At 44.2% G+C, this 72,089-nt stretch overlaps 1 protein-coding gene across 1 annotated transcript; it reads left to right on the top strand.

Annotated features, from left to right (window-relative positions):
- Positions 1–304: 304 nt before the first annotated feature.
- On the top strand, positions 305–29,347 carry MYLIP (myosin regulatory light chain interacting protein). Its single transcript, XM_065398857.1, has 7 exons — positions 305–406; positions 1,962–2,152; positions 24,067–24,252; positions 25,435–25,632; positions 26,128–26,292; positions 26,917–27,337; positions 27,884–29,347. Exons 1-7 carry the CDS (start codon positions 305–307, stop codon positions 27,971–27,973), a joined length of 1,353 nt encoding a protein of 450 aa, XP_065254929.1. The 3' UTR covers positions 27,974–29,347.
- Positions 29,348–72,089: the final 42,742 nt, after the last annotated feature.

Consider the following 72,089-nt stretch of genomic DNA (forward strand, 5'->3'; position numbering starts at 1 on the left):
ACCTCACTCTGATTGGCGAGAGCGACTGTCTGCAGCGATGAGAGACGCGTTGTGATTGGCCGGCTGTTGCCGGTCGGCGGCGGAGGCGGGGAGGCGGAGCGGATATATGGGGGGGTGCCCGCGCCGGCGGCCGGTCGGAGCGAAGCAGGCACTAAAGAAGCGCGACGGGAGTGCAGGGCAGAGGCGGCACCGGAGGCTAGAACGGACGAGTGGCCGGGGGGGGGGACCGCGGCGCACTGGGCAGGGTGTGTGGCTCGGTCGGCAGCGGCTCCGGTGTCCGAGGCGGGGGCCGCGCTGGCGGTGGATGTCTGCCCCAGCCATGCTGTGCTATGTGACCAGGCCGGACGCGGTGGTGATGGAGGTGGAGGTGGAGGCCAAAGCCAACGGCGAGGACTGCCTCAACCAGGTGAGCCGCCGCCCCGGGGGCTCCCAGCCGCGCGGCTCCCCAACGGCCCTTGAAGCCGCAGCCGTTGCGGAGAACGCGACCAACCCCGAATCCCGCACCCCGGCCCCTCCCTTCGCGAGGTGGGGGCTGCCCCGCGCGGGGCTCGCGCGCCCTTAGCTAACGCTCCCCGGCGCGCCCACCGCCCTCGACGGGGCGGTTGCTGCGCGGGAGAGGGGGGGCAGGAGGAGCCGCTGGTGCTTCTGCTGCTTTCCTGCGGCGCGTCTCCCCGTTCCTCCTCCATGTTGGCCGCAGAGGCTGCGGCGCCCTCGGATGTTCGGTCTCCCCCGGGAAGGGACCCCGCGGGGTGGGGAGAGGCCTCCGCGTCTCCCCTCCCCTTGCGGCGAATTCGTCCTTCCCAGGCGCAGGGGTGATGGGGCGGGGCGGGACCCCCCTGCGCATGGAGCCCACCCTGACCCCGGCTTGTGCTCGGGGTTCCCCCCGCGTGGCACCGCAAACATTCCCCTAAGCATTAGACACGTGGCCGGGAGGGGGCTACCCTGGTGTCTCCGATCTGCCCGCCCTCCCTGCCCCAGCTGAACCCTGCTGCCTGCTCAGTTGACTCCACGTTGCCCAAAATAGCCAGACCTGGGTCACTCCGCCTGCGTTAGGCACCTAAACAAGTGGCCTGGTTTTCAGAAGTGCCCTTGGCTTTCTTGGGAGTTGCTGATGCTCATAAGAAGGGCTGTGCTGGGTCAGACCAATGATCCATCTAGCCCAGTATCCTATTGTGCAGGCAGTGACCAGTGCCAGGCGCTACAGAGCATGAACAGAACAGGGCAGTTATTGAGTGATCTGTTCACTGTGGGTTCCCTTGTATCCAGTTCTAGCAGCTGGCAATCAGAGGCTAGGGACACCTAGGCTCTGAGCATGGGATCGCTTCCCTGACCATCTTGGCTAATAGCCATTGATAGAGCTATCCTTGGTGAACTTAACTAATTCTTTGTTGAACCCTGTTGGCCTTCATGATATCCCCTGGCAATGACTTTCACAGGTTGACTGTGCCTTGTGTGAAGAAATACTTTCTTTTGTTTGTTTTTAAACCTGCTGCCTACTAATTTCATTGAGTAACCTGGTTCTTTGGGGGTAAATAACATTTACTTTCTCTTCACCATTCCTGATTTTATAGATCTGTCATATCTCCCCTTAGTCATCTATTTTCCAAACTCAGCATCATAGAGAATCAAGTCACTCTTACTTAGGTGCCTAAGTTTTGGGGAAAAAATAGTGGTAACTCCTGTGATGTGTGTTTGGACCAACAGAGATGATTCCTGTTTTTATTGCCATTTCATATACATATCTGTAGGTTGCCATCTGAACAGCTTCTTTAATGCTTTGCTTAGTTTTGATGACTTCTTACTGAAAAGTGATTCAGTAAGATAACTTTATTATTGGAGTGTTGAGGTTTTGTAATGTGTGTGAGCAGTTCTAAAAAAGCTACACTTCTGTGTTTGGGTGATGGTTTTGGTATTAGCTATGTTGTAGATCCACTTGTACAATACTTCCGTTTTTGTTATAGGTATGCAGAAGGTTGGGGATTATAGAAGTTGATTACTTTGGACTGCAGTTCACTGGCAGCAAAGGAGAGAGTTTATGGCTGAATTTGAGAAATAGGATCTCCCAGCAGATGGATGGACTAGCTCCTTACCGATTGAAACTGCGTGTCAAGTTTTTTGTAGAACCACATCTTATTTTGCAAGAACAGACAAGGTAAAATTAATCCAATCTTGAGTCAACTTCATTTCACATTTTCATGTTCTGTAATTTAATACTGTAAAGTAGCTATATGTTGTCTGTATCAATCATTTAGTACCTCTTATATTCAGCTTACTTGCTTTTGAGCTGTGTATATATAGCTTGCTGTGAAAACCTAACCTGACTTTAAATGTATTGTTCTGTCTTTTTGGAGATTGAAGAGGAATGGTGCTACTGTAACTTATTCATAATATGTAGCTAAATATGAGAGCTAAGAACAGCATGGTTAATTCCATACATATTTAATGCAAGTGAAAGAAAAATACAGGAGGTAGCATGTGATATTTATATTGCGTTTGCATGCCCGGTAGTAACCTCTCTTCCAGCATGTTACTGCAGGTCATTCTAAACTGCTTGTGCAGGAAGTTGTTTCTACCACAATGCCTAAACTTGCTAAACTTCTCTTCGTCTAGTGTCATATTACAATAATTTTCAAACAGCTATAGGTCCTCTCTCAAGCTACAAAAGGAACAGCTGTTTTGCTTCTCCTGTAGAAGACCTACTAACAAAGCACAATAACTAAATTGATGATAAATTACATTTCAGAAAAATGCATAGTTGCCAACCTTTTGGGTTCCAAACTCCTGCAAAAATAGTAATGAAGTCTTATTGATTTTAATTTACACTAGAAAATGTGTCACATCTTTACTTGACGGGTCAATAACTTTCTTCCTTTTGAACTAGCAACATAAAGCATTTGTATATTTAATTTGTCAGCCATCAAGTTCTAGTGTTAGATGGCGGCCATAAACTGATGAACTTGATCTGAAAACAAGCAGCACAAAAAATTATGATGTTCTGCTGTCTTAATGTGATATTCAAGTTTATGACCACGAGTATCCCAGGATTGTCGGGTATTTCACTTTGTTTTACCAAAAATGTTCAGCTAATTCATTTGTACAGTGTGATTGGCGATCTGATCTGAATGCTTATTACACAGGAGAACTACATATTAGGCATGTCCTTTCCCCCTCTTTATGATGTATGAAGACCTGAATTTTTTTCTTTTTAAAAATTTGTGTTTTATAATAGAAATTCAGATCCTTTCTATCTTGGAAATTGTTGGTCATCCAGAGATTTAGTGAAACTGCTTGACAACTTACTGAAAATAGAGCAGTTGAGAGGGGAAGGCGTTTGAGAGTGGTACTTTAGTTTACATATTGAACTCCAAAGAACATTTGAGAGCAAGAGACTCTTGTATAAAGATAGAATACTCCTGGGTATTCAGTTAAGGTGTGAGAGCTCACAGCCTAAAGCCTGAGAATCTCCAAGAAGTCCTCTATAACAAGGGAAGAACTCGCTTGATGTTCTTGATATTTCTCTGGTTGAAAAGACAGGAAAAAATGTATAGACTTCCTTTATAATAAAAATGCACAAACTTAGTTGTAACTGAGGGCTTGTCTACACTCAAACGTTACAGTGGCCCAGCTATGGTGCTGCAGCTGTGCGCCTGTTATACAGTAGTGTAGATGCTTGCTACAGTGATGGAAGGGATTTTTCTGTTGATTTATCGTTAATTCACCCCCTCGAGAGGCGGTAGCGAGGTTAACAGAAGAGTTCTTTCATTGAAGTCATAGCATCTATATCAGCACTTAGGTTGACTTAACTACGACTCTCGGGGTAGCTAGGTCAGCCTAAATTTTAGGTTTAGACCAGGCTGGAGACCACCTATCTTTGTTGTGTAATTTACACAGACAAACTTTTTTGCACTCACATATTGAGGTATTTTTAAGCTTTTAAGCTGCATCTGCACTAGATAATTAAACTACTAACTGAACTGGTGGGGTTACAATAGTGCAAGCTGCAACACTATAGGCCATACTAAGCAATGCTCTTTTGGATATACACGGCACAACAGCACCCTTGAACTGCATAATGTCTGTTTTTCTTGTAGTCACATTTCTGGTTTAATTCAGTTAATTCCAATATTTCTGTCCTGCAGAAAGTACTACATGTGGGCTCTGAAGGCCAGGAGCTACAGCCTGGTACACATTTACACACACAAACTGCAGATGCCATGCCTGTTCTCAGGCCTGCATGGAATAAGGGGAGGACATTGAGGAGGGAGAGCAGGCCAGAAGCTTGTCTGAGCTATCACTGAATAGTGAGCAGGTGCACTGGCATGTTTGGAGGTTCATTTGTACCATTACAACTGCTACACCTTGTTTCTTCATTGATCATTGCAACCAGGCAGATAACACAGGGATGAATGACTTGATAGTCAGCCTTATTCAAAGCAGTTGTGTAAATACCTGTCCATTGTTGATGATGATTTTGTATGCAAAAATGTTATTGGTGTCAACCACAGTTTTGGCCATTTAACATGACAATTCTCCAGTGTAGATAAGGCCAGGAGGTCTAGCTTGTACCACATTACATACTGCCTCTGAAGTTAGCCCGTGTTCTTCACACCTCAACACCATGACATATGCAGATCACAGCATTGGATTTTCCTTTAACTAAATATCATAATTGTTTTTAAATTGCAAAAGCATGTTAGCTGTAAATTACTAGACACTACAATATTGAAGAGCCGGAGTGACACAGTTGCAAAAAAGTGTTTGAAAACCCCCTTTTTGAATGGTTTTAAAGACAGAACACAAATTGACAATTTTACTGTTTCATTAGAAAGATCTCTGTATGGTAACACTTATGATTCAACTTAGAGGCCTGGTCAGTGCTTAGAAGTTATATTGACCTTGCTTCATTGCTCAGGGCGGTGAAAAATTTGGTGCTCTGAGCACCATAGTTAGGTCGCCCTAACCCCTGGTGTGGATGTAGGAAGGTTCCATTGACCTAGCTATCACTTCTTAGAAAGGTGGATTAAGTACATCAAGAAAAGCCTTTCATCGATGTAGGAAGCGCCTGCACTGTGGCTCTATAGCTGTAGTGTAGTCATGGTCTGAGTGCTTAGTTTAGTGTCTAATTTTCATGTCAGTTAAGTATTCAAAACAACGTCTATAAAATAGATGCAGAAAGCTGTTTTGACTGCTGAATACTAGCCTCTTTTTTGCCTACGTGGAAAATAGTGTGACTCTTAAATATTTTCTGCAGTCTTTATTTTTCTTTGCATTGCTGGGCTTTCCAGGGCATAGCAGATTGTGTTAATTTGTCTAACCTTTACGGCCATGAAACAGCTTCCATTAGTTAAGTAAGTGGGGGTGTTGCCTGAAGTATCTTATGCCTGCTAACTTTTTCTTCCTTTTTAAGAGTGGGGAAAAAGTTGCTTTTATTATTGGTGCTCTAGTGTGGGTTTCAGTTTATTGGCTGGCTGTTGGTTTTTTAAATCTAAATCCTTCGTTGTGGTGAATTATGGCTGCAAAGTTAACCAGTCTAAACTTGTATCCAGTGAAATAAAAGGTAAAATGGATCAATGCAGGCATAGATCTATTGAAATAATATGCTGTGGCAACTCAAATTTCACAAGCAAGTCTTCTCAGACCTATAGAAAGGAGCAGGCCTATTTCAAAGACCTATGTTGTATACGTTTCCAGTCTTTGAGGCTTCAAAGGTGTCCTTTGAGTAGGAAATAAATTCCTTTGAGAAAGAGAATACCTTTTCATTTTATCTGAAACATTACCAGTTTATGTTCTAACACAGTTTAAAAGACATTTCCATCTTTTGTGGTTTTCAAAATATTTTTTTGCATTTGTAAATAGACATTTTAACAGATGGACCAGGCTTTGTTAAAGCAGTTTGTGCATTAGAATAACCTATGCTGTCAAGTGATCACTTTAACAGGGTTCTTGCTCCATTTAATTTGAAGGAATCCGGGTTTAAGGAGTGGTGTTTGCTGTATCAAAGAACTTGCTATAAAACAGTTCTCTGTAAGAGAAGGCAAATGGGATTTTAGAGTAGGGAAGCAAATGGGTTTGAAGTTGTGATCCAAGATGATTGGCAGACTTCAGAAGTTTTAGCTTTATACTTTCAGATGGGTTTGTTAAACTTTAAAACCTCAAAAGTGACTAGGAGTGGCTCTTTTGTTCTTGTTTTAGCACTGAGAGGCTTCAGAGGCGGCTGTATGGCTCCCTATGGTAAAGTAATGGTAATGTAACTTTAGGTCATTGACTGCGAGTAACCCCTGACTAATAGCTACTAGGCATGTCTAACAAATCAGTGACTGCTGCATTGGAACACAGCCCAGGATCTGAAGACATTCAGTTCCTGATTGGCTTAGAACTCTTGTCTCGAGGCAGAAAGTTCTGCTTTTGTGGTTAAAAGGTTTCTTTGTGAAACAAGTACAAGTAGCAAAGAAGTCTAGGAACTTGTCACCTTCATAACAATAAGCAATGTTTGCCAAACTGTGTGAAGGGACAAATTGCAGTAAATAGTAATACAAAATAATAAAGCCGTACATTTCAAAAGGAAAAGTCTGTTAAGATAAACTCAAAACTTGAGCCCATATGTACAAAATGTGCATTATTTATGAAGTATAGCATTAAAATTAATTTTAAAGTAAAGATTATTCTGAATAACATAAAGCAAGCTTCATTTTTATTTTTTAAGCTCTTTATTTAGGAAGGTTTAAACAAGCTTACGAATCCTTGCCTGGTAAATATCAGAAACCAAGCTATCATTACAACAGTTCTCTTTTGTATAAAGAGACATTATACAGGAATTTAATCATCAAATCTTTCTATTAAACAGGGTGTTACCATATTAGAGTAAGCATTTTCACAACACCTGTATTGTTTCTAGTGATTTTATTAAATTGAATGAAATCTCTATATACACTTATTTAAGACAAGGCATGTCTATCAAATGTTAATATTTAAAAAAAGATGGGTGTATTTTGTCTGAGTATTGAATAAAAGGTAACCAAATATCTAATTATCAGTCTGCCCTCTGTTTGTTGGGTTAATTGGTGTTCATTTTTCCATAACCACAACCTCCCATATTTTTTTTGAACCATTCCTCTGTGGTGGTCTGTTTTTCTTTTTCCAGTATGAGGCTGTCAATAGTGGAGCAGCTATTAGCAGATGAGACCAATTCTTCTTTTCCTTTTGTGTGACCAGTTCCACTAGGAAGCCCCAACGGGATTACCAAAGGAGTCTTTGGTAATAAATATCCAACAATTTGTGATATTTGGTTATGGATTGCATCCCAGTACTCTAATGACTGGACATTGACCACTGGATAAGCATAAAATCTTTCACTATAATTTCTCCAGCATTTATTTCCTTTTTATATTTTTAACCTGACTGATGTGAGGTACTGTTGGAACAGTATCTGAAAGAAATTTTATTGTGTTACTGAGGTCTTTTCCAAATCAAACCCCATTCCTCTGGGGTAATTTGTCTGTCCACATCTTTTTTCCATTATGTAATATATGGACACTTAATTTTGTTAAGAAAGCTTTCTGCAAAGATTGATGTAAATTAGTTGTTTTGTTTCCTAATGGACCAGAAGCCATCATTTCTATTAAAGTTAGCTTTCTGTTTAAAACAGGTTTTCTAGAAAGCTGAGAAACATAATGCCTGACTAAAATAAACTTTATTAATGTTATTTCAGTAACCTGACACTGAGACAAAGTAGGTTATATAATTTACTTGTGTGACTGGGTTGAAAATCAGATATTCATATACAGCTCTTGGCACCTTTTTGTCAAACTGACATATTACACTGAAAAGTCTAATGAATTAGCATTTAAAATAGCTCTGTTTTACTTGCTTGAAAACGGTTTTGTTAAAAAAATATGGCATTGCCATATTCCATTGAGGAGTGTTTTGTGTACTTGTGTATTTTTTAAATATATGTATAGTGACTCAGGAAGGAAAATGCAAAATAAGCATTCTGGTTTAAAGACCAGTACAGTGAACTGCTTCATTGCCACATTACCTAGTTGCACCTATGGGCTAATTTTAGTAAGAATGGCTGATTTGTTGATGTAAATTTATAGCTATTTTAGACATTTGATTATATGGGGGGGTAGAGTGAGGAAATGGCCAGTTTCTCGCTTATTTTACATAGTAACACTGGTTGCCCATGGACTTGGATTTAGATATGTTGCTCTCTTATTTTATAAGAGCAAGTAAAAGCTAACTGCTGCCATTGTTTGTTGAATGCATCTAATTGTTTATCTGAAGCTGAGTTGAATAGCTGTTAGTAACCTTTCACCTACTTTTACAGAGAGCAAACTAGGATTGCGATACTGGGAAATATAATAGGAGTACACCAGGTGCAGAATTTTAGTTTCTCATATCAGGTGACTTATACTGGGTCATCTTGGGGTAGGTGGGCCTTATTTTTTCAGCTTTTCAAGTGGTGATTTTTCAGCAGAATAACTCCATTTTGAGAGAATTCGACTTCATAGTTCAAATTCACCTCATGCAAGGAGCTGCAAATTACATTTCAGTATCCGTGAGAGGGCCCCCAGGTATTGGAGCAGTTTAGCCCCCAAAGGACTGGCAGTATTTCTACCAGGAGCACAGTAACTGGAGGTTCCAAGAGATGCATGTTTCTGGTTGTGCCACCTAGTTTTTGGGAAACACTGGTCATCTGTTGCCTCTCCCACCACAGAGTGGAGATTGCAGCTCATTTTTTTTTTTTTTTTTTTGGCTACCTCAGCCTCATTTCCTTGTAGGCACCATTCAGCCGGAGCATGGAACAAGAAAAGGATTAAGACAGCACTGTTGGACTGTTCCCATATTTACCTTACTAGACTAAAAAGATTTTTAATTATCTTTGTATGCAAAAGGAATATTTTGAAGTCAGAACTTGCATATTGAGTGTGAACTTTTTTCTTGAAGGGAAAGTAGAATTTCAAATCTGACTTAAAATCTGGAATAGGTACAACTATACTTTCTGTGGGCTGCTGAATTTTGCCCCGTCTAAATTTCATTATGGTTCCTAAGTACCTGTTTCTGTTTGCAACAGCTGTCACTCCAGGGACTCTGCATAAATCACATATTAAGGGAGGAATAGTAGGCACAACATGTAGATTTGTGTTTGTGATTAGGATTGGTAGTTTTCAGTACCCCTAAAATTGTTACTTTTTCATACTGTCGACCATTCATACAAAAATCCTTGTTGACCACCTTTTCTGCATCAGTAGTATTGCTTTTTTACATTGAAAAAAATAAAGTGCTATCAAAAAGAAAAATCTAAGCCAGTATGCATTTGATTCTGAAATTTTTTTCTAAGGCCTGGTCTACACTATGGGGTTAGGTCGATTTAAAAATGAACGCGTCTACACAACCAACCCTGTTCTGTCGACCTAAAGGGCTCTTAAAATCAACTTTTGTACTCCTCCCCGACGAGGGGAGTAGCGTTAAAATCGACTTTGCTGGGTCGAATTTGGGGTAGTGTGGATGCGAATTGACGGTATTGGCCTCTGGGAGCTATCGCAGAGTGCTCCATTGTGACCACTCTGGACAGCACTTTGAACTCCGATGCACTAGCCAGGTACACAAGGAAAGCCCCGGGAACTTTTGAATTTCATTTCCTGTTTGATCAGCGTGGCGAACTCGGCAGCATAGGTGACCATGCAGTCCCCCAGAATCGCAGAGCGTAGAATGTTTCTACACTCCCTCTATCACCTCCATCCCTGAGGTTATCGCAGATTAGAAAGAGAAAAAAAACGCACTCTCGATTACCTGTTTTCCAAGCTCATGCAGTCCTCCTGCACTGATAGGGCACAGCTTAATGCATGGAGGCATTCAGTGGCAGAAGCTAGGAAAGAATTAAGTGAGCGCAGAGAGCGGAGGCAGGACGCGATGCTGAGGCTAATGGGGGAGCAAACGGACATGATGAAGCGTCTGTTGGAGCTGCAGGAAAGCCAACAAGAGCACAGACCCCTGCTGCATCCACTGTATAACCGCCTACCCTCCTTCCCATGTTCCGTAGCCGCCTCATCCAGATGCCCAAGAATGTGGGGGGGAGGCACCCAGCCACTCCACTCCAGAGGATGGCCCAAGCAACAGAAGGCTGTCATTCAAAGAGTTTGATTTTTAGTGTGGCTACAATAAGCAATGTGGCCTTGTCCTTCCCTCCTCCCTCACCCCACCCAGGCTACCTTGTCCATTATCTTTTTTTTAATTAATAAAGAATGCATGGTTTCAAAACGATAGTTACTTTATTTCGAAGGGGGGAGGGTGGTTGGCTTACAGGGAATTAAAATCAACAAAGGGGGTGGGTTTGCATCAAGGAGAAACACACAACTGTCACACCGAAGTCTGGCCAGTCAGGAAACTGGTTTTCAAACCCTCTCTGATGCTCAGTGTGCCTTGCTGTGCTCTTCTAATCGCCCTGGTGTCTGGCATGAAACGATTGTCTGCCGTTGCTTTCACGGAGGGAGGGGCAACTGACGACATGTACCCAAAACCACCCATGAAAATGTTTTTGCCCCATCAGGCATTGAGAGCTCAACCTAGAATTCCAATGGGCAGCGGAGACTGCGGGAACTGGGGGATAGCTACCCACAGTGCACCATTCCATAAGTCGATGCTAGCCACGGTAGTGAGGACGCACTCTGCCGATTTAATGCACTTAGTGTGGACATATGCAGTTGATTTCTAAAAATCGACTTCTATAAAGTCGACCTAATTTCGTAGTGTAGACATACCCTAAGGGTTTGTGTATGCTGCTAAAACATCAATAAAAATAATATGAAAAAGATTAGGGCAATATAAAAGAGACAAGATTAAAATAAACTAATTTTAATGTCATAGGTGCTTGGCCAGAAGCCACTTGGTACTGTTGTTCCATCTGCCTGAAATGCTTTATTTGGTCAAAAAAGCCTTGGGAATCCTGAGTCCTGTCTGGGCTACAATTAGCTAGAAATGTCAAATTGAAGACGAAGGGCTTCTCTACATGAGAGTAGGCATACTAACTAAAGGTGTAAAGCTAATGCACATATATTAGTGCATTAAATCCCTGTGTGGATCCTTGCATTCAGAAGTAAAGTAGCCTTAATTCCAAGGATCAAGCTACAGCAAACTAAGGCCATTTTACTTCTAAATGAGAGCATCCACTTTGGGGTGTAATGCACTTTAATGTATGCACCTTAACTTCACCTTTAGTTAATTCTCTTAGCTTTTGTGAGTTATCCTCTATGGACAAACCTTTAGATACTTTGCAATTCTGACAGTAATTCTGTAGATTATATTTTGAGGTAGTCTACCTTATATCCAGAAATATCCTGGAGCACCTGGCTTCATTCTCAAACAAAAATATTCATACTCAAAACGGAAGACAAGCTTTAATATCCTAAAACTATACAATCTTGGGTGCATTACACTGGAGGCAAGAAATTTTGAATGATTGTCATGCAGGAATACTACAGCTAACCTTGAGAGGAGGATTTGTCCTGCACTGCAGAGTAGTAAAAGATTAAACTCTTTAACGTCAATATTTTCCTATTAGTGTTACAGCCTTATGTGAATCCAAGATGGCAGCCCTTCGAGGAAGGTGTGGGTGACTTTCTGTTACTGCACTGGAAAGCAGTTTTCTGTATACAAGGGATTTCAGAGTTGTTGTTTTTCACAGGCTTAGTAATGTCAGAAGTGTGCCAATGTCTGGGAGATATCAAGATTAACACAAACCATGGTAAAACTTCATTTAAGAGTGAAATTTTGCATTATGAAGATTTGCTGTGGTTTTTATAGAGGTTTTAAGGTTGAAGTGAAACTGTACAACTGGTTCAGAAAAATAAATTAAAGAGCTACTTGTTTGAATCAGTCACATGATACAAGAGAAGCAGGAATCTTAGAACTCCTAAAGTACTGACTTTTTTTGTAGCAATTCTAATGAGACTAAAGTAGTGTTTTTCCAGCATGTTTCTAAGTGTTAATGTATCCTTGCATAACTAAAATGTTAAAATATAATGTAGCCATGAAACTGTCAATGACTGTTTAATTCAGTTTTAATAAACTGGTTGAACTGAAATAGTTTATGGCAATCGGTGCAGTTTGTTTAAAAAAACTGAATAGAAACCAACTTAAAGAAGGCTTCGGTTTTTGAATTATTGAACTATTACAGGAATGCTCCTTGGGACTGCCACTTCATTTTTATCTTGACTTTCCAGTCAGTATTCTGAATGTGCTGAATCTCTCTGCCTTGTTGAACAGAATGTCCTAGAAATGAATGCATTGATCTGAAGAATTGAGCACCTTTTTACCTGAGAGAGCCACCTGAGAATGCCTATCCAGGGAATTCTTGAAGGAGTCTTACTTGGGATATTGAGAAGGCAGCTATTCACTGGCTTTTGGAGATCCAATAAAAGCTGTGTGCTCAAACCCCAAAACTACGGTAGTTTGCAGAAATTTGGCTAAATGCCTCCTGGTAGTTAATCTCAATAATATGGCTCAAGAATGCTACAGGCAGTCCATTCAGCCCTGCAGATGAACTTTGCAGAATTAGGAGTCTAGCTGTTAAGTCAGGTTCCCAGAAGGGGACATTCCAGTTTTACCTTGAATATGTCCAGGAAAAAAACAGCTCTTCTAGTTCACAACTCTTCATGTAAAGTAACACACCAACATTTTAATTTGGTGATCTGCCCTGGGTAGTATCAGCTGACTTCACCAGATTCTGTGGTTCTGGTTGTTGCATGTGTATCAGGCAACTGGAACCGAGATATTGATTAAAATTGACTGATGAAAATGACTTTGGGGAGTGTGAATGGAAACAGGTTGTATGAAGAGAGAACACTGGTCAAAATAATTAGCATTTTAAACTTTGAGTGCTCTGTAACCACTGATTAATTAAAGCCTTTAGAAATTTTTCCATCCAATTTTGCTTCCTTTCTGCTCCATTCAAGTGTCCTTTTATAAAAATAAAGGTGAAAAAGCTACAGTGGGCTTTTATCTGAAGTATTTATCTGGCCCCCATTACCATGGTATCTGAACACCTCACAACACCTCTGTAAGCTAGGGAACTACTGTTATCTCCATTTTATAGATGATGAACTGAGGCACAGAGGCCAAGTGACTTGCCCAAGGTCGCATTGGAATTCTGTATCTTCCCTGCATCTTCACTTTTTAGGCTTGATAGGTCTTTAGCAAGAGAAAGTGGAGGTGGTTTTAGAACAGTTGCCGCTCTTGTAGTTGCTTCTCTAATTCATTTCTATGTGCTGGAGAAATCTTGTAGCTTTTTCAGCTTCCTGTTAATGTCTGTAGGGCCTTTTCAGTAACTGTAGAGATTGTCTTGCTGTTTTTCCTGTATAATCAAAGTGCTGTCAACTGCACAAAGCACACTGAAATTTTTTTTTGCTTTTTTCAGTTGTAATCTTGTCACTTGCAACTATAGTAGGAGTAAATTTTTTCAGGCAGATGATGTTTTCAAGTTTGCGGTATCCCTTTAAATGTATCTGATACATTAATCAAAGTATGTTCAAAGAGCAGTAGTATGCAGAAATGTATGAACATTTTCATTTTTCTAATCTGGGGGGCAAAGTTGAACAAATGATTACTGATAGACAGCTGTCTTGGCCAGAGCAAGTCTGAGTAGTTTAATTTAGATAACCTGCATTAATTGCTCTTTAAAAGTTAAATATATTGTCAGATTGCATGCATGTGGCTAAAATTTCAATTTGATATAACCCCTACAGTTAAACATCTTGCAATTTTTTTATAATGCTTCAGTTTTTTTGCTCGAGGTAAACTGTAAAGCAAAAATAAAATTAATTTTTTGCTTTTTCTTTCATGATTCATAAGGATTGCTTTATAAAACTATTTGGTATATCAATTCTCACTCTGGTGTGTGATGGTACAGTCAGATTGAAGACTAAGCATCTCTTCTCTTCTCAGTCCCCCCCTGTTGAGGGGGGTCGGAGGAGGAAGAGAGCTGCAACTCAGGTTGCAACTCATCACCACTCAGGCCTTGGCTAGCTCACATTATTTTTAGTCTTTACGATATTTTATTCATTAGGTAACTTTCTCATTCTAACTGTAGCAAATGTGAAATCTGCTGCTCCGTGCAGCAAATTGGGTGGCAAATGTGTAATGATTACCAAATGTAAAAACTTACCTGACTCAGCATGTCTAAAGTTTAATAAGGTATGGATCTGGTGAACAAATTAGCTGAAGTAATGAAAATGGATAATTCTTCTCAAATAAATGGTCTAAAATAAACGTCAGCAATTGTTTAGCAAGATTAGATAGGTTTTATGTTCATCTCAAAATGCAGAAAATATTTAATTCTTAAAGATCAAATATGCCATTGCATAAAACTTTCACTATTGAAATGGAAGAGCAGAATATAGATTCCCAAATAAGGTCTGGTCTACACTGTAAAATTAAATCAACCCAGCTACGTCGCTCAGGGGTGTAAAAAATCCACACGTGTGAGTGATGTAGTTAAGCCAGCCTAGTCCCTGTGCAGACCATGCTAGATGGGTGGAAGAATTCTTCAGTTCACCTAGCTACCCCTCTCAGTGAAGTGGATTAACTACAGCAACAGGAGACCCCTTTACGTCACTGTAGTGAGAGTATATACACTGAAGTGCTACAGTGGCATAGTGTTGTAAGTGTAGACATAGCTTAAGGCCTGGTCTACACTGAAAAGTTAAGTCAACCCAACTACATTGCTCAGGGATATGAAAAATCCACACCCCTCAGCAGCATGGCTACGCTAGAGGGTAGGTCGGCTTACGCAGCATTAGGTTGATAGAATTCTTCCGTTGACCTAGCTACTGCCTCTTAGGGAGTTGGATTACATACCCTGACAGGAGAACTCCTGTTAGCGTAGTAGTGTCTACACTGAAGCGCAACAGTGGTGCAGCTGTAGTGTTTCAAGTGTAGACAAGCCCCAAGACTTTCAGCATGATTGTCACTGTTGAGATGTAACTACAATGATCACTTCAGTCCCTGTTCCAGACTTTGGAGTGGCTCAGCATCTTACTTCAGGATGAGTCTGCTTTAACATCCAAAATATGGCAGATTAGTCCATGATCACATTGATTTACATCACCAGTTTTAACTGATTTAAATTGGCAAGCAGGAAACCGTGACTCTTAATCTTGTTTTGCATTTGTACTCTGTAGTTAGTTTCCTGAAGTAAGGTTGATTCTCATTGGTTGGTAACCCTTAAAACATGTTGATTTGAAATGAAATGTAACCTTTATGCTAAAATGTACTTTTGCTAACAAGGAGGATACAGTGTATCTACACATTTAAGCAGTTAGAGCTTAACATTCATTTGTTCAGGTTCTTAATTTTTCCATTTTTATTATGTTAGAAAATGAGTGAAGCATTTTCATATTTACTTGATTAATTTTTTTACATGAGACTTGTTTCAAGCTATATGTGGATGGAAAACTAAATTAAATGCACACGTAACCCTTCTGCCCGTCTGAGTTGGCAGCAACAAGGGCCGGGTTCAGTATCTAGGGGTTCTGTTTCAATAACACAATGCAAAACCGGCTCGAGCCCCCACCCAGTGACTTGGGACAATTACAGACCACCCCCCAGGCACCTCTAAGGCAATACTTGCCTCTCACAAGCACAAAGTCTGAGTGTAGCAAAATCCTTTTAATAAGGGAGGGAAACAATGTGGCATTATGTTGGGGAAACACCACAAACCGGATTCATAACACAAATCATGAGCAAAAGACATCCCCCCTAAGTAAGTTTGGCAGTGTCCTTTTCCCCTTAGGGTCTTAAGTCCAGCAACCCAAAAAATCACCCAAAGTCCCAAAAGTCCAACAACCCAAAAGTCTGTCCCTGGTCAGTGCAGTCCCAGAGTTCAAAAGTTTATCTACGGAGTTTTACCTCCCAGCCTGGGGGGGCAGCAGTGTTAAGAAGGGGCACCTTACGTGATCAGAGGCCGACTGCCCCGCCTCTCCATGGGGTTCTGCTGCAGCCTTCACAGTGAGCCGCTCCACCAGCCATCCCGTGAGCCGCTCTGCCAACCACTCTGCTCCGCAAGCTGCTCCAGTTATCCTGCAAACTTCTCTGCTCCACCAGCTACTCAGAAACATATCTTCAGACCCCCCCCCCCCCCCCCAGCACTCAGTGATTTCAGCTCTTAGTAATTTTAGCTCTTTAGTGATTTCAGCTTGTAGTAGGGGAGCCTCAGTGCTGGTGCACCATTGGCCCAAAGTGAATCCAGCAGCAGCCTGTAGACTCCTATTGGAATTAAAATTAGCTCTGATATTCCACAGTAGGGGGGGAGAGAGGAGGTGCAGTTGGTATTTCGGGCCCATACCATCAGGTACAAATACCTGTCCCCAGCCTCTCAATTCACTGGGTTTTGGAACCCATGTCCCTTGTCTAGCGAGTGCTACTTAGTTGATGGCGAGTCGCTCTGTCATAAAACAGTTTCATTGTCCTTGGTTCACATAATCAGGGTAACAACACTTTATTCTTCCTGCCCCAATAACAGAGCAACTGGGTATCCCACAGCAGCCAAAGTGACCATTTGGGCTCATGCTAGACAGGGTGGGTGTGCCTATGCAAACCAGATCAGCCCCTGAAGTTCTTTTCCACAACTCACCACCAGATGTCAGGGTAGAGCTCATCCTGACTCTGCTTACACACACACACCCAATATTTTTTTTTAAATTTGGTTTTATTCATTCTATAAAACTACCTTCAGTGTGCTGGATACATAAGATAAAGTTTATCAAACGTGTTTTGCTTTTAAAACTGTTTTGTTAAACAAAGGAAGTATCTGTTAGTGAATTGAAATTGTGGTTTCTGGTCATCAGGCCCTTCAAGATTTTAGAACTAGAACATCTCATCTTCACACCTCATTTTTATTTATAATTCAGAATATTAAAACAGGCTTTCCTACTTTTTTTTCCAATTCCCCTTTAGTTTATTCAAAGTTGAGAAACCAGTCATTGAACTGAACTGGTTGAAGAAACGGACATGAAGAAAATAGTCTCTGCACCTGCAGAAGAGACTACTGTCAAAAGCTGTTTTAGCATTTCAAACTGATTCCTGGTGCTTAGTGAGTGAGTGCCACCAGTTCAGTCGTTTGACTTCTTTTAAAACAGCTGAAAATATGTACTGCTTGAAGTTTATTTTCATGTACTGTAAATTATTTTAATAGCTTATAAGTAGTTTAGGTCTAAATATAGGTTGTTCTTCGAGAGATGTCCCTGTGGGTGCTCCACTCCAGGTGTTGGTGCGTCCCTGCACCTTCGCTCGGAGATTTTTCGTAGCAGTACTCCTACTGGCCACGCATGCGCAGAGGCTGCCCCTCGCTGTGAGTCTAGGATAATAGTACGCATGCGTGGCCAATCTCCTCAGTTCCTTCTCTACCGTCCCCGGCCTGAGACGGAGCTCAGCAGACTCGTTAGGAAATCCCTCACTTTCTTACAATTACCTGTTATAGTAGTTAGTTTGTTGTCAGTTCTTGTTAGTCTAGTTTATTAGTTCTTTATCTGTAAAAAAAAAAAATTTCTCTCAGCCGCAGCCGCTTCTACCATGCCTGGCTCCACAGGCTTTAAGCGCTGCTCTAAGTGCAAGGATGCTATCCCACTCTCTGATGGCCATTCTCTTTGTATAAAATGCCTGGGGGAAACACACATTCCCCAAAAATGTGCCCACTGTACCAAACTCAGTTCCAGGGCACGAAAGGACAGGGAGCTCAAATTGAAACTGCTCCTCCTGCAGAAGTCTCTCAGGTCAGTTTCAGACCCAGCCCCCGACTCCGGCTCTACTGCCCGACACAGCCCCCCTGCTTCAAAAAACCTGAAGAAAACTTCAAAGAAGGGGCAGCCCTCTCCAACAAGGAAGTTGGTGAGGCACAAAAGTGCCTCAGGCAGGTCAACAGTTTCCCTGCCTGTGTTTCCTCGCCTCAGCACTTTTGAAGAGCCGGGCTCCTCAGGCACTGCAGGAAAGCCGCCTCAGGTTGCGGCGGCGGCACGAGGCTCCGGTGCCGAGGCTTCAGGCTTTCAGTTGCCTGCCTCGTTTATGGCACCGTTCGGCACCGAGATGGACGCGGTGCCGACATTTCCCGCCCTGGCTGACCCTCAGCGGGCTGATGTTGCCCCCCCGGCACCTACCACGGCACCGGCAACCGCGGCACAGACTGACAGGGAGATCAAAGGCAAAACCCCTGCTCAGAGGAATGTTCCCTCAGGGCAACTTCCTCCTCCACAGTTTTCACCTCATTCAGGAGCCTCACCTCTTCAATTTACTCAGACAGCAGATCTATCGGTGTCACCTATTCTGCAGTCTCCCCTGATGACTGCCTGTTTTTCTCCAGTGCATGACTCAGGATCAGAACAACCTTCCTCCAGTGAGGAGGAAACTGATCCACAGGCAGTTTTTTCTCCTGATCAAGGCTCCCACACCCCAATCAACAGGGGTTACAAACAAATCACCTCAGCCTGTTATCAGGATCCTGCCCCATGGGGAGTGAACCCTTGGATGGCACCACCTATGCCCTACCCACCACCATGGCAATGTTGGGCACCATGGGTATCGTACCCACGAGAACGCATGCGCTACGGCACTTCGACCAGGCGCAACGCCGGTTTAGCACCGCCACGTGATGGATCTGCCGGTGACATAAGATACCAGGCAGCACCGTCACACTCCCAGGAGCAACTGAGTCCTGCTCCTATTCCAGCAGAGCCCGACGTAACGCCTGAGGAAGCCTTACTTCCCCTTCCTCCAACACCGTCGGATGACTATGCAAAATTCCAAGACCTCTTTAAAAGAGCTGCCGGTGACTTAAAAATTAACTTGGAGGAAGTCACTGAACAACAGCATGAGCTAACAGACATCCTGCAGCCCTCTTCTTCCTCTAGAGTGGCATTGCCAATCAACATAGCCCTTTTAGAACCCGCTAAATCCATCTGGCAGAATCCAGCCACAAGCCTACCTACCTGTAAACAAGCGGACAGGAAGTATTTCATCCCCTCAAAGGGCTCTGAATTCCTTTTTACCCATCCGGCGCCAAACTCATTGGTAGTGGACGCAGCGAACCAGAGGGCCAAACAACAGTACGCCCGCTCCACCCCAGCCAACAAAGACAGTAAACGCCTGGACCTCTTCGGCCGTAAAGTATATGCATCCTCGACGCTACAGTTTCGCATAGCTAATTATACCGCAGTCCTTGCAAAATATGACCACAAAAACTATAGTAAGTTCATGGATTTTATTGATCACATCCCAGAGCAGAAGAAACAACAATTCACAGCTCTGGTTTCCGAGGGACAAACCATATCACGCACCGCTCTCCAAGCGGCCCTCGATGTAGCTAACACTGCAGCAAGGTCGACCGCCACAGCAGTGGTCATGCGACGGGGTTCATGGCTCTCTTCCTCCTTCTTCCCTCGAGAGGTCCAGAGCACCATTGAAGATCTTCCCTTCGACGGGGAAAAACTTTTTGCCTCCACCACAAACGACATGCTTCATTCGATGAAGGACGCAAGAGCAACCCTCCGGTCCCTAGGCCTCCAGCCACCTGCGACCAGAAGACGACAATTTAGATACCAACCTTATCAACGACCACGCTACCCCGCATTTACACAACATTCCTATAGACTGCAGGAACAACAGCAGCTGCAACAACGCCAAAGACCAAGATTCCAACGTCGTCGTCCTAACTCTACAGGGGCGCTGCAACCCCCTCCAACTAATAGGCAGATTTGAAGCATTGGTCGAGGGTTTAGAAAACAGCGTTCCCACTTCAGCCGGCACACCTATCTTTGGACACCGCCTACGACCATTCTCTCATCAATGGCAACAAATTACATCCAACAAATGGGTCATAGAGGTAGTTACAATTGGATACGCCATCCCCTTCCTCTCCCTCCCTCCCACCCACCCACCTTCCCCATCCCTCTTCAGGGACCCATCTCACGAGCAACTACTCTTCCAAGAAGTGCAGCATCTCCTTCAACTGGGAGCAGTAGAAACTGTGCCAGAACGACACAGAGGGAAGGGGTTTTATTCCCATTATTTCTTAACAGAGAAGAAAAATGGGGGATGGCGACCAATCCTCGACCTCAGGCGGCTCAACAAATTTGTCAAAAAGCAAAAGTTCAAGATGGTCACTCTCACCACTATAATCCCAGCGCTGGAGCAGGGCGACTGGTTTTCAGCCCTCGACCTACAGGATGCCTATTTTCATGTGACTATACACCCGTCCCACAGACGATTCCTACGCTTTACTCTCGGCTCCACACATTTCCAATACCGGGTTCTCCCCTTTGGACTGTCCACGGCCCCCCGTGTTTTTTCCAAGATCCTAGCCGTAGTTACAGCCTACCTCAGAAAACAAGGGGTCGTAATATTTCCTTACCTAGATGATTGCCTCCTCAAAGCTTCAACGTTCGACGAAGCTCTCCGATCCATACGACTTACCATCGATTGTTTCCTATCTTTAGGCCTGCAAGTAAACAAAAACAAATCCACATTATACCCCACTCAACATCTGGAGTTCATAGGGGCATACCTAGACTCCCGGACGGGGTTGGCATCTCTCCCACCAGCCCGCTTCAATTCTATAAGTCAACTGGCCACAACGATTCGCAACAGTCCCCAGGTGACTGTCCGGGACTGCCTACAAATACTAGGTCACATGGCCTCGTGCACCTCCGTCGTCCAAAATGCACGTCTACACATGAGGTGCTTCCAAGCGTGGTTGGCCACAGTGTACAGACCGAATGTGCACCTTTTAAACAAGACTCTCTCCATACCTATCCGAGTCAAAGATTCTCTACAGTGGTGGACAATTCACTCCAACCTCTGCTCTGGAGTCCCCTTTCTTCAGCAGGCTCCATCCCTCATACTGACGACCGATGCATCTCTGACAGGATGGGGTGCACACATGTCTCACCACACAGCCCAGGGGCTTTGGTCTTCAACCGAGTCCTCTCTCCATATAAACGTCCTAGAACTTCGAGCCATTCGCAATGCGTGCCGTCAGTTCCTGCCACTGATCAAGAACCAACACGTACGCATAATGACAGACAATATTGCATGCATGTTCTACGTGAACAGGCAAGGGGGAGCTCGATCCCACTCTCTGTGCACAGAGGCTCTGAAGCTCTGGAACTGGTGCATTGCGAACAACATCCGGGTATCAGCGGCCTATCTTCCCGGAGTGATGAATACCACAGCGGACGAACTAAGCAGATGTTTCCCGTGGGATCACGAATGGGAATTAAACGAGCACACCATTCACAACATATTTCGCATTTGGGGCTACCCAGAAATAGACCTCTTTGCAACTGCAAAAAACAAGAAATGTCCCAATTTTTGCTCCAGAGCAGGGCTAGGCAAACATTCCTTGGGAGACGCATTCATGATCCCATGGAACCAAAACTTACTCTATGCGTTTCCCCCGATACCGGTTCTGAACAGGGTCCTGATAAAAATACGAACAGATGGGGCCAAGGTGCTCCTAATTGCCCCATCATGGCCCAGACAGCCCTGGTTTCCGTTTCTCACCAAAATGTCGATTCGACCACCAATCCCCTTGCCTCTCATTCCGAACCTCCTATCACAACAACACGGCCGTTTTCTCCACCCCAACCTACCCATGCTCCACCTCAAAGCATGGTTCCTCCATGGTTCTCCCAAAACGAACTAGATTGCTCTGAACAAGTTCAGAGTGCTCCTACATAGCAGAACACAATCTACTCGCACCACCTATCTATGTAAGTGGAAACGATTCACACACTGGTGTTCAACTAAACAACTTAGTCCCACGTCAGCATCTCTTCCGCTCATACTTGAATACCTATTGGGCCTTAAGCAATCCGGCCTTTCTTCCAGTTCCATCAGGGTCCATTTAGCTGCTATTACAACTTTTCATGACAAAATCGATGATACTTCTGTATTTGCTCATCCGATCACCAAGCGCTTCCTCAAGGGACTACAAATCCTATACCCAGACATAAAACCACCCACCACTCCGTGGGACCTTCATCTAGTTCTATCTTGCCTAACTCAGCAACCATTTGAACCCCTAGCCACGTGCTCCCTTTTACACCTTTCGATGAAAACAGCATTTCTAGTGGCAATTACCTCCGCCAGGCGGGCAGGAGAAATAGCAGCTCTTATGGCAGACCCACCATATACGCTATTTTTCAAAGACAAGGTTACCCTCAGGTTACACCCCAATTTTCTTCCTAAGGTACACTCGTCATTCCACATTAATGAGCCGATACACTTACCAACCTTTTTCCCGAAGCCACATGCGAACTCATTCGAAGCCTCAATGCATACACTAGACGTACGTAGGGCCTTGTCCTTCTATTTGGATAGAACCAAACCTTTTAGAAATTCTTCCAGACTTTGTCTCCATCGCGGAGCGTCCCAAAGGTACGCCTATTTCTACCCAGAGACTTTCGAACTGGATTTCCCAGTGCATCCGGTTGTGCTATCAGATAAAGAAAGCTACACCTCCAGACGGCATCAGAGCACACTCCACTAGATCTATGGCTGCCTCTGTAGCATTCTTACGCAAAGTTCCCCTGGCTGATATCTGTAAAGCAGCCACCTGGTCCTCTGAGCACACATTTGTTAAACACTATGCCCTTACTCAAGGCCCTCTATCTGATATACGTTTGGGCAGGGCTGTACTATCAACGGCGTTCCTATCAGATCCGAAGTCCCTACCTCCTTAAGATATACGGCTTTTAAGTCACCTGGAGTGGAGCACCCACAGGGACATCTCTCGAAGAAGAAGAAGAGGAGGTTACTCACCCTGTGCAGTAACTGACGTTCTTCGAGATGAGTGTCCCTGTGGGTGCTCCACTACCCACCCTCCTCCCCTCTACTTCGGAGTTGGGGTAGCCTCCGTTGTAGAGAAGGAACTGAGATTGGCCACGCATGCGTACTATTATCCTAGACTCACAGCGAGGGGCAGCCTCTGCGCATGCGTGGCCAGTACGAGTACTGCTACGAAAAATCTCCGAGCGAAGGCGCAGGGACGCACCAACACCTGGAGTGGAGCACCCACAGGGACACTCATCTCGAAGAACGTCAGTTACTGCACAGGGTGAGTAACCTCCTCTTGTCAATTTTAAATTGATTTAAGTCTGGATTTTTTAAAAATTTGATTTTTATCCATCCTATTTTTTCAATTGTTTAGCCAACATGACAAATCCAAATGTAAAGGTCAGAGGTTAAGCCCAGAACAGCAATAACTGGCTGAATAAATAGGCTTACAAAGTAAACATAGTATATGTTTTCACAGCACTTTTGTGGGTTTTTCAAGTATTTTTCACTGGATTCTTTCAGGCTGGGGGAAATCACACCACCTCTCTAGGAGTACCATAGGAGAGCTGAAGAAGTGAGGTTCTTACCCACGAAAGCTTATGCTCCCAATACTTCTGTTAGTCTTAAAGGTGCCACAGGACCCTCTGTTGCTTTTTACAGATTCAGACTAACACGGCTACCCCTCTGATATAGGAGAGCTGTTTGTTTTGAATAAACAGGGAAATCTCCCACAGATTTCTCAACTGTAATTTCACAGAACTGCATGTGCTGATTTATGCTTAGTATTTTACAATATTCACTTCATTTAACTATGAATGATAGTAGTGCATACTGAAGTAAGGCATATTTATTTAGAAATGACAGTTCAGCAACATAACTACATGGTAGCCTTTTACATGCTATATGAGTGCTTTGTTTCTTTAATCTGTATTTCTCACTTGATGAATGTAACATTTCAGATATTCACTGATGGTGAGAATTTTTTTAATGGCCTTAAGATATTAAAGTATTTGCTCTTTTTGGATTTGCTGGACAGTTCAGTATTTAAATGAAGCTGCTGAAATTTTTTAATGTAGGCTGGCTTTTGAAAAGATAGCATAATCGTTAACAAAACCAAGTCAGTTTTCTAACTCTGATGCCAGAACTATTTGGTATTTAATATGCTCAGTGACCATTCTAGAGTCTCAAACAATTATTGACTTCTATGCTAGTCAAACTTTTTAAAAATAAGTAATTTTCTTGCAGGCATATGTTTTTCTTGCATATAAGGGAGGATCTTTTGGCTGGTAATCTTCAGTGTTCTTCAGAGCATGCCATTGAACTTAGTGCATTGTTGGCTCACATGAAGTTTGGGGATTATAACCAGAATACTGCCAAGTACAGCTATGAAGAGTTGTGTGCAAAGGAGCTCACTACTGCCACCTTAGAAAGGTAAGTAACTGCTGTAACTACTCGAACAACCAGTGACAAAAGTTGTTTAAGAATTTAAATTAGTAAATGATGATGTCTGGTTATTTGGTGCTAAAATTTAAGTGCAAGTAGTGTTGCAAAAAAAAAAATCAAAGCTAGTGTAAGTCAGCTATTCTTTGAAAGGAAACCAAACTCTAACCAGAATGTTTTTAATGAAAGTGGCCCTACATATCTGCTGCGTTTGTAGACGGTAGTGTACGTTTCCTTTTTTGGAAATAGAAAGCGGTAACTGTTTAAATTTTCCTTGATTCGGAAGTAAAGGCAGGCTAAATAGTCTGATCAGGGTAATTCCAGTTACCTTGCCCAGCTCCACACTGTGTAAGGACACTGCTCAAGGGAGAGCCAAAACTATTGCTTTTTGATGGATATGCAAGTAAAATCAACATCCCAAAGAAAGAGAACTTGCGTAATGTTGGCTGATAGTTTACATGTACTGTACAGCAAAAAAAAATTTCCCTGGAACCTAACCCCCCCCTCCCCATTTACATTCATTCTTATGGGGAAATTGGATTCACTTAACATAGTTTCACTTAAAGTCGCATTTTTCAGGAACATCACTACAACGTTAAGTGAGGAGTTACTGTATATAATCAAGTTCAAGAATTTCATATAGAAGACTACATTTGTCTAAAGGCACAATTTTAGGACTTTAGATACCTAGACTCTCCATAATTTTAATATCCTTAGATTGTGTTATAAACAAGCCCAAGACTACTCCCTGCGCGTGCACATTTTTGTAGTGTAAAATCTGAACATCAAGGAGAAAAATTCTAAATGTTGTATCTGCATGCATGTGAATTTTTTACTGCTAGGAACTTGTGGTCTGAAAGCCTTTCTACACAAGGGATACAGTTTCTAAAATAGCATGCAGCTTTTTCTTTTATATTTGTTTTAATATATATGTTTGCCAAGTAAATACAATACATGGATCCTTTTAAATAGTCCAAGAATATTTAATTAGTTGTCACTTTAATGATCAGAAACATGTAGCCAGCTATAACTAAACAGACCAAGTAATTTAGTACTTTTATATAAGCACCACCTAACTTGATCATTTAGAATCTTGTTTAAAATGAGATGTTGCTGTAGATTACTGCATATGGCTGAATGGTTCACCTATCATCCATCTTTTTTTATCCACAGTATTACTGCAAAGCACAAGGAACTAGAAGGGCTGAGCCAGGCTTCAGCAGAGTACCAGGTTCTGCAGATTGTGTCAACACTGGAGAACTATGGGGTAGAGTGGCACTCAGTGAGAGACAGTGAAGGGCAGAAACTTCTTATTGGTGTTGGGCCTGAGGGCATCTCCATCTGTAAAGATGACTTCAGCCCCATTAACAGGTAAGTTCCTGGGGCGAAAGAATCTAATTGTCTGACTTTTCTGTGAGCTATACTTTGGTTCTATATGTATATAATCAAAACTGTTCTAAAGGAACTGTGTTACAATCTTTTGTATCTTTGTTCTGGTTTGGACCATGCAAGAGCTGCCGGACCATGCAGTGACTGGGGATTTATCCACTTCTGATAGCCTTTTCATCAGGAGACCATTGATGATGTAAAACAGTGTTTGGGGCTATACAAATAAGTTATGTGCTTCCATGGGGGACTGTATTAGTGGTATAGCTGTCCTGTACTTGTTCAGTGCAGCATTTTCAATCTAACATAGAAGATTGGAAAGGCCTCTTTGTTTGCAAATGTAGCTGTTAATTTCTTCTGGGTAGTCTTAAAGGATGTTTCTCATAGTACAATATGTGAGTGGCTGTAGAAATTGCCTTAGTTTTTAGAGGGAGAATAATCGCCCACACACACTACTCATCATTTTCTATTCACATTTAGGATTGCTTATCCTGTTGTTCAAATGGCAACCCAGTCTGGGAAGAATGTGTATCTGACGGTCACCAACGAGTCTGGTAATAGCGTAGTTCTCTTGTTTAAGATGATCAGTACCAGAGCAGCAAGTGGACTGTACAGAGCAATAACAGAGACACATGCATTTTACAGGTTTGTATTGCTAGTGGAGTAAATCACTCTTCCTACCTTTTCAACAGCAGTTGAGTCAAGGATTTAAACTGACACTTCCTCACACTACCTTGCATTTTAGATATTCCCCTGCAGAATTCCATCATATTTTTGCTGCTACTCTTGTGCACACAACACCAGGAACAGCAGCAGTGGTATGAAACAAAATTCAGACATAGTTCTACTCTGCTTCTGTTACATCCAAGAGCTGGATAGATTCTAATTGCTGAGGTTTTCTGGGGTGGGAATATACAATTCAAGATAAGCAAACAAGATATTTCTCTGCACTATCACAATATAAATAGCACTTCCTCAGAATGAAAACTAAATCAGTTTCTAATAGATACTTGTTTTCATTTCTAGCATATATAAGTTTATAATTTATTGAAAACATCAAAATCTGTAGCTTCATTCCTCTAATTCTGTTTTTAAAAATGCTTGCAAACACAATTGTCCTATATAGAAACAAAATTATGTAGGCTAAACATGCTATGGATGATCTTTCATCCTTCGGGGGTGTCTGAGCTCAGGGAACAAATAAGATACATTGAGGTTTCAGTATTAACTAATCAATTTTTTCACTTGTCTCATGGGTTTGTCTTGTAGGTGTGACACTGTTACTAGCGCTGTCATGATGCAGTACAGTCGAGATTTAAAGGGCCACCTAGCATCCTTGTTCCTGAATGAAAACATTAATCTTGGCAAAAAGTATGTCTTTGACATTAAACGAACATCAAAGGAGGTTTATGATCATGCGAGGAGGACTCTTTACAATGCTGGCATTGTGGATCTTGTTTCAAGAAGTGACCAAACACCACCAAATTCTCCCCTTAAGTCTTCAGAAAGTAATATGAACTGTGACAGCTGTGAGGGTCTCAGCTGCCAGCAAACAAAAGCTCTTCAAGAGAAGTTGCGGAAGCTGAAAGAGTCTATGCTATGTATGGTGTGTTGTGAGGAAGAAATAAATTCAACCTTTTGTCCTTGTGGACACACAGTATGCTGTGAGACCTGTGCTGCCCAGTTGCAGGTAATTGCAATGTCACTTGGGACATTCCACAGTGTTTAACAGCTGGTTTCACTTTACAGTTTATTTTTTACTAGTATAATTAACTGATCTTAACTAATATACTCAGCAAAGTTTGATTGGTATTCAATTTGCATAATGTCTTAGTTCACAAGAACGTTATGTTTAGATGATAAGCTAAATAGGTGGGGCTGTAGTGTGAAGAAAGACAATGTAGGTGAGGTAAATTATTGGACTAGTTTCTGTTGGTGAAAAGTTTTTGAGCTTGCACAGAGATCTTCAGGTCTGGTATAGTATGTAGTCATTCCTTTTGATGAAAATTAATGTATTTTTTGCAGAGAAGTTAGGAACTAGTGGCATGAAAGTTTCTTGTGGTGTCATGTTGGAAATATGGAGACAACAGACCTGAATACTTCAGTCTCACCAACAATGTTTATTCATTAAGGTGATGACTTTGTGCTCATGAGACATATAGGATCTCAGAAAATTGTGATGGAGTGTTCCCTAATACTTTCTTTCTTTCTTTCTTTCTTTCTTTCTTCTCTCCAGTCATGCCCAGTTTGCAGGTCTCGGGTAGAGCATGTCCAGCATGTGTATTTGCCAACCCACACCAGTCTGCTCAATCTGACAGTGATATGATCTGTGTACACTTCTAAAGCATCATGTACTTTTTACAAACTGCACTAAGATGAACTACAGCCATTGATTGTGAAAAAGGCAATCACTCCAGCTCCTGCCTGCAATGAGAAGCATAAACCCCACTACATCTCTGGGTCGGAGAGGGGTCAATATTATCTGTTCACATGCCCAAGAAGAGGTTTTGGGACATCTTGTGAAAACAGAACTCTAAAAAAATTCATGTCATCTAAAGGAGGAAAAAGGTCTTCTTGATGCATGAGCTTGCAATGTGGCAATACTGCCAAAAGCTAGGTAATTCTGGGGAATGTGGTGTAAAGTCTATTTGATATACCCAGCAGGGATAATTCAATATGTAGTTTTACACATTTTATAATTGGTTTTACGTTTCTTTTTATTTTGTTCCTTTAGTGTGATCACTCCATTATTTTTAATAGCAAAACTAGTTTTTTACAAATTTGTACGTCAGTTTTAGTGTGATGTTTATAGTTTGTGTTTAGTAATTGTTCTAAAGTGAGGGGAAACTATTTTAAAAATCAGTATTTTTAAAAACCTGAGGTTGCAAGGCTTTAAGCAAGCAGTTGCATTTAAATCAGCAATCTAATCAAAGCTTAATTCATATGACAGTGATAATTTTGGAAGGTTTTTTTAAGCAAATTTTAATTTCTGGATGTTGAGAGGTTAGTCAGGAAAGTCTCTCCTGCTTGGTAATGATGCTCCACTGAGGAAATGTTCTGGGGCTTTGCTTGCAAATCAAAAGGGAAAACCATTTCCACTTGGGAAGGATGTAAGTTGTGTCCAGGTTGTCACAGATTCAACTGTCAGCCTGTAAATCTGCCTTAGCTGTGGAGGCTGATTTTGCTTGAACTATCAAATCCATTTTGGCCTAAAATAGTGTAAACTTTGTATAATTTTTTTAAGTGCTTTCATAAGTTTAACTTTTGAGTTGCTTGGTTATCTTTCTTGCTAAAACTTTTTATCTTCCACCCCCATTTGGGCATTTTGGACTTCGGTCAACTAGTGTATTCTCTATGATTTAGAGGAAACTAGAAGACCATATTTGGGTGCAATACTAGCTAAATTAAAGCTAGAAAACTACACTGTCACTTTACTGAGATTTTCTGAGTATACTTTTCATATTGCCTTAATGTAGCAGTAATGTGTGTGTATGCATTTGTTTCTTTGCACAGACTTTTGTCAAAATACTAAAACTCTACTTTTTTATCGCACATATTAGCATATAAACCTTACTCCAAGAGGTATTTATTTTTTCACTTTGTAAAGAAATTTTGTTTCCACATGAAGCAAGAACTCTGTCCTATATCATAGACAACTTCTGTCTTTTTATATTCAGGTTAATAAAGGACTTTAAATCCGATGTCTTCCTACATTATTGATAGTATTTGGAAGTCTGCTTATTAGCTTTGTTGTGAGAAATCCTGCCGTGTCATACATAATTTAACCCATTCTTTTGTAGTTAGCATATTGCCCGTTCTTTTTCCTAAACCTGCATATTTTGGGACTGATCTAAGAGGTACTGACCATTTGTAACTGCCATTCAGGTTAATGGTGCTCAAAATCTTTCTGGATCAGACTCTTCTCTTCTGTGTTCTTCTCTTGAGCTAACTGGAGGAAGCTTTTTTCATGTTGTAGCTACCTTTTGCTTTCAAGTGATATGGCCTAAAACACCTCACTAGGCGCAGGGTCCTTAATTTTTCTTATAGAAACATTCAGAGGAAATACAAGGTTTCTGTGACTAGAAACTGAAAAATAAGATACTGTTTGACCTAAACAAGCTGCTTTCAAGATTTAAACTTAAACTTTGAGTTTCATCAGTCCAACTGAAGCATTTAACAGAAATCCTTTTTTATACTAGTGTGTAGACATTTAATGTTGAGCCACTAATCATCAGCTATATCACTCTTCAATTTTGAAGGCTTCATTTAGCACTACTTACCCTATTGAAGCTAAAATCTTTCCACATTTGGCCTCTACCTGAACACAGTTTAAATTGAGAATCCCAGAAACCTTATTACTTGAACCTATTAATGTCATCTTAGAGCAAATGAAACAATGATATTCCAGCTCAAAATAGTGTAGAAGGTGAAAGTAACTTCATGGAATTTTAATATGTATAGCAAATCATAGTGGCCATTTCTAAATACTTTGGAATGGCCAGGCCTGAACCAAGCACTGTACTTCTGTTTGCTTTTATTTTAAGCAGTTATATGTCCAAAAGGCCACTATGGTTAGGGTGGATAGGAGAACTACAGTACCTCTTGAAAGCTGAGGCAGAACTTAAGAGACTTCTCTGAAGAGTTGTTCAGAGCTGCCTCTACATTTTCTGCTACTTAAGATGAAGTAGCAGTTGTCACTGGTTGAAGATACTGAACAAATCATTGCCTGCCACAGACTAGCTGTCAAGCTTTGGCCCGCCTTGCTGCGGACTAGTACATCTTTTGTTGCCAGATGCTCGATTATATTAGCAGGGTATGTCTTTGCACTGTTGTCAGTCCCAGCTGTGAGGGGAGTAAATCAGGTTCACAGACTACAGTGATGAGTATGATGTAAATGCTTGGAGCTAGATCTATGGGACTGAATCAATAATGCACATATCACTCCTCCAAAGACAGGTTCACATTTCTTTTCAAGGAAAATTCATTTTGATGAATTCAAAAAGCTTCATCAGTCACTGGCAAATATATTCCAGACCTTGGTATCTGACTGATTTCCTTTTAATACTTGGAGTTTTGAGAACCAAGGAGTGCAGAGTAGCTCTACTATCCTTAAGGGTGTGGAGTGCTTTATCATTATTTAAGCTTAAGAGCTCACGATACTTGAATGGTAAATCTGTGATGGTTGTCTGACCATGAGAACTGTAATCAGGTTCTGCATATTGTAATGTCTGTGGCCACCAAATAAGCTGCCATGTCAGGCATCTAAAATTGCCTACAAAGTTGTCTTTGCCATGTGTTGCCCTTCTGACATGATCTCTCAAGTTCTGCTCTGGTATTTTGTGGAAGTTTATCCAGAAAGGGTGTCCTCTTATGTTAAATTGTATTTTGCCAAACAAACTTGATAATGCATGTTTGTAGTGTTGCAGAAGAGTAGGTTTTTCTGCTTAGCAGGTTCGCATGTCATGGTCTGTTTCTTTAGGTGTCTAGCATTTGGGAGTCCAAATGGTTTTTTCCTGCACTGGAGAGAGAAGTTACTAGAGTTTGTATGGGAGTAGAAGTACTTCAGGCTCTTGTATGGAACTTGGTTCCTTTTAGCTGCCCTCTTGCAGGTTGTTCCTTGTTAAACTTTCTGGAGAAAATGTCACTAGTGATGAATGGTTGGAGTCAGTGGGTAATTCACCCTTTTAGTTTTATGGGAACTAGTAACTACAGCCTATTCACTTAACATGATACTGTAACTATAAACAGTTTAAAAGAATTAGCATTGGAGAGAAAGCTATGCTCTTGTTAACACGGTTCAAGAAATTAGAGCTGGGCCAATACCTAACCTTTCAATTAACTGGCAGTTCCCATAAAGTTGGTGTGATCCAAAAAATTCTTGAATTGTTTGACGTCAAATAAAAGTTGGGCCACATCTACCTTGATTGAATTGGCCTAGTTAGCAATTTTCCCTCTGTTCCAGTGTGTATAAATAATCATTGGCACAAAGATTGAGGGCCCCAAGCACTAGGTTATAAATATCTCTTGGCCTAAGTATTTTATACAAATACTTCAGCTTCTGGGCACAAGTCTTTTACTAATAGACTGACAAAAGTATCCAAAGATGAGGCTTTATGCAGCAACAAACATTTAATTTAACATAAGCATCTTCCCCTATTAAGAGCATAGGTACCTGAAGTGAAAGTATTGTCATCCCTGAACTAGAAAATGATCTTCCCTACTCTTAACATTGAAACATTTGCATTTTTAAAACATGATCATTACCTCAGCTTCAGTGTATTCACATAAACAAATACACAACACAAGCTATCCTCTTCATTGCCTTTAGTTACATCTTTGAGGTGAAAGAATAGTGTACTGCACGAGCCTGGAGTCCAAAACAAAGAACTTGCCACCTAAGTGGGTATCCCCAAGTAGCTAGTTGGTTCTGTAGACAAGTGATAGAATCTAAATCCCTGTATCACAAGAAATCTGGCTAACACTGATAACCAAACTGTAAATTAACATCAGGCTTGATTGTTTTAAGTCAAGATGGTTTAAGTAATTGGTAATCTTTTTCCATTTGTATTTTTCTTTTCTAAAGAAAGGTGCATTCTCATTAGTCCATATACTAATTGATTTACAACTAAATAAGCCTTTATACTAGATTTGGTATATCTGGTGAGCTAGGAAGGTACACTAACTAATTTAAGCAATATTTTCATTTTAATTGTACATTTTTAGTATTCGAAAATGGTGAATGATAAATATTGCTTAGCTACTAGACAATTAACTTTTTGCTCATGATTTGTGTCAACCTGCATTAGAATGGTAACTGGACTTTAAACTATGGCTGTCAAGCAATTTTTAACTGATTAACTGATTTTTTTTAACAATAGAATACCATTTATTTAAATATTTTTGGATGTTTTCTACATTTTCAAATATATTCATTTCAATTAGAACAGAATACAAAGTGTACAGTGCTCACTTTATATTTTTGATTACAAATATTTGCACTGTAAAAAAATAGTGTATTTCAATTCACCTACTGCAAATACTGTAGTGCATTCTCTTTATCATGAAAGCTGAACTTACAAATGTAGAATTAGGTACAAAAACTGCATTTAAAAATAAAACAATGTAAAACAAGTCCACTCAGTCCTACTTCAGCCAATCGCTCAGACAAAAAAGTTTGTTTACATTTATGGGAGATCCTGCTGACTGCTTTTTATTTACAATGTCACCTGAAAGTGAGAATGGGCGTTCGCATGGCACTTTTGTAGCCAGCGTTGCCAAGTATTTACATGCCAGATATGTTAAACATTCGTATGCCCCTTCATGCTTCGGCCACCATTCCAGAGGACATGCTTCCATGCTGATGCTTGTTTACACAAAAAAAAAAAAAAATGCATTAATTAAAATTATGACTGAACTCCTTGGGGGAGAATTGTATGTCTCCTGTTCTGTTTTATCCACATTCTGCCATATATTGCATGTTATTTCAAGTAGGAATGAGTGGACTTGTAAGCGCTAAAGTCTTGCATTATTTTGTTTGAGTGCAGTTATGTAACAAACAAACAAATCTACATTTGTAAGTTACTCTCAATAAAGAGATTTGTATGAGGTGAATACTATCTTTTGTTTACAAATATTTGCACTGTAAAAATCAAAAATATAAGTGAGCACTGTACACTTCGTATTCTGTTATACTAGAAATCAATATATTTGAAAATGTAGAAAAACATCCAAAATATTTAAATTTCAATTGGCATTCTATTGTTTAACAGTATCATTAATCGTGATTACTTTTTTAATCGCAGTTAATTTTTTGTTAATTGTGTGAGTTAACTGCAATTAATCAACAATCCTACTTTAAACATAACAGCGTATATCTTTTTTATTAAATAAAACTGCCTTAAATGTTTGATATACTTCTCAAAAATTGTTTCACATTTACAATTAAATTATTTATTAAAGGAACAGCAGGATTAATAGTGAATGATTATTTTAGGTCAGTCTGCAGAAGTTTTCAAATACACTAGAATTTTGTTCAGTTTGTTATAGCTTTACTGCTACTTTTAAGTATTCTGCTGTATGGGCATTTCCTGATGTATCAATTGTTTCTGTAAGAGACAACCCCATCTTCTGTTACACAAGCACATGATAGGTGGAGCCAATGATCCACTAATAAGACAGATTAACAAATTTACTGTCAATGGTTTTTGCATGCTGTTTGATTTCTTTCTCATATACTGTCCAGAAACCTTCCTCCAATGTCTGCTCAGCCAGATGGAACATAGCTTCATCATAAGGATTGAACCATGTCATTGAAATGTTTGTTCTGAACAAAATGAAAGGGAGAATTTGTTGCATAAATGAACTGAGCATTCTCTTCATCGGAGTCTTGCTGGAATTTGCTGGTCCTGATTATGAACTCATCCATGGCTTTTCTGGATCATGAAGTCTTTTTTTGATACTGGTATTTTGTCTGATGTATACCTTGTTGCAGCACTTCCGGTGGTAACCAGCAGATGATGCTTAAGTTGCAGGCGATGGACATTCATAACCCCTTGTGTCCAAGTTGGACCATGAAACAAAATGGTAAAGAGGCACTCTTATTTTTAAAGCAGTGCACTGCGTAATTCAGTAAGTACCATTGTTTAGATGGTGTAACTTACTCTAAACCTAGTTTTATAGGGAAGATGAAAAATCATAACTATTACCTAAATCTTTTTAAATGCTTATCTCTAGCAACATACCTAGTAAGAGGGGGTGGGGGAGGGGAATTAAATGCTAGAATAGATAAATGCCTAATAAAACATTACTTTTAATCAGGAAATCTTCACCTAGTTTTATTGCTCAATGTAATTAAACATCCTATCAATTTCAGAAGTAATGGTAAAAATGTAATTGATAAATACTTCAAACATACCAATTATATTTTGAACATAGTTTGTTAATAAGTAAGCCATCCCAACCATAAATTTATGACAAACCAAGTTATTTAATGGCACGTAAGACATGATAGGCAGTCCAAGGGAATGGTGCAAAACTAGGTTTATTAACCAGTTGAACCAGATTGTCATGTCCATATCATTAAACTCATTGCCTTCTGAGGAGTATTGTTCATAATGTTTCATTCTGACAACCAGGCCTTGCATCGCTTTGTTGCAATGTTTATATTGAGCACGTGTTTCTTTTTCACCTAAAGGTACAGGACTTTCTTGAAAATATTCTCACATAGGGTCTTTTTTACAACCTGTACACATTGCAGTTTTTCCCTGCAGTTCCCCATGCTAGAGGCTGCCCTCTGAAGAATGTTGTCCCTTCTTTACACAGTGTCGTGCCTTCCTTGTTACATAACTCCCCCACCTCTGGGGGGGGAAAAAAACCAAGAACCAGCAACACTGAAAACTTCATCTATATAACCCACATGCCTTTTACAGGGCAGTTCTTTGAGAGACTGAGACAGCTGATACTAACAGAAATCCATTAATTTCTTTGTCTACACATACACGGAGAGAGAGCAAGATCATCTACTTGAAGTGCCCAGAAGCAAGGGTCGGTAGTTACTGGCCTGATGATTGTTTCCCCATAAGTGGGAGACTAAATTTCCATGGTAAGGTGAGTCATAAATATTCTTAAGGTGAGAACTGAGCCAGAGTTCAGGTAGGGAGAAGCTATAAAACAGGACTGAGACCACCTGGGGCGGGGGGGTTAGTGGATGATCTTGATGAGATACATGAGGGTATCCCCTGGAGTCAGAGGCTGGGTTCCAACACCTATGATGACTTTGCCAGTCTCTTCCATCCAGAAGCACAGCCCCTGGCTTCCCCACAGGAGCAAGCCCTTAATAGTGTGTCATAGTAATAAAAATTGACCTTAAGAGTTAGCTGTTTTTCCCCTGACACTTTGTTTATATAGAAATGCCACCTTTAAACGTCAAGTTTTTGGCTCAGTGTTCAGGGATTCAGCATATTTGTTTTTATTTAAATTTTTAAGAGATAAGTTTAGACCTTTATATTAAATTCAGATTTCTTTTTAAACAGGTTTATTTTTTTTAATTAGATTGAGAGATTTTTTAATTCATCCTGATTAGCATGGATATGATTACATTGACAAAGTGGGTGAGGTAGTATCTTTATTGGACCAGCTTCTGTTGGTGAGAGAGACAAGCTTTTGAGCTTACACAGCTGGTAGGCCAAAATATGCACCCATGTTTTGAAATGTTTGGCTTTCTACAAAAGCAGATTTTAAAATAGGTAAGCAAGACTTACACTGCACCTGTACTGAATTGACTAGGCAATTTGTTTGACATGATAATGTAGAGGGATTATAACTGCTGGAAAAGGGCTTAATGCCTAATTAAGAATTGGGTTTCAGTTGATCTTGCATTGTAACAGACTGAAAGTTTACATGGGAATGCCCTAATTCACTGTAATTCTGTGGCTGCATTCCCCTAGGAGCTGCCTACATAGTGCAGCAGTGACAGTGGAAAATATGAGACATTCTGTAGACCAAAAGTCCTATTCCCAAAATGGCTTACTCACTGTAGTATGCTACAATTTAAGTAAAGAACATGGAGCTGGCCTGTTGAGTGTGAGCTGTAATTAGAAAGCAGAACAAAAACTGCTTGAGTGTGTTTTTATTGTTCCATATGGATAGGCAAAAGACCTTCCTTTTCCTTGCAAGGCACGCATTGCAGAAATCCCCAAGCCTGCCTTCCCCTGCCCTGACTTCCTCTTTCATAGCACAAAACCCTGGCACACTTTAATCACATATTGTGCAACTGAAACTAGCTGGATGTGTAGGGCAAATCTTTTGATGGTTTAAAAAAAGTATTTTGCTGTAAGGGATAGGATTTTTTTAAAATTGTTTTAGGAAACTATGCCATAGTGTGAAATAAAGCCTCCTCAGGACTTAATTTACAGTCTCCAGTGTTTCTGGGTATCATATTGCCAGAAAGGTGCCTAAGCACTAAATAGAAGCTGATGACTGCAGCGAGAAGGGAGGAGATCAGAAGTACATTTAAAGTTAGCAAAAAGCTGGTGTCTAATCCTTTACTCATTTGAGAGGTACTTAACACATACCTATTTTGTTTTTAAACACTGCAGATTGAAATCTCATCAGAAGTTTAGGAGGTAAAGTAAAAATCAAGCTACACGATTCCACCCAAGCTATCTTAGAAAGGCTGAAGACGTAAGGGTATTTGATTTGTTCATAGGGCTTTCCCCAAGAGCCCTGCTTAAAATAACATACTTGACAACACACAAAAATAATTTCTCTTAGCCACACAATGCAGAGTTCAGTTGATAGGTTATGGTGGGGATTTCTGACAATAGTATGTATTTCATGGAAGAGCACTACACCTAATCCCCCAGGAGCAGAGATCTGCTGAAGGAGGCTAAAGAATTGAAAAACAGGAAATAAACCGGCTAACATCTCAAAATTAAACTGTGTGCTGCAGTACATGTCAATTGTTCTTTATGGTGAAGGCCAGTCCCTATTTCCCAAGAAAATATTGATAATTTTTGCCTTCTCTCCTTCCAAAAGTATTTCCACAATTTAAATATTAGCAGATATGGAAGTGATGTTAAATAAACACTACTGCAAATTTGATTGAAATTAGTGAGGTTTATACTATTTGTTCTTTTTTTTTTTTTTTTTTTTTTGCAAGTATAGCGGGCCTCCCCTGTATTTACATTCTTTAGTAGTCATTTTTCTCCTTGCCTGGGGACAGAATTTTTAGTTTTATACAACAATGATCCTGTATCCCTTGTGCACCTAAAACTCCCAAAGAAGTCTGCCTAACTCCATTCCAATGCAAAAAAGTATATTTGGGCTAACTTATAGAAATAATACATATGTAGCACTTTTAATTTCAAGCACATTACAATGTCATCAGTGTCATCCCCATTGTACAGATGGGAAAACTGAGGCACAGAACAGTGAAGTGACTTACACAAGTTCATTTGGCAGGTTAGTGACAGAGTCACAACTCTTCCCTAGGCCTCCTGACTTCCAGTCCAGTGCTCTATCTATTAAGCCAAATTCTCTACATACACACAATGAACATTGTGTGAAATATTCAGTGGGCCTAGTGACATACAACATATTATTTTAAAGGCTACAGCCTCAAGTTTTGCTACAAGTGAAAATAACTGACTGGAGGAGAAAAGCACCAGTAATGGAGCTAGCATGCTTGCTTATTTGATGAAACACAAACCATATTGCTCTGTATCGCCTCCTACCTGACAATTAATAGTACAGCATTAATACTGACCACGTGCTCTCTCTTCTAGTCCTCCCGAAAACATAGCAGTGATCAGCAGGAGAAGTAACAGCTCCCAGACCAAAAGATAGGGTTGCCAACTTTCTGACTGCAGACAATCGAACACCCTTGCCCTGCCCCCTGGCCTGACATTCTGCCCCTGCTCACTCCGTCACTTGCTCTCCCCCACCCTTGCTCACTAGTTCATTTTCACTGGGCTGGAGCAGGCGATTGGGGGGGGGGTGAGGGCTCCAGCAGAGGGGCTGGGGGTGGGTCTGGGGATGAGGGATTTGGGGTGGGGGGGTGTGGGGTTTGGGTGTGGCAGGGGGCTCAGGGCTGGAGTAGAGGGGTTCAGAGTGCAGAAGGAGCTCAGGGTTGGGATGTGGGATTGAGTAGGGGGTAGGGGTACAGGAGGGGTTCAAGGTGTGGGGTCCGGGCAGCGCGTACCTCAGGCGGCTCCCGGAAGCGACCAGCATGTCCCCCTCGCTCCTAGATGGAGGCCCGGCCAGGTGGCTCTGCGCATTGCCCCCGTACACAGGCACAGCCCCACAGCTCCCATTAGCCATGGTTCCCGGGCAATGGGAGCTGTGGAGCCGGCCCTCGGAGCCCCCTGGCTGCCCCTGTGCCTAGGAGCGGGAGGGACGTGCAGCTGCTTCCGGGAGCCACGCGGAGCCAGGGCACAGCTGCAGTGCTGCAGCTATGCCATTGCAGTGCTGTAGTGTAAACACTGCAGGCATGGAAGGGGTTCTTCCATCACTGTAGTAACTCCACCTCCCTGAGAGGTGGTTGCTAGGTCAGTGGACGAATTCTTCTGTCAACTAACCCGGGCTTATGCTGTTTAATTACATCACACAGGGCGTGAAAATTTTCACACCCCTAAGTGATGTAGTTAAGATGACCTATAAGCTTAGGTTTCCCTTGGTTTCTCTCCTGTGCTCTATGAAACCACATTCAAAACAACTGGCCACATGAAAGTAGCGGACATAGATTTTGAGATTTGTTTTTCTATGATATATCAAGACTGTTTTATGTTCTCAATAAAACACCCTTAGGGACAATTCTCATCTGTCAGCCTGCATTTCCCTCGGGCTGCATCTATTTCTCTCAATTCACAGCCAACAATACATGGGCACACTGATCATAGAGATAGAAGGGTCCTATCTCTGCAAAAGAAATATTTGCAAATAAGATTTCTTAAATATAGTTTTAAGCCAGAAACAAGAAACTCTATATTTCATTTATGTACATTCTTGGAACTATCAATTGTCAGAGCTTACTTTAAGGGTACGTCTTCACTTACATCCGGGTCCGGATGTAAGCAATCGATTTTCTGAGTTCGATTTATCGCGTCTGGTTAAGACGCGATAAATCGATCCCGGATCGATCCCGGAAGTGCCCCGGATCGATCCCGGAAGTGCTCGCCTTCGACGCTGGTACTCCAGCTCGGCGAGCGGAGTACGCAGCATCGACGGGGGAGCCTTCCTGCCGCGTCTGGACCGCGGTAACGTCGGACTAAGGTACTTCGAATTCAGCTACGTTATTAACGTAGCTGAATTTGCGTACCTTAGTCCGAAGTGGGGGGGTTAGTGTAGACCAGCCCCAAGTAATATGCAGTCAACTACTGTTCTTGAACTTCACTCTCAGTTTTCCGTGGTAACACACAATAGTGAAAATAGTGATGTGTTTAGCTGGGACAGATTTTTACTCTAAAGGCTCAACTAGACCAGCTAGACTTTGAGTCATTGCTTGTGTGGGTGCTTGCAGGCTGGTAGGAGTGGACATTTGCTGGTTCACCTAGGGAAAGGCTAGTGAAGTTCCTGTTTTGGGGAACCAGAGGAGGAAAGTGGAGCGCTACAAGAGGAGAAAATCACTGGGTACAGGCTGTGGGTCCAAATTGAGAGCGCAAATTTATGGATCAGATAGAAAAACTGAGGAACAAGATTTAGTTGGTTTGGAAGGCGGGTGGAAAACAGATGGGAAAAGGACAGATGTGACTCAAGAGATTTGACTAAGCAGCCAAATTTTGAGGAAGGGGAAAATCTGTCCTAACGTTCAAACCTCTGGGGAGTCCATTCATCAATTTGCTCCCCAGAATACACCTTCTTCTGTTGGAAAAGGACACTTTTTTGATCACAGAAATCACCTTTCATTGTCTTGCTTTAAATTGCCCAATAGTAAAAAAGAAAGCTTAACTATGCTACAAATAGGGATATTAAAAACAAGGAAATGACTCAACTTCACATGATCACTGAGACAATTAGTGGCCTGCATTCCAGTTCAACTCACCCTGAGGCGATACCTGTTTGTGGACTAGCTCTGGAACCTTTTCAGAATGGTTGCCTGAGATCCTTACCACCACCTAGAGGTTGCTGGAATCTACTGCAGAAATAGCTACAAGAGGAAAGAATTGGCTGAATTTACCTTACTAGAATTAAAGAATAAAAAAAGATAATTACATGAATATCAATGACCTCTTGGGATATATCTATACACACACTTTATATATATACACACACACATGATTAGAGGCTTAATTTACTCAACTAGATTCTTGCTTACATGTGTGGAATTGAACAAGTCATCAAATATTGGGAATTAGGAAGGAGTTTCTTTTCCCCCCACCTTCCTTTGGAACATGGAGCAGGGATCATCTACTAGGACAGGGATACATTTGAAAATGGCCATTGGGAAGCCCAAGAAATCTATTGCCCCTGATTGCAAGGGACTGACATCGGTGGACTTCAATTCTTCCTTTCATATTCTATGATAAGTGTGCCGACTTTGGGAACAAGAAAGTAATTTGTACTTCTGACTCTGAAGCCAAGGACAAAGCTTCTAGCCTGCCAGGACCTCATTCCAAACAGTATCTCAAAATGAATTGCCCGTAACTGGGTTTTATTAGATTTTTGCAGCGATACTGAATGATAAATGATTTCATAGTTATAGTTGTTTTTCTATTGAGAAGGCTTGTGTGGGTTATAACACGATCTAATGGCTGGAAGTTGAAGCTAGACAATTCAGAATAGAAATTAGGTCCACATTTTTAACATGGAGGGTTATCACTCATTTAACAAGAGTTGTGGTGGATTCTCCATCACTGGAAATTTTAAAATCAAGATTGGATGGTTTTTAAGAGGTATGGTCTAGTTCAAACAGGTCTTAATTCAGGAAAGTCTTATGGCACGTGTTATGTGGTATGTCAGCTTAGATCACACTGGTCCTTTCTGGCTTTATAATCTATGATCTATCCTATGAAGTGGTGTCAGAAGCAGGGTTGAATCAAGACATTTCCGAATCTCTGCTTCTCAGTTAAAGCAAACACTATCTTAGACAGAACATTTGGCTTTTTAGAAGGGAGAACTTGGGGGATTGGATGGCTTTGGAGATTGGGATATAGTCTTATATATAAGACTATATAATATAATCCATTCCAGGTTGATGAGGACCAAACATTGTTTCTGTTGGATGGCTCTTGGGTAGTTTGTCTGGTTTCCAAGAGACAAGTGGCCATATGAGCACTGGGATCCTTGTGGGCAGTCTGAGCTGAAAGCCAAGAAGGACTGAATGTCATGAAGACGGCACAGGTTTTTTCCTCTTTGAGCTGGTCCCTCTAGCACACTGCATTGGGCGGACACTGTTAGCAACCTTACCATACTGCTGCCTGTTCTGTTTTGAAACAGAACTGCCAGTGCTACCACTATGACACGTTTCACAAGCACTCACATTCACCCCCAATTATAAAACCATCCAGAACATAACACAGACAGTCTATGAAAGAAGAAGAAGAGAAATGTCATTTTCCCCATCTCAACATACTGAGCTCTTAACAAAAAGAGATGGAATCACAGAAACAGATTGGACAAGTGTAACTTCAATTTTTTGCCAGCTGAAGTGAAGGATTCCCCTTAAGTGCCCCTTCCAGCTGCTGCCACCAGACCTAATCCAAATTCCCTTTCTTGCCTACCCTACGTGTTGACTCCTGCCTAAGATCCAGATCCTGTTTCTGCCCTCCTGACGTAGGGTTGCAAGGTGTCCGGTTTTTTACCAGAACCCCCAGTCAAAAAGGGAACCTGGTGGCTCTGGTCGGCACGGCTGACTGGGCCATTAAAAGTCTGGTCAGTGGCTCAGCGGGGGCCTGGGGCTAAGGCAGGCTCCCTGCAGCTCTCAGAAGTGGCTGCCAGGTCCCTATGGCCCCTAGGCACATGGGAAAGCCAGGGAGACTCTGCACACTGCCCCCGCCCCAAGTGCTGGCTCCACATCTCCCATTGGCTGGGAACTGTGACCAATGGGAGCTGTGGGGGTGGCACCTGTGGGCATGAGGGCAGCGCACAGGGCCTCCCTGGCCACCCATGCACCTAGGCGCTGCAGTGATCTGGCAACTGCTACCTGGGAACCATGGTAAGCGCCACTGGGACCCTGCAACCCCTCCCGTACCCCAACCCCCTGCCCCAGCCTGGAGTCCCCTCACAGAACCCCCCCCCCCCCCGCACCCCACCCCTTCACCCCAACCTCCTGCCCCAACCTGGAGCCCCCTCCTGCACCCCAAACCCCTCATCCCTGGACACACCCCAGAGCCCGCACCCCCTTCCCGCACTCCAACCCCCTGCCCCAGGCTGGTGAAAGTGAGTGAGGGTTGGGGAGTGCGAGGGATGGAGGGAGGGGGGAATGGAGTGAGCAGGGGGAAGGGGTTGGGCCTCAGGCTTGGAGGCGGGGCTGGGGTGTTCAGTTTTGTGCCATTAGAAAATTGGCAACCCTATCCTGCCTTGATCTAGCCCTTGCACTGTCTGCTGGCTTCCTTCTAAATCCTGATGGATTCTGATCCACTGCCACTTGCTGGGACCTCTGGAAAAAATAGCAGCAAGATTCTGAAACTAAAATTTAAAAATGTTTAATTACAACTGTTGATCCACTCCTGCCAGCATTAGTCCTCCTGATCCAGCTGCCATGCTGGGTTGACTCAGCTCACTACCCCACATGACATTTGCTGTCTGAGTGGCAGGAAGCTGTGTGGCAGCAGGCAGATACAGTTTAGCATGGTATACAGGGGACAGGCTGACCAATGGCATAGGAACAGCACAGCTGTAACACTCATTTCGAAAAGCATCTTCTCCTCAAGCTACAGGGGAACAAATGACTATAGAAGGATAAGAGGAAGGTGAAAGGCAAGTTTCCTCAGCAGGCCAATGTATTGGGCTGTGTTTTTATTAAATATTAAGAGAACCGCGTCATATGTGTGTCTTCCTACTTGTAGCCATGTAAAAAAAACAACAACAAACAAGCCAGTCTGCCACAGCCACACCCCTGATCCAAACCTCAACCACAAGGGAACTGGTGATTACTTTCAGATTATTCTTCTTCAAGTGATGGTCCCTAAATGTATTCCACATGTGGGTGCGGATGCGCAACATGCACCCGAGTCTGGAAGTGTTTCCAAGTAGTATCCATTGACCCACACATGTGTAGTATGTCTCCTTGTGCTCTCGACCGAAGGTATAAGGGGCAGTGCGGGTAGACACCAATCCAGTTCCCTCTTGCCACCCTATGGCCTGAGTCAGAACCTTTGCTCCTTCTTTGCTTTTAGTACCCTAAGAGTTGTTCCTCGGCTTGTAGATAGTTTGTAGTTTATCATAGTTTATAGAGATAGTATAGATTAGTGTAAAGTAGTATATAAGTTCTCTGGCCGGGAGTTCATCCCCTCACCACCCGGGCACTTTGGCTCGGATCCCAGGCTTCAGAAACGGTGTCTCCTGTCCTCATTCCTTCTGTACAAGTGATGAGCACCAACAGTGCCTCTACTGTATGGGTGAGGCGCACATCTCGGTGACTTGCACTATCTGTAAGTCCTTTCCGCTCAGTACCAGAGAGGACCATGAATGCCACCTCTGCAAGTACCTCATGGAGGAGGCAATGAAGCCCTGAGCACACTCAAATGCTGGCCAGGGACACACCCCCCCACAGTACAATGGTCACTGCCAACTGTGAGCACCCCTCCGAGCATCACTCATAGTGTGGAACCGCTGGCACCGAAGCCTAGACAAGCCGCATCATGAGAGTAAGAAACTCTCTCACAGGGACAAGAGCAGGTCCCCGCAGTGAACTGCTCATAAAAGTAGTGTTTCCTCCCCAAGCTGTGCCCGGTCAGGTGAGATGTTGCATGCAGATCCCATGGGAACAGCGCCAAAGACCCCCCACCCCAGTTTGAGGGTAAAGCCAAGAGGAAGCAGGATCCATCGGTATCGACGGTGAGCCCGATATCAAAAGTCTGACCGCCCCGATTGCAAGCATGAGTCCAACTATTCTGCCGGTATTGCCTCACCACCATCTGGACTGACTGACCCCAACTACTCCACCGGGCCCCTCTGCCATATCTATGGGCACCCCACAGACCCCTGGCCACATGGAAATGTTCCTTACCATGAAGGAGGTCATTCTGCCATATCCGCAATCTCCACTCCTCTTGGGCCTGACTCTTCTCTGTGATGTCCCCACACCCAAGGATGAACCTCTACACCTGATGCAGGAGAGGCCTCCTCTTCCATGCACCACTGCACAGCCCTCCAGTACTGATGGTCCCACTGCTTCTGACAGAACTGTCTTCTGACTCTGAAGAGTCCTCAGACGTAGCAGTGTAGGAGCCCAGACACACGGCCCAGGCACCCTTACCTTCCTTCCTATGACCCACCTAGGGAAGCCTGGTACTGCTTCCCTGGGACCTTCCCTGACCAGTGGAACCCTCGTTCTGGCCCTACTGGAGCCTGTGGGACTCATGCCAGAGATGTCTGGAGCCATTGCAAGGGTCCTGCTGTACTTCCTCCTGTGCACCCTCCTCCACTGTTGGTGTACGAAGAGGAAGACATCAAGTCACTATCACTGGCACCACTGGTCCCAACTGGAGCCTCCTCATCACCGGATGAAGCAATCATTCCCCTCCCACTCTCTCCCCCTGATGATCAGCAGCAGTATCTACAGATTCCCTTGGCAGAAGTGCAAGATCCACATCATCACCTCCTGGACATTCTACATCCACAAAGACCTTCCAGAGTGGCTCTCCTGACAAACAATGCCAGCCAATCACCTGCCTGAACAGCGTGATACATGCCAGCCTCATGAGCCCCCACACCAAAGAGGGCTGAGAGATGCTACTTCATGCTGGCGAAAGGGGCCGATTTTTTTATTTACACACCCAACCCCCAATCTCTGGTCATCCAGGGGTTTGCAGAACAGGCTCAACAGCAGCCACAAAAGTCCACCCCACCTGACAAGGCTTCCAAGAGAACTAGACCTCCTGGGCAGAAAGGCCTTCTCATCGGCTGGACTACAGTTCCACATTGTGAACACTCCGGCTCTGCAAGCCAAGTATGATTTTAATACCTATAACAGGCTTCAAGGGCAAGCCCAGAGTTCAAGGACAAGCTCCCTGTTGATAACCAGGCACTGTTTCAGACCTTCATGGGTGAAGGACAATTAGAGGCAAAGGTAGCCCTTCAGGCTGCAGTGGACGCAGCTGACACTGCTTCCAGCTCGCTAGCCACCAGCCTCGTGATGCGCAGGTACTCATGTCTGCAATCCTTCGGCTTCCCCAGGGAGGTCCAAAATACCATCAAGGACATCCCTTTCCACAAGACCATCCTCTTCCATGAGAAGATGGACAAGTGCCTGCACTCTCTGAAAGATTTGCAGTTCATGCTGCGATCCCTGGAAATCTACACCACAGCTCCCAAGCTCAAGCACCAGAGATAGCCCTTTTGACCCCAGCCTCATCCGACCTACCCATCATACTACCAGCATCCACTGGAGTCCCCACGGAAATGCCAGAAGTCCCAAAGGCCCCAATTCCCAGCCCCTGCCACTGTCACCTCCTCGACCCTCTCCCAGGCATAGGCCAAGGGTCGTTTTTGACATGCAGATCGAGAACTGCAAACCACCTCCGATGCCAGCCACTTCACCACCCATCATCTTCCTTGGCCAACTTGCCCCATTCACCCACAATTGGGGCAAGATCACCACAGACAGTTGGGTTAGGGTTGCCAACTTTCTAATTGCACAAAACTGAACACCCTTGCCCCGCCCCCTGCCCCACCCCTTCTCTGAGGTCCCACCCCCACACACTGCAGCCCCCCTCCAGCCGTCGCTCGCACTCCCGCATCCTCACTCACTTTCACTGAGCTAGGGCAGGGAGTCGGGGTGCGGGAGGGGGTGAGGGCTACAGCTGGGGGTGCGGGCTCTGGGGTGGGGCTGGGGATAAGGGGTTTGAGTGCAGGAGGGGGCTCCAGGCTGGGGCCAAGGGGTTTGGAGTGTGGTAGGGGGTTCAGGCTCCACTGGGGATGTGGGCTCTGGGTGGGGCCGGGGCTGAGTGGTTTGGGGTGCAGGAGGGGGCTCAGGGCTGGGACAGGGGTGGTGGTGTGGTGCGGGCTCCAGGAGGGAGTTTGGGTGTGGGAGGGGACTCTGGGCTGGGGGTTGGGGTGCGGGAAGGGTTTTAGGGTGCGGGGTCCCCGCAGAGCTTACTGCGGCTCCCAGGAAGCAGCTGTCAGGTCCCTACAGCCCATAGACACATGGGCGGCCAGGGAGGCTCTGCGCGCTGCCCTCGTGCCCGCAGGCGCCATCCCCGCAGCTCTCATTGGTTGCAGTTCCTGGCCAATACGAGCTGTGGAGCCAGCAGTCGTGCGGGGGCAGCGCGTGGAGCCTCCCTGGCCACCCATGCGCCTTGGGGCTGCAAGGATCTTGTGGCAGCTTCCTTAGCCTGCCTTAGCCCTGGGCCCCTGCTGCAGTGCCGACTGGACTTTTAATGGCCCGGTCGACGGTGCGGACCGGAGTCACCAGGGTCCCTTTTTGACCGGGCGTTCTGGTCCAAAACCGGATACCTGGCAACCCTAACTCTTCCCGTGTTGTGTGTGCACTGAAGAAGAATGAGGTAATGTGTGGTTTTTTTTCATTTCCCCAGGGCTTCTTTCTGTATCCCCTGAAAAGGGTTGTGGTCTCCCAAGAGAATCTGATTTTTCAAGTTTGAAAAGAGCGCTCAGAATGGGTGAACTGGCTTTGTTTATTTGCTTGCATTTATTTGTTTCTTTGAAACGAAAGCATTTCTTTTAAGAATCTTGCTTGGGGCTAGAAAACAGGATTCTTAACCCTTTACATGGATATTAGTTAGGGTACGGACAATAAGTTCAGCTACTTTTGAGCACTATGTTCTACTGTAGAAATAGAGAAAAATGTGGCCCACTGTGGTTCTGATATTTTATACAAACAGCCTTGATTCTTATTTACACTAAAGTTCCTTTACACTGCTCCAGCCACAGAAAAGGGTCTTAAAGTGGCTGTTATATTAATGTCCATTTTGAGGTCCTGTAATACTCTCAGAGTGGTGTAAAGAGGCCTTTGTGTGAATATATAAGGATCAGGCCCAGACACATCTTTGTATATGTGGTATAGACCTAGTACAATAGGCCCCAATGGCACAATTCCTGTGCAAATATGTAACAACCAACAACAGTAGCCAAATAACAATATGATTAAGTCTCTGTGGGCTGCATTATTATAAAGTCCCAGCATGCAATGCTTCCATCTTGATCTGAGCAGCCAGGCTCTGCAGGCAGCACATCAATGTTAAAATTGAGTACAGATGTATAATGCTCCATTTTATGAAAATGAGGCGCTGTAGCCCTTGAGCTCTGAGCCAGTTGCTAATGTGGCCCTCAGCTGGGCAAAGCTTGAGTGATCCTGGTCTACTGGAATTCACAGCACTCGAGCTCTTTTCCTTTAGGCAGATTGTTGTTAGAATTGGGAGTATGGAATGAGCTGCAACCAGAGCACCACATGCTCCTCACCTGCGTGGAGGGGAGAACAAAGCAAATGTGGGGCATGCAAACAGGAGCATCACCTCCATGGCATACTTCCCTCTAACCTCATGGAAGCAGCTTTACGGGCATAGCAGAGGGCCTGGGCTCTAAAGCTGGGAAAGAATAGGGGACATGGAGACAGAAGCTTTTTGCAGCATTGTCCCACACTTTGAATTTGCTTGCCATCCTGGTAGAAGTCAATGCAGCCCTTGTTTAAGCTCCTGCTTATAGACCCTGGTTTTCAGAAGCGCTGGGCTCCTGCAGCCCCATGTAAAGTCACTGTGGGGGCTGAGAGTGCTCAGCGCCTTTGAAAATCAGCACCATAGAGACTGCTGCCACTAGCAGCCATAGTAACACTAGTTTTGCAAAATAGGAGAGGGCCTATCCTTCCATGTCAGCCCATGGAACAGACTCCACGCCGAGGCAAGTACATGCTGTTTCCTTTCCAAAGGTGTAGCAGCAGTGGCACTCCTGTGTCCGCAGAGGCATTGTACCTGCCTCAAGCACAATGCCTCCTACAGCAATGGGGCAGTGGTTTAAAGCCACCAGGTTTAGCCCTGTATGAATATTGACTATCATCACTGATATTTGGCCTCACTTTTCTAATATGTACATTTGTTCTGACATTAGTATTTTAGTGATTATTCATATGTCCCTTTCCTTTTAAAAGCAAACTGTAAATAGACATTTCATATATTCTATCTAAGAGCTTTTCAATTTTTAACTTATGGTGGTTTCCATCCCAAGTCACGTATTCCATGTATAAGGAAGTTTATACTATATATAAAGCATTTTAGCAACTGCACCAAATAAATGCAAAGCCATTCATTACTTACAGAAGAGGCCTAAACAGAAAATGGAATGGGTACCAAGAAATAAGTGAGATGGAAAGAATCTGCTCCTCCTCAAAGTGCTCTCTTCAACAACAGATGGTCTGTTTGGGAATGTTTGTCTTTGAGAAAATTGGAGCCCTGGACTAAGAGGAAATGCAAACCACAATTTAACTACTTGCATATGTTTGGCTTTTGGAGTAGTTTCCAGTCAGATATAATGTGGGACATTACATACTGACCCCTCATTTTTGTTTGCATATGTTTTTTGTTTGCCCTGTGAACCTGTGTGACAGCAAAATGGATGATAGCGCTTTACCAACTGATAGAATACATAAAATAAAATGACTTTTTACAGAAGGGAAGACTTGGGACCATGGAAGATTTTTTATATTAAAAGGGGTTCTGAAACGTCATTGCACTGCGACCCCCTTCTGATGACAAAAATTACTGCATGACCCCAGGAGGGAGGACCAAAGCTGAGCCCGCCCGGCCCCGCCGCCCTGGGTGGGGGGACCAGAGCCAAAGACCAAGGGCTTCAGTCCCAAGCAGGCAGCCTGTAACCTCAGCCCTGGGCCCCAGCAAATCTGAGCCAGGCCTGATAACCCCATTAAAATGGGGTCCCGACCCACAGTTTGAGAACTGCTGTAAAAGGAATGTAGTTTTTCACTTATAGGCGGAGCTGGGACCACTGCCTATTAAAGTTGCTTAAAACTTCCCATTATAAGACCCTGTTTTCAGTTGCTTATAACTTTGCCAACTTTAACCATTTGGGCTGAAATATACCATGCTGGGTGTTCTGGGAAATTTCAGCCAAAATGGTTCAGCCATTTCTGAGAACAAGGCTAGGGACAAAAACATTGTTTTACCCATGTTAAAAAAATACTTAAGAACTTTTCTTTGAAATGTGCTAGTGCCCCTATGCTTTGGAGCAGGGACTTGAAATTTAGCAAGGAGTTGGTTTTTGCCATTCCTGTGAAAATATGTCCAAATGTGGCCAAGTTATAAGCCTCTGAAAAATTGCAGATCACATATGCTCAGTAGAGACTTGCTAGAGCTTCTCAGCTAAAATCTCTGATGAGTCCATCCTCACTGAGCATGCTCCATCCCCTCAGGGATCTTATGTATGACTGCATTGTGCATGCACCATCCCCACAGAGTGACAGACTGGGAAGAAAGCCTGGCACAAGGAGCAGCAAGAGAAGAGAAGACTGAAATTGGATGAGGAGCCCAGGGAGGGAAATTGGGACTGGGAGCCAGTGGCGTGGGACAGAGGCAGATCAGACAAGGAGTCAGGAGGGGGGAAACTCTGGGTGGGCAAGAAGACTGAGTTTAGGTGTGGGGAGGAGAAACTAGAAATCATGGGGGAGACTAGGACTTGTACAGCACACCTGGAGGAGGAAGAGTAGCACTGGCTGGGCAAGGAGAATGGGACTGGGATGAGAAGCCCAAGGAATAGAGACTGCGATTGAGTAGGCAAGGAGAAAGAGACAGATGGAGCAGAGAGGGCAGGAAACAGTAGTAGGGCAAGGACACATTACAGAGAATAGGGGGAGTAGGTGTCAAGCTAGGAGGAAACCAGCAGAGGAGTGTCTTCCCACTAGATCAGGGGTCTCAAACTCAAATGACCACAAGGGCCGCATGAGGACTAGTGCATTGGCCCGAGGGCCGCATCACTGACACCCACCCCTTGCTGCCCCCGGCCCCGCCCCCACTCCACCCCTTCCATGAGGCCCCGCCCCTGCCCCACCTCTTCCCTGCCCCCATTCCAAACCCTTCCCTGAAGTCCTCACCCCAACTCTGCCCCCTCTCTGCCCCCAGGCGGTGCAGGAGGGGTGTGGGGTGTGATGGGGGCTCAGGGCAGGGAGTTGAGGTGCAGGAGGTGTGTAGGGTACGGCAGGGGCTCAGGGCAGGGAATTGGGGTGTGGGGTGCAGGAGGGGTGAGGGGTGCAGCAGGGAGTTGGGGTGCGGGAGGGTGTGGGATGTGACAGGGGCTCCAGACAGGGGGTTAGGGTGCAGGAGGGGTGCGGGGTGTGATGGGGGCTCAGGACAGGGAGTTGAGGTGTGCAGCAGGGGGCTCAGGCCAGGGAATTGGGGTGTGGGGTGCAGGAGGGGTGTGGGGTGTGGCAGGGGGTCGGGGTGCAGGGTGCGGCAGGGGGCTCAGAGCAGGGAGTTGGGGTGCAGGAGAGGTGAGAGGTGCAGCAGGGGGTTGGGGTACAGGGTGTGGCAGGGGGCTCAGGGCAGGGAGTTGGGGTGTGGGGTGCAGGAGGGGTGCAGGGTGCGGCGGGGGTTGGGGTGCGGGGTGCGGGCTCCGGCCTGGCGCCGCTTACCTACAGCGACTCCAGGGTGGCAGCACCTCACTGAAGAGAGAGGCTCAGGACTAGGGCAGAAGGGCAGGGGAAGGGCAGCCTGCCCTGGCCCTAGTGAAGAGGGACACTAGGACCTGCCGGCAGCCTGCAGAGCGGAGCGGATTCAACGTGTGCTGCAGGCTCCTGAGTCACCATGTGCTGCAGGCTCCAGGCCAGTGAGGAGACAGCAAGTGGGTGCCGGGAGACACTCCGGGGGGGGGGCGCGTGGGGGTGGCAGGTGCCCCAAACATTGGGGAGCAGCGCACGGGGAGCTTAACAGGCACAGAAAATAACTCGGGGGGCGGGGGTGAGGGGAGTTTGGCGGCGACAGGAAGTAACGGCGTGGGGAGCTCCACGGGCCGCAGGGAAGAGCTCCGTGGGCCGCCGCGTGTTTGAGACCCCTGCACTAGATCACACTCCCATACAGAGCCTGGAATGGAACCCAAGATTCCTGACACTCCCCATTTCTCTGCTGTCAGCACATATCTGTGAAACCCACTGGCAAAGTGTCCCATCTCTCCCTAATGCTGGTCCACAGGGACATGACTACCTGTTGCTGCTATCAATTACTCTGTCAGCTCAAGCGGCAGAGGTCCAGGTGGTGGCTCTAAAGGTTCCATGTGGCTTTCAATGTGGTGTCACATGATGGAATTCGTTTTTTCAGATTGCTTTTTTAAAAACTCTGTGAAATCACACACACATTATTAAGGTTGCAAAATTAAGCACTCAAAAGTTAGGAAATGCCAGAAGCAAGTTTGCCTCAGCAACCCTAATTCAGCACCCTTGTGCAAATGCATTATGATAGGTTTTAATTACACGGTTACATCGAATTTTTTCCCACAGGACCCCGTCTCGTCCAATGCACAGGATGGACCTGCTCTGGGGATTAATCAGATTAATGCAGAAAGGAGGCTGTTGTCTGTAAATCCCTGCTTTATTTGTTGCAGAAGTTGGAAGGTGCAGGGGACTGTAAGAAGAGAAAGGATGCTCTCCTGGTTAAGGCAGTTTAATGCTGCCTTGCAGAATTGGTTTCTATCCCTGACTCTGCCATAGATATCCTCTGTGATGCTAGTCAAATCACTTACACCAACCTTTTCACAGGTGGTCACTAGTTGTGCCATCCTCATTTTCTATGTGCCCAACTTGGACCCTAGGCTGAGCCTGTTTTGCAGAAGTGCTGAGCACTCACAGCTGCAACAGCAGTCAACGGGAGCTGTGCTTTGAACGAATAAAGTGCTTTATAATGGGGAGTACTCATTAAAAAATGTGTGTCTCAGATTGGGCACCCAACATTAGTGAATACTTTTGACCTTAATCTTTCTGTGCCTCAGCTCCCAAATCACCCCCTCACCTCAGAGGTTTTGTGAAGATAAATTAAAGTTTGGGAAGCACTCAGGTACTATAGCGATGAGCACCATAGTAAAACCCAGGAGGAAATAAATAATTTTCTCCCTAGCAGGTTTTGAACAGTGTGCAGAAAATAAGGCCTTGGGGTACACCTTGAACAATGAGGATAAAACAAAATAATGAACAGGTGCTCACTAATTAAGTACCATCCACCTTGTGCACTGAGTGAGCCGGTGGCCCTATGGAATATAAAGTATGTGATCATGTAATTAAAAAGAGTATCTGTGGAGAATGTGGGAGATATCTGTATTATTTTTTGTTCATATTGTGTGTACCCCAGTTTACTTATTTGATATTATTCTGTCTAACCACCTGGAGTTGAATCAAAAGGGGCTGTTAGGAAGAGCAAGCAGGAAATGAAAATCACCACAGATAAGATACCTCTGGCTAAACAACTTCAAGGTTGGTCAGAGACCCATAGCTGGGCCATTAATTGCCGGGATATTACTTCCAGGCACTAGCCAAAGATACATTGCTGGTTTGACAAGGCTGAGGGCCTGAGATCAAAAGGACACTAAATAGCTAAAAACGCTCACTTTATAGCGGGGGGGGGGGCGGGGGGAGTCATCTGCGGCTGTTTGCAGAGAGTACAGAGACTTTGACACAGGTCTGTTGGATGGGTTTGAGGTAGCTAGGCTTGCACAAGCTTTGAGGGAAATGATAAGCTTTAGGTAAGGCCCAGGCCTGTAGGCCTTTTGTTGTTTTAACCCTTTTCTCTGATTGCTATCTACCTTTGGGTGAATAAACAAATTTATTCCGAAGAAGCTGTTTTGAGTCACTTCAATCAGCAGATGGTCACAGGCTCTTGGAAGGAAGTTTCTTGCCAGTTGCAAATAAGTTGGGCCTGTTGAGTTAACATAGTTGGGAAACAAGGGGGCTGTAGCCCAGAGAGTCAGTCTAATAGTGGCTGAACTACGGGGTTCTACCCTGAGAGTGTTAAAGGAAGCAAAGCCTAGCACTTGAGAGGTGCACTCATGAGGGACTGCCAAAAGGTCTAAGGTTCAGCTCACTCTGTAATAGTTACAATATCATAATGCATATGCACAAGCAAGTTGAATTAAGGTTGCATAGGCAACCTTAATCCTGGCATTTCCCAACTTTTGAGTGCTTACCTTTGCAACCTTAATAATGTTCATTTAAAGTAGTTTGTGTGTGTAATATAGACCACTTTTCATCTGAGGACTGTAAAAAGCTCTATAAACATTGGTTAATAAAAGTTCACAACAACCCTCGGGGGTAGGTTAGAATTATTGCACAGAAAGGTTAAACAACTTGACTGAGGACACCTGGTATATTAGTGGAAGAGCTGAAACAGAGGCCCCAATTCATCCAGGCCCTGTTACCCCTTTTGACCTGAGTGGTTATCCAAATTCAGGACCCTGAAGGTTGTTTTGGTTAGGAAGGTGAAACTGATGGAGTCAGGCATCTTTGTACATTCTTTGTAAATAATTTGGATTGCATCAAAGTCCTGTTTCTTTAGACACAGCAGAAATCAAACAGCAGGAGACAGCGTCTTTGCTCACAGCTCACCACTTGGCCTAAAAAGCTCCCTTTCTAGCCTTTTCACAGGGCCACACTGCCAGTGTTTGTTCAGGCTGTGTCTGGTGCTTCTTTTTCTCTCAGCTTCTCTGGTCTTTCTGCCGCTCTTTCACAGAAGCAAATTTTCACAAAACAATAGCCAGAGAAACCCCTCTACTCACATGTGTCTTTGTTTTGATCAGTGACATGTGCCTGTGTTTTGGGTGGAGGCTGCTATTGTTTCAGCTACTGGTTCCATAAAGGAGCTTAATTGTTTCTTATATGTATCCCTAATGAAGGGCAGCTGTTGCACCCTCCAGTTTCAACAAGATTTAACCTAACCCATAACAGTATTTAAACACATGCCTAACTTTAAGTGTGACACGAGCTCTATTGAAGTCAATGGAACCACTCATGTGCTTAATGTAAGGCACATGCTCAAGTACGTTGCTGAACCAGGTCCAGAAAACAGAAGTGCTGTGTTCCTTTAACTAGTAGATCACACTGGCCTCTAACCCCCCTTTGAAGAAAGCAGGTTTTTAAAAAGGGGAAATCACAAGTACCCATAAGTGTGTGGGGGACAGTGAAGTTGGCTCCTCCCACCACATCTGGAGCTACCAAGATCTCTCTCCTCTCCTCCCAAGCAATTTATAAAGGAGCCAGCTCCTACATTTGGAATACACTAGAGTTTGCTCTGTCTGGAGAGAAGCAAAGTAATTTTCCCTACTGACAGGCTGAAGCTGCTACTAGCTACTGTGTCACTTCACTGGTCACTGAGGGTATGTCTACACCCAGCCGCTAGTTCGGCGGCTGGGAATCGAAGTTCTGGGTTCGACTTATCGCGTCTTGTCTGGACGCGATAAGTCGAACCAGGAAGTGATCGCCGTCGACTGCGGTACTCCAGCTAGACGAGAGGAGTACCGCGGCGTCGACGGGGGAGCCTGCCTGCCGCGTGTGGACCGCGGTAAGTTCGAACTAAGGTACTTCGAACTTCAGCTACGTTATTCACGTAGCTGAAGTTGCGTACCTTAGTTCGAATTGGGGGGTAAGTGTAGACCAAGCCTGAGATTGATTAGGTGTCCAAGGAAAGGCTGGGAAATCTCTTCCAGGTACTCAGGTGGTAAATGGGTGGGTGGGGTAGGGATTAAAGAAAAATAAATGTGTAAAGTTTACTTAGGGTATGTCTACACTACGAAATTAGGTCGAATTTATAGAAGCTGGTTTTATAGAAATCGGTTTTATACAGTCGATTGTGTGTGTCCCCACATAAAATGCTCTAAGTGCATTAAGTCGGCGGACCGCATCCACAGTACCGAGGCTAGCGTCGACTTCCGGAGCATTGCACTGTGGGTAGCTATCCCACAGTTCCCGCAGTCTCCGCCGCCCATTGGAATTCTGGGTTGAGATCCCAATGCCTGATGATGCAAAAACAGTGTCGCGGGGGGTTCTGGGTACATGTCATCAGGCCCCTCCCCCTCCATCAGAGCAACAGCAGACAATCGATTCGCGCCTTTTTACCTGGGTTACCTGTGCAGACAACATACCACGGCAAGCATGGAGCCCGCTCAGCTCAGCTCGGCTCACCGTCACCATATGTCATCTGGGTGCCGGCAGACTGCATTGCTACACAGCAGCAGCTAATTGCCTTTTGGCAGTAGACGGAGCAGTATGACTGGTAGCCATCATCGGCTATCTGGGTGCTGGCAGACGTGGGGCTGCATTGCTACACAGCAGCAGCTCCTTGCCTTTTGGCAGTGGATGGTGTATTACGACTGGTATCCGTCATCGTCATATTCCTCAGTGAGTTAAATCAGAGGCACCTGGGCAGACATGTTTTGTCTCCTGGCCTATTGAACCGTCTTGACGATGATGGCTAGCAGTCGTAGTACAGCATTTTCTGCCAAGCACCCAGAAGATGCCGATGGCTATCAGTCATGCTGCACCATCTGCTGCCAGCTTAAGATGTAAAAAATAGATGGACCAGATTTGTTCTGTATTCATTTGCTTCCCCCTCCCTCCGTGAAATCAATGGCCTGCTAAACCCAGGGTTTTCAGGTCAATCATTGGGGGGGGGCTATTCTGTGTGACAGTTGTTTGTGTTTCTCCCTGATGCACAGCCACCTTTGTTGATTTTAATTCCCTGTAAGCCATGTCGTCACTCGCCCCTCCCTCCCTCCCTCCCTCCGTCAGACAATAGTTTTGCGCCTTTTTTCAGCCCAGACGCCATAGCACTGGGATCATGGAGCCCGCTCAGATCACCACGGCAATTATGAGCACTATGAACACCACGTGCATTGTCCTGGAGTACAGGCAGAGCCAGAACATGTCAAAGCAAAACCAAGCGAGGAGGCGATTGCAGCATGGCGACGAGAGTGATGAGGAAATTGACATGGACATAGACCTCTCACAAAGTACAGGCCCCAGCAATGTGCAAATCATGGTGTTACTGGGGCAGGTTCATGGCGTGGAATGCCGATTCTGGGCCTGGGAAACAAGCACAGACTGGTGGGACGATTCCCAGTGGCTGCGAAACTTTCGCATGCATAAGGGCACTTTCATGGAACTTTGTGACTTGCTTTCCCCTGCCCTGAAGTGCCAGAATACCAAGATGAGAGCAGCCCTCACAGTTGAGAAGCGAATGGCGATAGCCCTTTGGAAGCTTGCAACGCCAGACAGCTACCGGTCAGTCGGGAATCAATTTGGAGTGGGCAAATCTACTGTGGGGGCTGCTGTGATCCAAGTAGCCAACGCAATCAAAGACCTGCTGATATCAAGGGTAGTGACTCTGGGAAACGTGCAGGTCATAGTGGATGGCTTTGCTGCAACGGGATTCCCAAACTGTGGTGGGGCGATAGACAGAACCCATATCCCTATCTTGTCACCGGAGCACCAAGCCACCGAGTACATAAACCGCAAGGGGTACTTTTCAATGCTGCTGCAAGCCCTGGTGGATCACAAGGGACGTTTCACTAACATCAGTGTGGGATGGCCGGGAAAGGTACATGATGCTCGCGTCTTCAGGAACTCTGGTCTGTTTCAAAAGCTGGAGGAAGGGACTGTCTTCCCGGACCAGAAAATAACCGTTGGGGATGTTGAAATGCCTATCGTTATCCTTGGGGACCCAGCCTACCCCTTAATGCCATGGCTTATGAAGCCATACACAGGCAGCCTGGACAGTAGTCAGGACCTGTTCAACTATAGGCTGAGCAAGTGCCGAATGGTGGTGGAATGTGCATTTGGACGTTTAAAAGCGTGCTGGCGCAGTTTACTGACTCGGATAGACCTCAGCGAAGCCAATATTCCAATTGTTATTGCTGCTTGCTGTGCGCTCCACAATATCTGTGAGAGTAAGGGGGAGACATTTATGGTGGGGTGGGAGGTTGAGGCAAATCGCCTGGCCGCTGATTACGCGCAGCCAGACACCAGGGCGGTTAGAAGAGTACAGCAGGGCGCGGTGCGCATCAGAGAAGCTTTGAAAACGAGTTTTGTGACTGGCCAGGCTACGGTGTGAAACTTCTGTTTGTTTCTCCTTGATGAACCCTCCCACCCACCCACCCCCGGTTCACTCTACTTCCCTGTAAGCTAACCACCCTCCCCTCCCCCCTTCGAGCACCGCTTGCAGAGGCAATAAAGTCATTGTTACTTCACATTCATGCATTCTTTATTAATTCATCACAAAACTAGGGGGATAACTGCCAAGGTAGCCCGGGAGGGGTGGGGGAGGAGGGAAGTGCCAGGTGGGGTGGGGGAGGAGGGAAGGACAAGGACACACTGCAGTTTAAAACTTTAAAACTTTAAAACTTTAACTCTTATTGAAGGCCAGCCTTCTGATGCTTGGGCGTCTGGGTGAGGAGGCTATGGAACTTGGGGAGGAGGGCTGTTGGTTACACAGGGGCTGTAGCGGCGGTCTCTGCTCCTGCTGCCTTTCCTGCAGCTCAACCATACGCTGGAGCATATCAGTTTGATGCTCCAGCAGCCGGAGCATTGACTCTTGCCTTCTGTCAGCAAGCTGACGCCACCTATCCTCTTCAGCCCGCCACTTGCTCTCTTCAGCCCACGATTCACCCCGCCACCTCTCCTCTCGTTCATATTGTGCTTTTTTGCACTCTGACATTGACTGCCTCCACGCATTCTGCTGTGCTCTTTCAGCGTGGGAGGACATCTGGAGCTCCGAGAACATATCATCCCGAGTCCGCCGTTTTCTCCTTCTATTCTTCACTAGCCTCTGTGAAGGAGAAACATTTGCAGCTGGTGGAGGAGAAGGGAGAGGTGGTTAAAAAAGACACATTTTAGAGAACAATGGGTACACTCTTTCACGTTAAATTTTGCTGTTCACATTACACAGCACATGTGCTTTCGTTACAAGGTCGCATTTTTCCTCTTATATTGAGGGCCTGCCAATTTGGTGTGAGAGATGACTCACGCAGTGCCAGGCAACAGATTTCGGCTTGCAGGCAGCCATGGTAAGCCACAGTCTTTTGGCTTTTTTAACCTTCTTAACATGTGGGAATGGTTTCAAACAGTAGCGCCCTCATTTCCCATACCAAGCACCCGTTGGGTTGGCCATTTAAAATGGGTTTGCAATGTAAAAGGAGGGGCTGCGGTTTCCGGGTTAACATGCAGCACAAACCCAACTACCCCCCCCCCACCCAATTCTCTGGGATGATCACTTCACCCCTCCCCCCTACCGCGTGGCTAACAGCGGGGAACATTTCTGTTCAGCCGAGCAGGAACGGGCACCTCTGAATGTCCCCTTAATAAAATCACCCCATTTCAACCAGGTGACCGTGAATGATATCACTCTCCTGAGGATAACAAAGGGAGATAAGGAATGGATGTTGTCTGCATGCCAGCAAACACCGGGACCATACGCTGCCATGCTTTGTTATGCAATGATTCCAGACTACGTGCTACTGGCCTGGCGTGGTAAAGTGTCTTACCATGGCGGACGGGATAAGGCAGCCCTCCCCAGAAACCTTTTGCAAAGGCTTTGGGAGTACACGAAGGAGAGCTTTCTGGAGATGTCCCTGAAGGATTTCCGCTCCATCCCCATACACGTTAACAGACTTTTCCAGTAGCTGTACTCGCCGCGATTAAACACGCTTGCTTTTAAACCATGTGTAATATTTACAAAGGTACACTCACCAGAGGTCCCTTGTGTGCCCTCAGGGTCTGGGAGCACGCCTTGGGTGAGTTCGGGGGTTACTGGTTCCAGGTCCGGGGTGATAAACATATCCTGGCTGTTGGGGAAACCGGTTTCTCCGCTTCCTTGCTGTGAGCTATCTTCATTGTCTTCATCATCATCTTCCTCGTACCCCGAACCCGCTTCCCTGTTGCGTGATTCTCCATTGATGGAGTCAAAGCACATGGTTGGGGTAGTGGTGGCTGCACCCCCTAGCATGGCATGCAGCTCCGCGTAGAAGCGGCATGTTTGCGGCTCTGCCCCAGACCTTCCGTTTGCCTCTCTGGCTTTGTGGTAGGCTTGCCTTAGCTCCTTAATTTTCACGCGGCACTGCTGTGCATCCCTGTTATGGCCTCTGTCCTTCATGGCCTTTGAGACTTTTTCTAATATTTTGCCATTTCATTTACTGCTACGGAGTTCAGCTAGCACTGATTCATCTCCCCATATGGCGAGCAGATCCCGTACCTCCCGTTCTGTCCATGCTGGAGCTCTTTTGCGATCCTGGGACTCCATCATGGTTACCTGTGCTGATGAGCTCTGCGTGGTCACCTGTGTTCTCCACGCTGGGCAAACAGGAAATGAAATTCAAAAGTTCACGGGGCTTTTCCTGTCTACCTGGTCAGTGCATCTGAGTTGAGAGTGCTGTCCAGAGCGGTCACAATGAAGCACTGTGGGATAGCTCCCGGAGGCCAATAACGTTGAATTCCATCCACACTACCCCAAATCCGACCCGCAAAGGCCGATTTTAGCGCTAATCCCCTCGTCGGAGGTGGAGTAAAGAAACCGGTTTAAAGGGCCCTTTAAGTCGAAAAAAAGGGCTTCGTCGTGTGGACATGTCCAGGCTTAATTCGATTTAACGCTGCTAAATTCGACCTAAACTCGTAGTGTAGACCAGGCCTTAAGCATTAAATTTGGGGGAAACTGAATACATTTTTTGAGGAGGGAAAGGCGGGGTGAAAAAAGAAAGAAAACAGGGAAATAGTTGCTATAGAAGAAGAAAATTAACTAGCGTACAGACATAAAAGTCACAGTGTAAATATCTTTGGGGGGAAGGAATAAGTACATTTGGGGGATGACAAGAGGAGGCAGTGATGTCTAGTGGTTTGAGCAGGGCGCTGGCACTCTTTGAAGTCCTCAGTTCTATTCCTGACTCCACCACTAATTTTGCTCTGTGACTCTGGGCAGCCTCTCTGTGCCTCAGTTTACCCATCTGTAAAATGGGAACAATACTTTCCTGTCTCACAGAAGTGTTGTGAAGCATAATTAATTGTTTTGAAGATACTCAGATGACTGATGCTATATATGACAGCTACAAAGTACACAAAATTTAAGGGAACACCTTTAATTTAGATAACAGTAGCAGTAACATAACCATAATGCCTAGAAGCCATAGTCATGTCCCAGAACCCCACTGTGCTAGGTGCTGTACAAACCGAACACAAAGATGGTCACTTCTGCCTGAACATTTTTGTCACTTTGTAACACCCACTATCATTGAAAGATTATGGAAACCAATATTTTAACTACTTTGTTTACTTCTTTTTGCACATGACAGCACTTGGTGGATAGTCAATGTCATGGTTTTCCCTGAACAAGCAACTGTTAGTGAGTCATTCCCTTCTGTTTATGTGAGTTTTACACACAGCGACAGGCAGAAAGACAGACATTTAGGACCTGATTTCTTCCATCCTTACCTTGCATGGGCTGATTACCATTTCTCCAAGCGCAAGGCTGGACTAAGAGATAGAGAGGGTTTAAAGTGCCTGTAAGTCACCTTTGCACTCCCTGTATTTTGGGGTGATGCAGCAGCCTGCCTAGTCACCAGAGTAAGCTACAGCAACCCCAAGGCTGTTCTCTGCTTATGCTCTGCTTTCCATGATCCTCTGCAGTACCCAACCTCATTACACAGGAGGGCCACAACACCCTTGTGTGGGCCAAACAGATTCTACATATTTTAATAAATTTAAAGTCACTTGTATTTTTCAGTTCAGCTTGTTTTGTATGTATTTAGACAGAAACAACCTATGTACAGTGTTGTCTATTTACATTCTTGTGTAAACTAAAATGATGTAAACATGATGACACAACACTAATGAATCGGCCGTTAGTATGTTGTGTTGAAGCAGGCTGTGGCCTTATGAAATGCTCTAGTGGGCCGTTTATGGCCTGGAGGTTGGGCACCCTTGAGGGGTCCTAGGAACGGGGTGAAAGTAACTTAAAGGACTTACCGGTATGCTGGAGTCCTGAGCAGGGGCGGGGCCTCAACCGGAAGAGGTGGGACCTTTCAAGATTTAAAGGCCCTGGGGCTCCTGCTGCGGCTGGGAGCCCCAGGGCCTTTAAATCACCCCAAAGCTACCAGCTGAAGAGGCGGCTGGGATCCCCAGGGCTCAGGGGCGAATTAAAGGGCCCAGGGCTCCAGCCGCCGTGAAGCTCCAGGCCCTTTAAATAACCGCGGGATCCCTGCCGCCACTACCCCGGGGCGGCAGGGCTTGGGCGGGGATTTAAGGTGCCCGGTGCTCCTGCCACTGCGGGGAGCCCTGGGCCCTTTAGAGCGCCACCAGAGCTCCAACAGCGGGGCTCGGGCAGTGCTTAGCCCGCAGGGGCCAGAGCACCGGGCCGTTTAAATCCCCGCCTGAGCCTGGCTGCAGGAGCCCTGGGGCTCCGGCAGCGATTTAAAGGGCCAGAAGCTCCGGCTGGGGCGGGAAGCCCCGGGCCCTTTAAAGCGCCGCCAGAGAAGCCGGTCCAGTCCGGCACGGCGTACCGGCTCTTGCCAGTATGCTATACCGGACCGGACCAGCTTACTTTCACCTCTGCCTAGGAAGCAGAGAATAGCTGTATCTTGCCTGCCCCCTGTGCTGAGGGTTGGGAGCAGGGCTAGTTTAGAGTTCGCCATCAGCCTGGAGCCCTTACACTCAGTTATGAGTTCTGTATAGATACACCAGCTCTATGCTGGCCTGGGAAGCCCCCTGTGTATAGGCTGTTATCAGGGGGGCTATCTCCATGTTTCTAAGGCCCTGTTATGCTGCCAGAGTGGGCTAAGGGGACCTTAGTGTAACAGAGAATTAGACTCCTTGAGTAGTTACACAAATAAGCTCAAATGCACGTGATTGAGAGGCCAGCAGCTCTCCCTCAGCTTCTCTTCCACGTGGAGGCAGACTTTTGAGACTGGCTACAGCTAGTTTTTGCTGTTTGTGTTTTTCCTAGTTCAATGCTTCCTACAGTATTTACTTTGTCTAGAATGCTACAGCATTCTAAAGGCTACTATTAAAGTCTCCTCCCTAGACAGGAGTTGCAACACTATGTCAGAATGCACTGAGTCTAGATATCCCCATTGCCCTACCCTCCAGACACTCCTAACCTCACAGCCTCCCTTTGGGGTGGGAGGCATCAATTTTGTAATCCAGTGTACAGATTTTGTGCCAAGCCTAGTTACAGGTATTTGAGAAATTTTTTTAAGTGACAACTTGAAACCTAATCAGTATTTTTTTTTTAAAGTTTAAAGTAGTTCCAGGTGCTACACTTGTCACCAAGCCTCCCTGCCAATTTTTTAATTTTTAAACAGGACGTGATTGTAAAGGGCTTGATTCTGCCACCCTGAAGCTGAGTAGCATTTTATGATGCAAATGGTCTCACTGCCAATCCCTTTAAATGGAAATGTCTTTTTGGAGTTTCACCAGACCAAACACGGCAAGACCTCTATGATGGAAAAGACTCCTTCCTCCCAGTCACAGAAAGACGTTTTCCCCATGATACTGGCCTCCTTTGTAAAGCACTCAGATCTCCTGATGAAAAGCACTAGATAAGTTCTATATATTATTGTTACCCTTCCTTGCATCACTCATACATGAAGTGTTCAACTTTCTCACTTCCTTAACAGCTGTTCTCCTACCCACTGTGCCTCAGGGATGCGTTCCAGACAGGACAGGAGACTGCATATCAACCTCCTCAAGCTCAGAGCAGTTGGGGGACTACCTTTACAGCAGTTCAAGGACATGGTCTCCCAGGATGAGGAGACCATGTGGCTATCTGACAATGCCATGGTGGTCTCATATCAATCACCAGCAGGGCACCAGGCCAAGAACTTTATAGCCAGTGGGACGAATGCTCTCAGAATGGATGGAGAAGAATTCCAGAGTCTTAAAAGTATCACATTTGGCAGGAGCCCTCAGCTTGCAGTCAGACTGGCTGAGTTATCGAGCCATCAGCCCTCGCGGTCGGTCTCTCTCTCTCTCTCTCTCTCCAACTGTGGGAGACCCAAAATGGATCTCTTTGCCTTGCCACAGAACCACAAGCTACCAAAGCTCTGAAGCAAGGTTAGAGATTCTCAGGCCTGGGCAACAGATTCATTCTCGATCAGATGGTTCCTCATTATGCTGTTATCCCCTTCCCATTCATTCCAATGGTCCTGAGAAAAGCAAAATCCAGTGGAGCTGGAGCAGGCCTAATCTCTTCCAAGAAGCAAAATTTACTCTTTTTCGCTCCCCAGTTCTTTTCCTTTCCAAACTCCTTCTTGTGCTTTACACTAGAAATTTCTACTGTACATATTCTGTCTGGTTCATTGGGTCCATACAGCATTGCGTACTTGTACATTGAAATTGTGCTGAGAGGCATGGTGACACCCATTGTGTGCATGCCCTCACAAGAGCTGGAGGCACTGTACAAAATCACTGTTAATTTGATTACGTTAGATCCTGCCACAACAACCCTGGCAGCAGCAACAGCTCTTTCCTAACAAGTGGTATGACAAGTTGAAGGTCAGTAACAGAGTTCCTTCAGATAAAAGTCCAAGAGAGCCGTGGCTTTATTTTGTTCACTAGAATCCCACCTGTGATACATCACAGCATCATGTTATTGATTCATCTCTCAGTGTTAGAGACGCTAATGGACAAAATCCTATTCTTGGTTACTTCAATGAGGTTGCACCAGTATAATTTAGTGAAAAATTTGACTCCGTATGTCACCTGCTGTCACCATCAGAACACATTTTCTAAGGTTAGTTGAATCCCAAAGGTGCTACTGAAGAAAAATAACTGTCTGGTGTTAGATGATAGATGTGCTATCTTGCTGGGAGGAGAGAAGCCACTACAGTTCAAATATAGCTTGAAATTTCACAGTAAGAATTCTATTGCAAAGAAAGGAAAATATATCTAAGAGGATATTTCCATGTTTTCTAAACAGCTCCCCATCTCCAAGACATCCCTGTGCCACTAACAAGCTGACAAAACGAAATATTGTACACCTATGAATGTTTAGCGTTATTCAATCGTAGATCACACAGCACTTTACAGAACAGAGTCAGTATCAATAGCCCTATTTTACAGATGGGGAATTGCACAGCAGAATGATTAAGTGACTTGACTAAGGTCACACAAGTCAATACAGATCACATGCCTCTTCACTCAGTCTTGTAAACATCCATTGACGCACAGCTCCCTCATTCAGGATTGCCTTCAGACAGCCAGGTAACAACAATTTCTACTGGAAAAATTCACCCATGTTGAGTTCTTTTGAACTTTTGTTTGCTGACACCATAAAAAAAAAAGACATCATTTTCAACGCCTTAGTCAAATCCTAGGATTGACATTTTAATTTTCATTATAATTATACCGGCTTATTTGCTGAGTGAGAACCCATAACCTGGGCTGATGATTTGGAATTTGAAATTAGCATAATAATTATATTTCACAGGCCACTAACTGACTGAAAATTGCATTTCACTTGTAAATTTGCATGCTTTGAAATAGGTCAGTGAAGCAGCTGGCTTTGAAAAAAAATGTTGGGGGTTGGTCTCTTGTTTTGTTTATTTAATTAAGCTCTTTCTGACAGAGCAAATGTTCAGCTCAAGTGATGTTATTCAGTGTAGCTGAATGAATAGCCAAGAGTGTCTTTGGAACTTTCCTGGGGGATATTTTCTGTTTCCAGTGTTATACACAGCATGTCAAGAAGTCCCAGCTTATTACTCACATTGGCAGCATCCTCCATTAACGAGGTTTAAAAGAAAAGCAGATGAGCCTGACTATCTGAGTCCAAGGGCCACGAGGAGGAGCAGTTTTTCCAATCACCATGACTCTGAAACTGAGACTAAATATAGGTGATGCCAGCGGTAAGAGGAGCATTTTGATTGTGTGGACACTTCTCCAGGGAAGTGATTTCAGCTTGCACTATTTTGTGGTATTTTCTATGGACACTTCAAAAATGGTGGACATCCACATTTAGATCTTTTTTGTCACAGCTTCAGTCACAACAATCAGTTGTTTCAGGAGCAGCAGACAGAAGCCACTCAAGGAGCACAAAAGTGAGCTAGCCAAGTTTCTTCATAAAGTATTTGAAAGAATACACATTACAATGTGGTCTATTTTTCTCTCTAACAACATACTGTGCTGAGAGGGTAGAAAACACTTTTCATGGCCACAGAGAGCATAGCTCCCCAAGGGAAGTGTTTCATTTCATGCTATTGTGTGTGTTTGACTGTATGTCCTTCATTTTTTCCCCCGTCACACTTACTCTCCTTTCTGCACAGGCAGAACCTGTCATTTCTGCTATTGGGCTAGTCTCTGAGTCCCAAAAAGAACTCATACAAGACCTTTACAAAATGACTTTTTATGAATGACCATTTACCCCTTGCAGAAGATAGTGTTACATATGTGAAATCTCTTTACCAGTGAGAAGGTCTATGTTACATTTCCATTATAAATATATGTATATATTCACAACAACTGTATGGCCACATAGGAATTCACAGATGCTTCACACCAGGAATATTTGAATGAGAGCATGGTAGAACTCAGAGCATCCTTCTACAGATGCACAAGTCCCACATGCACTGAAGGAGAATCTGTTAGCTGCCTTAGGCCTTTGAAAACAGGCCATTTGTATTTAGTTGCCTAAATATGGATTTAAGAGTCTAACTTTAGACACTCAGGTTTGAAAATTTTCTCCTGAGTATTTTAGTCTATCTAGGTGTTTGTGTCGTATGTGAGCACCTCCCAAGTATCTCAAAAACAAAATCACAACAACCATGCTTGCTTTCTTCCAAGGAGAAAGACTATAGGCTTTTTATTTGCTTGTTTATGCTTGTGGATGTGTGTGTGTGAATGAATGGATATGTCATGTGTGAAGAAATTATTGAGGGGAAGCTGAGTTGCAGAAGTGAGTTTTGCATCTCATTCTGAAGTAGTTAGTTCCACAGTCATTCTTATCTCTTGGGGAAGTGAGTCCCATAATCCAGGTCCAGCTCCTGTGAAAGGTCTGAATTCAGCACTTCAGCCTCTTCCTATCAACATCACCTCAGTCTTGCTTGGATTCAGCTCTGGGCAACTGTTCTTCATCCAGGTGTTGATTTCAGCCAGGCATTGAGAAAGCTGGGAGATGGTGCTCCATATACTTGACACAAGTTGTAGAACTGTGTTATCTGTGTGCTGCTATCACGTCACCTTGTGTTGTTTCACCAGCTCTCTCAATAGCTTCATACAGATGTTGACTAAGATGGAGGAGGAGAGGATTGAGCCTTGGGGGACTCCAGGCAGAGAAACAGCTGCCAGTTCCAACCCACTGAGCTCAGATGGGGAAGAAGGACCAGAGCCATTTCAGAGCATTTCTGTTCATGCCAGTAACCTCTTCATGATGGCCAAGACTAGCTGGTGATCAATAGCGTCAAAAGCCATAGAAGAGTCCAACAAAGAATATGGATGCATTTCTGTCATCTACGGATAGAAAGAAGTCATCCACAAGTGCTGTGTCTGTACTATTCCCTGCTCTGAAGCCTGACTGAGAGGGATCCCAGGTCCTGGCAGCTAACAGAGGGTATCAGAAACTGTTTTTTGCAAGCTGCCTAACTATCTTACTTAGGAAAGGATGGTAACTCACTGGGCAATAGTTTGTGAGGTGTCTAGCATCAAGCAGTAGTTTATTTAGTACTGTTCAGACTATTGTATACTCTAGATGGTAGGTGCTAGATTCCTTTCAAAAAAGGTGTTGATAATCTCGTAGCAATCTAGCCTTGCTTTAGTCAATCCTTTGCCTGATTATATAGTTTTTGTTTTGTTATTTTAATTGACTTCTGACACGCACAGAAAAATAGATAATCTACCACTCTACAAAGAACATATCTATTTTCAAATGATTACATTATGAGTTGGATATAAACTGCAAAACAAAAGTATGTCTGGAGTAATTCAACTTATCATTAACCATAAAAAGTGGGAACAAGTATCTTACAAAATTCACAAGAAAAGTCATCCATAAGAAAGGCACAAAGGACTAATGTTGTCAGCAAAGAACATGCAAAGAAAGCTGCAACAGGAGAAAAATAAGAAAAAAAAATAAAGAGAAGGAAAAAATTTACTGCTAAGTTTGGGGTTCTACTGTCTCCCTGTACACAACAATCAGCTCCATTATCCACTGACTAGATCTACATTTGACTTTCGATGTAAAATGCTTTCATATGATTGACAGAGAAATAAAACAGTAATAATGAACTAACTAGATAAACTGATTGATCTTTAATGTTGTCAATAGACTGGTCAGAAGTCATCACAGACCACACATTTTTTTTAATCAGCATTTGCAAATTTGTTGAAATCCAAACAGACATGGTTCAATTTTGATGAAGTTCTGATGGGACCCAAGCAGGTCATGAAACCTGCCTATTTTCCTGCCATCTTGCCCGCCCGGCTCCTGGGCAGCGCAGGCTCCCGGAGCTTTCAGGGTCCCTGGCTTCAGGGTAGCCAGGGCTCCATTCCTTTCCACAGAGAATTTTGAAATTTTTGGTTTTCATTCCAAATCCAAAGTAAACCAATTTTTGAAAATCAAAATCTCCTGCGAAACAAAATCACCTTTTATTGTCCTGCTCTAGATGTAGGTTTCTCACTAAGAACTGGCACACTGGACCTGTCCATAATACCCAGATCTGCTTTGCTCATTTGGTACATGTGAGCTATCCAGATACCTTTCAAAGAGGGCCTCTCATATCCTGGATATATGCCTTCATTACTATATGTCATCCTGAGAACATAATAAATATGGCCTCAGCAATTTGTGAAGGCCTTTTCTCATTTTATTCTTCTCACATGGTGATTTTTTTGCACAAAGATACTTTCTGTTTTTGATTTGGGGTCATGGCAATTTAGATGTTGCACATTATAGCAAAGTGGCAACTCTGCGTAGTTAAGATTTAGAGTCACTCTAAAATCCACATGGTGGCTTGAATTGTCTTGAAAGTTGCTGTGCTACATGGGGCTGGGGGAAAGGATTCACATTTGGGGTCCTTTGAACAAAGGGTTCCTGAAATGCAGTCCCCCTAAAAGTAATGTTTACAAAATCACCAGGTTCTTCTAACAATTTCTGTGCATACCTGGGTTTTGAACAATGGCTCTAATCTTCTCCACACTGAGTGAGGGAGAAATAGGGGTATATGTTGGAGCAGGGCAGGCAATGTTGGAGTTGGGACTGCAGCTCTGTCCCTTTGCCAACCTGGCACAGCTACTGAGAGGCCAGCACACACTTAGACAATGACTTTTATTAGTGCAAGGGCTCATACAAGCATTATGTTTTTGAAAACCTAGTTTGATTATTAGAGCTTTGATGAAGAACTAAGTTTCCAAAAAGTGTAGTTTTTCTACAATCCCTCTATGAATAAGGGATCATCCTCAAAGGGATCTTTGCTCCATGGGAGCTCATAAGTGCTGACAGAACAGTATCATAAGGAGGGGAAAGGAAATGGAGCCAGCTCTGCCTTCCCCCAGGCCCCTTACAAATACACCCATCACCTCAAATTTCCTCCCCATGGCTTCTCCACTAGGCCAAGGGAGGGGGCTCAGTGGTTCTCCTTCCCTCCAATGAAACCTGATTGGGGAAAGAACCCAGGACTTTGTCCTTCCCCATGTTGCCTCCAGGATGCTGGATATTGCTGCTTCTAGGGAGAAAGGGAAGGTCAGAGGAGTGCAGAAGAGTGTGGGAAGGAAAGGAGAGGGTCAGTGCTGTGCACTGAGAGAAGTAGGGAGGCTTCAGCTGCATCATCAAAACCTACCCATGCCCCTCATTTTTGTCCCCCCCTTCAAAATATGCCTTTACAGACTGTGTCAGTGCCTGTATTATTCCTGCAGCCTGTACCCAGATTCTCAATCTATTGGGCCCCCCACTGACGCCCATTCTTCTGTGGGTAGGAAGGCTGGGAAGGGAGGACCAGGCTGTGTTGGACAGGCAGAGAGATGATTTTGGGGCAGTGAAGGGACTAATATCAGTTCAGTACTTTCTGTGGCCAGGGTAATAGTTGTCAAGGAGCCAGAGGCTCCCCCTAAAGAGTGGCACAGCCCACTTCATATGATGGTTCAGAGGAGAAGTTCATTGCCTCCATGTAGGTGTGCCCTGGAGGGTGCCCCAAAAATACAGCCCCTGCACTGCCTTGAGTGGTCCTGGCATGGATCCTGCAAGGGGAGGCAGCTTCTTGTTCACTACCATTACCACGCATCACTGAGAGACTCTGCCATAACCTGGCCCTAAAAGTTTGGTAGACACTGGCCTGCAAGAAGCATAACAATAATTGGGACTATCAGCCAGGTTACTGTCCTAGTAAACCAATAAGCAGCAGCATACTGGAGCGCCTTGAGGAGTGCCTGGAAACCCTTGTTAAAATTCTACAGAGAGGATTGGGGTGATTTCACTGCCTCTTCTAGCATTTAGCCCTTCCTCCCTATTCCCCCCCCCCTTCAAGTACAGATAGATCATCCCTGCCACAGACAGCCTGGACAGTGGCAACGATACAGCCTCCCGATTCAATGAGTGTGCTCATAGTGGCAAGTGAGACCCCGCCTGGGATGTGGTGGGGGAGTCAGCCCAGCTAGGCATCCACCCCCACGTCCTTACCGCCTGGAGACTGGGGGCATCAGTCATCTCCCTCCAGCACCCCACTGCTCCCTCTTGTACATTTTGTTCTTCAGGCCTCTGTAGCAGTGCAAGACTCTGACAGCATCACACAGTGACATGGCTGGGAGCGGCACCACCATGATGCAGGATCTGAGCTATGCATGGTTTCTTGTGCAAAGGAGTGAATGCCGTTCGCCATTCCTTCCCCCCCTCATGGGGGGGGGGTTTGCACCCTTGTTTTCACGCTTTCTGTGGGTGCAACTGAACCCACAAAACCCATCTAAAGCTGACCCAATCCCAAAGCTCATAAAATACTGCTGAAGAGAAAAGTGCTTACTTTTCGAATAAACCAGATTGCATCAGCTTAGCTTTTAAATAAAATAATAAAGCTTAGCTTCTTTTTATTTGCCTTTCAGTTTTTGAGCCTTTAGGTTACACATTTTTTAAAATATACCTGAGAGTCTCACATAATCACAGGATTCCAGGGGCTGGGACTTTAAGAAAAACACCAAATAGAGCAAGATTCAGAATAAAATCATGAGAGTTGGCAACACTGTAGGGGCGATGTATACATATATTTCAAATGCACTGAATAGAAGTTTGTTTGCACAGTGGCATTCCAGTCTTCCTACTTTATTGTTATGAGACAATGTTTTTGTTCAAATTAATCCATTCTCCAGTCCCTCTTTCCACTTGTCTGCAAGCATACACACCCCTGGGACAAGGCTAAGAAGGAAGTTTTTGTTAAAATATTAAGATATTGGTAGTACATCACTGCCAAATAGTGTCCAGCTACCTATGCCCAAATTTCTGAGCAGCAGTCCACATAGGAGCGGATCTTTAGGCAGAAATCTTCCCTATCATAGCCCATGGTTTATTTGGCATTTTGCATTCTTACCAGAGCTGGCTGGGAAATGTTTTGTTCCTACAAAAAAAATTTCAAACTAAACTAAAATTTTTCATTTTTGTCAATGTTTTTCTTCAACAGTTTTCCAGTTATGACGAAAACCGGAACACTTTCAGCAAACTGAAAAATTTTGTCTGGAAACTGAAAAATATTTTGTTTTCAGCAATTAAGACTTAAAAGTTTTTCAGTTTTTGGCCAAAATATTGTGGGTTTGTTTTTTTTGACAACCTTCTCCCCACAAATTCTTTTTGGCAAAATTAGACAGTTTCCTCGGAAATTTTCATTTTGATAAAAAAGCCATATTTAATTTGAACAAACAAACAAACCAAACCAAAACCTAAAAAGACTCAAACCAAAACAAAACACACCTTTTGAATGAAAAATTTCATCTCTTTCTACTTCTTACAGAGGTTCCTATGGAATCACATCTTTATTTGCATTATTTTCCAGATGGGTGATGCATGTTATGGGTGATATCTTTTTCTTACTTCACTTTCTCAGCAGAACGTTATTTTCCCTAGTTCTCACAGAAGATGTTCACATTAGACATTTGTCTTACATTTACTCTCCAGTGGGTGTAATCAGTCTTTGCAATGGAGCAATCCACCAATGAGATGAGAAAGCCAAAGGAGAAGAGCTGCCCTCACTGTAACCATATATGAATCCCCAAGAGGCAAGATAAGGAGAAACCAACTGCAGAGGTTTCTTCCTTCCTCTGGCTCTTATATTACACAAGGACATTCTTACCTCAGAGTAGGGTGACCAGATGTCCCGATTTTATAGGGACAGTCCCAATTTTGGGGTCTTTTTCTTATATAGGTTCCTATTACCCCCCCACCCCCTGTCCCGATTTTTCACATTTGCTGTCTGGTCACCCTACCTCAGAGGAGTGTTTTTCAAAATTCAAGATCTTCTCTGGATCCAAAAGAAGACAGCTGTACTTGCTGATGGATGTCATTTTGGATCACATAAAGAAACTTGTGAGTGCTGCTATACACAGCACCCTCTGTGCTAAGAATGCAGTACTACAGCTTCTTATTGAAATGAACGGGGAACAGTCACATACTTGTTAGACAAGGTGGGTGAAGTAATATCTTTTATTGCACCAACTTCTGTGATAAAATAAAAAGATATTACCTCACCCACCTTGTCTCTAATATCCTGCGATCAACACAGCTACAACAACACTGCAAAATACTAATTAGCTGTTTTTGTTTGATTTGGTCTAGTGTATCATGCCAGGTAATTATATTAGTGCTTCTGTGTGCTTATGAATGGTTGGTGTTGATGACTGGGGA

This window comes from Emys orbicularis, chromosome 2 (assembly GCF_028017835.1).
Source record: "Emys orbicularis isolate rEmyOrb1 chromosome 2, rEmyOrb1.hap1, whole genome shotgun sequence".
Taxonomy (NCBI): Eukaryota; Metazoa; Chordata; order Testudines; family Emydidae; genus Emys; species Emys orbicularis.

Bases quoted from the DNA above. Each gene is read 5' to 3' on its own strand.
- MYLIP (XM_065398857.1), top strand. From the start codon at position 305: ATGTCTGCCCCAGCCATGCTGTGCTATGTGACCAGGCCGGACGCGGTG. The intron at 2,153-24,066 runs GTAAAATTAATC...ATTTTCTTGCAG, and splicing joins ATTTTGCAAGAACAGACAAG to GCATATGTTTTTCTTGCATA. The intron at 25,633-26,127 runs GTAAGTTCCTGG...ATTCACATTTAG, and splicing joins GACTTCAGCCCCATTAACAG to GATTGCTTATCCTGTTGTTC.